Below are 71,047 nucleotides of genomic sequence, written 5' to 3'. Positions count from 1 at the left end.
ACCCTAACTTTTTTATCCTCTGTTTTTTTTTTCCTATGCAGTAAACTCATGAATAAAGGTTGAGTCTTTTGATGATATTGATACAAAACTTAACCTACATTGTTGAGATCTATCAGTAAACAACCAAACCCATTTCATATTTCCACAAATAACAAAAAAACTCCAAAAAAAGAGGAGAAGAGAGTGAGAAAAGTTGAGGTGGTTTACATGAAGAGCAGAGCCATCAGAGAGACCAGAGTCTTTTCTCCAAGTCATTCTCTGGTTAGGAGGAAGTTTCCCAGACCTTTGGCCTTCAAAGAACAGGATTGATTTGGTGAGAGCGTCTTTGTAGTTGTGTTTGGCCAAGTGGTGACGATGGTGATGGGTGGCGTAAAAAGAAGAAGCAGAGTAGGAGGAGAAGCCATTGCAGAGAAAGAAGAAGAAAGAGAGGAAAATGGTGACTCTGAAAGCTTTGGAAGAAGAAGAAAACAGAAGAAGAGCCATTTCGATCTCTAAAGAGAAAGAAAGAGAAAGAGAGAGCTGCTTCTATTAACCAACCAACGAATTAGATTTTAGAAGCTGCTTTGTGGGAAACAGAGGAAGTGGCTCAGCTTTTTATAGAGGGAAATAAAGGTTAACCTCTCTCTCTCTCTCTCTGGCTAAGTTAAAAAGTTTTTGACTACTCTTTTTTTGTGTGTTTCCCATATGGGTTAAAAGAGAGCTGAGATTTTTGGTTTGGTTTGTCAGAGATGTAGCCGAGAGAGCGGGAAAAAAAAGAATATTTGTATAGTTTTTGTCCAAAATCAGAATAAATATATAATTGAGGGGTTTTTTTGGAAAATATTCAAGAAGAACTCAATGTCCGTACTTAATTACTTATGTTTGTTTCTACTCGTTTGGGAGATGGAAACCCATTCGCAATCTAACTTGTAATATGACTAAGATTCATTTTATTTCTGTATCAGATTTCATATTCTGAATACAAATGGATAAGATTCGGCGCTTGTGAACTATATGTAAATGACAAAACATTGTATTTCAAAATATATTTCCTTTCAATTATGTTAAAAAAAAAAAAAAGTGTTTCAGTTTATTCTTCTTTGTTAACTTTGGTTTCAATGAGTTTTTATAAGAACATTACAACAAATGAAGTTTCGACGGTTGGTGAAAGTTGGAGATCAGGTGAGAGACTCGTTTAGAGACAACGTGGCGAGTTGATGAACGCTACCGATTTTTTTGGCGATTTCGCGTTTTCTTTGCGATTTCTCCACCGGAGATCGGCTTCACGCCGGTCGCCGAGAATATTTCCCCTTTCTCCCTCCTAATTTCTTTTCTGCTTCTTTCCCCGGTCAAACACCATGTCAGATCCGCCAGATCCCCCAGTTCCGCCAGCGTCCCAAGCCCTAGATCCGGTTTCTGTTCCTTCTCTCGCCTCTGCTCAAGCCTCTCCCCCTCCCTCGTCGATCCCAAAGCAGGTTCCTTTCGCTGATGCACCCTCTCATGCTGAACGATTTAAGGCCTCCCTGCGGAATCTTCGCAAAATTGAAACACCAGTGCTCTTGGAGGATGGTATCCCCGTCGTTCAAGCCCCTGCCTCAGTCCTTTTACGGTCAGCAGACCAGTGGAAAGGTCACATCGTCGCTCAGTTTCACGGTTTAATTCCTCCGTCGTCAAAGATTTTTTCAGATCTGAACCCAGTTTGGGGAAAGTTTGGAAGTATTACCATTCGGCAAGTCTCAGATACCTCCTGCCTCATCCTTATTCCCTGTGTCAAAACTCGTGAATGGGTTCTTCAAGTCGGTTACTGGCAAGCTGGTAATTGTGCTTTCAATGTGTATCCCTGGTCGTTGGATGCAACTTTGGAAGCTCAAGAACTTAAAACGGTTCCAACCTGGGCCGTATTACATAATGTGCCTCCTCAGTTATACTCGCTATCCGGGATTAGCGTTATTGCTAGTGCGATAGGTGAACCGCTCCACACAGAGAAGTCCAAACTCGACCCTTATTACATGGGTAAAACAAAAGTGAAAGTTGAAATCTCCTTGGAAAAGTCCCCGCCAATCACTATCATTGTTAGGGATGAGCTCATGAATTCGGTGAAGGTGAATGTCTCTTATCCGAGGTTGCCACCTAAATGTTGCAATTGTGAGAAGTTTGGGCATCTAATTAATCGTTGCCCTCTCCCACTTATGAAGAAAAGTGGTCCTCTGAAGAGTGTCGGCTTCTCCGCGGGGGGTGTTGCAACTGCGAAGTCCTCCGTTCCTTTAGCATCAGGATTGGCGTCTGATCAGGTTGTTGTTCCCTCCGTCACCTCGGTCAACCCTGTTCAGGCTGTCCCTCCCCAGGCTGCGCCTGTCTCTAGCTCGAGTGTTAAACCACCATCCGGTGGTCAAGAAGCAATCAAGGGTTCGAAGTCACAGTACTCCTCCAGTGGATACGGCTGTTAAGAATCAGGACAACCCTGTCTATGATGTTTCTCAAGAGTTGGTGACTTCTTGGGTAAAAACGAGTGCTGAAGTGAGGAAGAATAGTGGTGTTCCTTCTCTGGAAATGGAAGAGTCTTCCTCGACTCAAGGACATTCTGAGGAGCAGTGGACCGTGGTAGGGTCGAAGTCGAAGGCAAAGGGTAAGCAGAAACCTAGCCAGTCTTCTCATGGAGGTCAGGATCAGAAATCCTCTCAATCAGTGGGTGGAATTCCAGGAGCTTTGGTTGCTAAGAAGTTAGCAAAACTGGACTCTAAGAAATCAAAGGGTATGTTAAGGAAGGAGGATAAGTTTCAGGATATGAAACCGTGCCCTGAGAAGTATAGGATCGCCTCCTCTGTTTTTAACTCTCAGCCTAACCGAGGTAGTTCCTCGGTTAGTGACTGTTAGTCTCCATAAGAGCTTAAGCTCTACCTTCACTTTTGGGTTATTGATGACGAAGGTTTTTTGTTGGAATATCAGGGGTTTGAACAGTTTCTCTCGACAGAGATTTTTGAGAAGTTGGGTCCTTTCTAATAAGCCTCTTCTAGGCAGTATTTTGGAGACGCATGTCTCGGAGGAGAATGTGGATCAAGTTCTACGGGCCTCCTTTCCAGGGTGGAGAGGAGAACATAACTATTAGCTTGCGGAAAATGGTCGGATATGGGTTGTTTGGGACCCCTCCATATCTGTCATTTGTTTATACAAGTCGGCTCAAATAATGTTATGTGCGGTATATATTCCGAGTACTAGAGAAAACTTTGCTGTTGCTTTTGCTTATGGTTATAATACTCAGACTCAAAGGAGAAATCTATGGGAGGACATTAAGCTCATTGTTCAGAATTCTCCTGCCCGGGAAACACTCCTTCTGATTCTTGGGGATTTCAACCTGATCCTCTACGCAAATGAGCATTTCTCGTCCCTGCCTCATCCACTGCCAATCTCAGGTATGTCAGAATTTCTTCAATGCACTACCGAAAATGAGTTATCTGATCTGGAGAGTAGAGGAGCGTTTTATACTTGGACAAACAATCAACCGGAGGATCCTGTTCTTCGCAAGTTAGATCGGGTGTTGGTTAACGATCAGTGGAGGGAGACTTTCCCGGATTCTTTAGTGGTGTTTGATCCTCCTGGTGACTCGGATCATTCTCCTGCTTTAGTATATACCTCTGCTCTTATAGAAAGAAGCAAGAAGTCCTTCAAGTATTTTTCCTTCCTCTCTTCCCATCCGCGGTTTAAGGATGTCATCGCTGATGCTTGGAGATTAGAGGTTCCTGTTGGTTCAAAGTTGTTTACTCTGGCTCAACGTATGAAAGTGGTCAAAGCAGCTTGTAGACAATTAAACAGAGAAGGCTTTGGGAACATTCAACAGAGAACTAAAGATGCCTTGGCTCAACTTGAATCTATTCAATCGGCTCTTTTAGTGTCTCCTACTACCTCTTTATTCAGGCAAGAATTTGTAGCCAGGAAGAAGTGGCGGTTTTTTGCGGATGCTCAGGAGTCCTTCTATAGACAAAAGTCTAGAGTAAGGTGGTTAGCCGAAGGAGATGCAAACACAGCTTTTTTCTTCAAGTCTGTGCTAGCAAACCAAGGGTTCAATGCTATAAAGTACCTCAGAGATGATAATGATGAGCGGATCTACAATGTAGGTCAGATTAAGGATCTCTTGGTCTCCTACTACCAGAACATGCTTGGCTTAGAGAATCAGTCCGTTGATCCTATGTCGGTAGCTGAGATTGAGGACCTCACTACCTTTAGGTGCCTTCCGGAACTAGCATCTCAACTTCTTCAGATTCCCACAGAAGCAGAAATTCGAAGAGCAATTGTTACTATGCCAAAATCAAAGGCTCCTGGCCCTGATGGTTTCCCGGTGGAGTTTCTCAGAGAGGCATGGGATATTGTGGGTCAAGATACGGTAGACGCAATCAAACATTTCTTCACTTCGGATCATCTACCAAGGTCGTATAACTCAACTGCCATCACCCTCATCCCAAAGATTCCAGGAGCAGATAAGATCACTCAATTTCGTCACATCTCTTGTTGCAATACGGTCTATAAGGTCATAGCGAGATTATTAAAGCAGAAGATTAAACTCTTTATTGCTGATGCTGTCCAAGGGAACCAAGTGGATTTTGTTCAGGGGCGTCATCTGTGTGAAAACGTCCTCTTGGCATCTGAATTAGTCTCTAATTTCCATGTCACGGGTCATACCACCAGAGGATGTCTGCAAGTAGACCTCGCAAAGGCGTATGATAACCTCAATTGGGACTTCCTTCACAATGTTCTTCTCGCTCTAGACCTTCCTCTGCAGTTTATTGCCTGGATCAGAGAGTGTTATACTACACCCTCCTTCAGCATTGCGTTTCATGGTGAGCTCATTGGGTATTTTCCGGGAAAGAAAGGACTCCGTCAGGGTGATCCTATCTCTTCACTTCTGTTTGTTTTGGCGATGGATGTGCTTTCCAAGAAGTTAGACATGGGAGCTTTGGAAGGACATTTTGGGTCTCACCCAATGTGTCTAAATCCGCTTGTGACTCATCTTAGCTTTGCTGACGACATTCTCATTTTCTTTGATGGAGAACAAACCTCTTTGGAAGGTATTTTGGATATTCTAGAGGAGTTCAAATCAGGTTCGGGGTTAGGCATTAATAGAGAAAAATCTGCTTTGTTTCTCGATGGTGACAATCTGCAACTACACCAGAGTCTAGCTGAGTCTGCCGGTTTGACTCAGGGCTCCTTCCCGGTTCGTTATTTGGGAGTCCCTCTGTCGACAAAGAAGATGACGAGGCAAGACTTCCAGCCGCTTTTGGATAGAGTTCTTTCCAGGTTTAACTCTTGGACTGCTAGACATCTATCCTTTGCNTCATCTGTGTGAAAACGTCCTCTTGGCATCTGAATTAGTCTCTAATTTCCATGTCACGGGTCATACCACCAGAGGATGTCTGCAAGTAGACCTCGCAAAGGCGTATGATAACCTCAATTGGGACTTCCTTCAAAATGTTCTTTTCGCTCTAGACCTTCCTCTGCAGTTCATTGCCTGGATCAGAGAGTGTTATACTACACCCTCCTTCAGCATTGCGTTTCATGGTGAGCTCATTGGGTATTTTCCGGGAAAGAAAGGACTCCGTCAGGGTGATCCTATCTCTTCACTTCTGTTTGTTTTGGCGATGGATGTGCTTTCCAAGAAGTTAGACAGGGGAGCTTTGGAAGGACGTTTTGGGTCTCACCGATGTGTCTAAATCCGCTTGTGACTCATCTTAGCTTTGCTGACGACATTCTCATTTTCTTTGATGGAGAACAAACCTCTTTGGAAGGTATTTTGGATATTCTAGAGGAGTTCAAATCAGGTTCGGGGTTAGGCATTAATAGAGAAAAATCTGCTTTGTTTCTCGATGGTGACAATCTGCAACTACACCAGAGTCTAGCTGAGTCTGCCGGTTTGACTCAGGGCTCCTTCCCGGTTCGTTATTTGGGAGTCCCTCTGTCGACAAAGAAGATGACGAGGCAAGACTTCCAGCCGCTTTTGGATAGAGTTCTTTCCAGGTTTAACTCTTGGACTGCTAGACATCTATCCTTTGCGGGGAGACTCCAATTAATACAGTCTGGCATTTACTCTACTATAACCTTTTGGGCTTCTATCTACATTCTCCCTAAGAGTTATTTGGAGGAAATTGAGAGTTTATGCAATGCCTTCCTTTGGAAAGGAGCTCCGAACTCAGCTAGGGGAGCTAAGGTTAGCTGGGAATCAGTTTGCACACCGAAGGAGAGTGGTGGTCTGGGGTTGAAAAGGCTAATTCATTGGAATAAAGTCCTTGGTTTAAAGCTGATATGGTTGCTGTTCTCAGCGAGTGGTTCTTTATGGGTTTTTTGGGTTCGACGACATCTCATTGGTAACCAGTGTTTTTGGACTCTGAATGGCTCTGGTTCAGGCAGTTGGCTATGGAGAAATCTTTGTAAGCTGCGATCGTTGGCACGGCCTTACATAGTCTGCGAGGTGGGGTCTGGTATCAAGTGCAGGTTATGGACCGATAATTGGACTTCCTTAGGTCCCTTATTGGATTTAACAGGCGAGTCAGGGCCCAGAGTTGCAGGTCTTCCGCTTCACTCAGTTGTTGCGGATGCTCTGAGAGAGGATCAATGGTGGATTGCTAGTAGTAGAAGTCAGAATCCAATCATTCAATTGTTGAGAGCCTGCATTCCTCCTTCCTCAGCTGTTAACTTACACTCAGATGCTCCAGAGGATCGTTATCTCTGGAAGATTGGAGATGCAGCCCCTTCCAACAGTTTCTCGATAGCCACTATCTGGGATCATCTTCATCCAGTGGGTGTCAGGGTGGATTGGTTTGAGTCAGTTTGGTTCAAGGGCAGAATCCCGAAGCATGCTTTCATCTCTTGGCTTAACTCTCAACATAGGCTCCTTACCAGGGATCATTTGGTGAGTTGGGGTCTCTTGGTACCTTCTACTTGTCTCCTTTGCAACACTTATGATGAGTCTCGTCAACACCTGTTTTTTGATTGTTCATATTCGAAGGAAGTTTGGTATTATTTCACTCGCAAAGCCCATCTTTGTCCTCCTCTTAACTTTGAGGATGGAGTTAGATGGCTGAAGAATCCTTGCAGAGACAAGAACGTAGCTTGGATTCTTCGGCTAGCTTACCAAGCTTCAGTTTACTCTATATGGAAGGAGCGTAACACGCGGATTCATACTGCCTCTTCTCGACCAGCTTCAACAGTACTCATGGAAACAAAGACTATGCTCAGGTCGCATTTAGGTCCATTAACACTCAAGCAAAGAGTCTCTAATCCGNAGCCTGCATTCCTCCTTCCTCAGCTGTTAACTTACACTCAGATGCTCCAGAGGATCGTTATCTCTGGAAGATTGGAGATGCAGCCCCTTCCAACAGTTTCTCGATAGCCACTATCTGGGATCATCTTCATCCAGTGGGTGTCAGGGTGGATTGGTTTNTTAAAAAAAAAAAAAAAAAAAAAAAAATGAAGTTTCGACACACGCCTCTAACTAGGCTTGGGCCAGGATCATGAATTGATTCTGTAGCCTCAAAGGATCGTTCCTCCACACTTGTTTTGTATAACTATTTCTCGAGGGCTGGTTACGTTTGAGACCACACACCTATACGGTTGGGTTAGTTTTCACATGGACGATCTTGATGGGCAAATCGGTCTTCAAATCATATTGTTTAAACAAAATAAAGTTTGTTCATTATCCAAATCATGTTATACAGAACAAACATTTCATGCTTAATTTGTCGTTTTATATTGCTCGAGATTTTTTTATTTTTTTTTGGTAGGGTGTTCGAGATTAATGTATACTTACTACTTTAATAAATGATATGAAACAGTTCAAAATTATTTACTATATAATTTTAAGGAAACGAGGAATCACTAAAGTGTGGGGTACTCACACTATATAAGTTTTGGACGTTATGATTAAGATTCGATTTTAACCAAATAGCAAATTTGTATTTACTGTTCTATCATGCATGTATCACCTTTAATAAATATATTTTTTAATTGTGGCGATTGATTTTGTTATTTATGCACCATATAAGTCATATAGATGCCAAATAATTATTCATAGCAGTTTTAGACCCTTGAACTGTGTCTAGACAATTTTATGGACATTTGTTTTTGTGTAGATTGTATATTGATGATGAGACTTGGACTTGTGACTTTAAAATTTTAATCATTCCACATACATGTGTGCATGTGATCAGCCTTTTACTACGAATCTATAATGAAGTATAAACTCTGGCCACTATAACAATTATTAGGAACTAGTAGTGGTTTTTTTTTTCTTTTTCTTTTTAGTCTAACCCGTAACATATATATATGAGTGCTAATTGGAATTGTTATGCGTTCTGCTAAGAAAAGGTTACAATTATTTGAATAATAATGTACGGTAAAAGCGTTACAGCAATGATCATCATAACATTATCGGCAAGCCAATCACTTAATTTACGGAAAATTAAAATAAACGTCTGAGGGCCCAAATCATATCACAGGTAAATAGTGCTTCACTTTATCTAGACAATTTCATATATTTTCACAAGTTCCAAAATTAAACTGTTTTGAATTAGTTATATACAAATTGAGTAAAGGAAAACTGAACTTGAACCAGGAGTACGTACGTGGTTTTCATGAATGAATAGCTAATACTGGCAAAGTGATTATGCTAGGAAATGTAAGGAGAGAAGGTTATCGTATACGATTCGGGATGGCATGCGGGAATAATGTGAGCGAAATGTGCAATCGGGTGGTGATTATTACGTCGATGTGCATTTTCCTTTCTTTCCGAACATGGTAAATCGTCAGCTAGAGAGCCCAAAAGTTCGAATTTGTTATTGACAAAATGCAATGCAACATGGTGTCAAACTATGGAACTAGTTTGGCGTTTGGCTTTATGCCCAAAACATCAATGAATACATCCAACCAAATAGTGAAAGTGTTATGGGCATATAAAGTAGATGATGATCTTTTATTTTGTCAAGACTCATCGTCACCGCAAAGGAAATTAACGAGCATGCGGAGCACCCCCAACTTTATTAAATTTGTCAAGAATCTCAAAATCAAACTGTTTTAGATTTTTCAGGGTCTCAAATTAAATATTTGTCTTTTTCTTCATAATAAAACAAATTTGATGGAAGACATAATTGATCAAATTCATCTAATTTTACCATGTAGCTCATTTTGAATAACAACTAAACATGATCGGTAGTAAAGCGTTTTGGTTCTTACTTTCTTATAAATCAGTACTTGTGCACCATGTTGCAAGTTCAATTTTTAGAAAATGCAAATGTTTTTTTTTTGCTTATTTATATAGATCGTGAATTCGAACTTCTCGAATGTTTCATCGCTGTTCAAATTGAGCCATCTATATATTATGAATTCCAAATGTGTGTGCTACGTATGATCAATCTTTTAAAATATAAACAGATAATTAAAAAATATTATTTTCATGTAATTTATAACCGATAGAATCTTAACACAACATTACTCTTTGTATAATATTATTTATTCAATAATCTATTCTATTAAAACTGAAATACTCACTATACTCCAATTGGACCATGATTTTGTTTTGGTACGTTTATCATTAAAAATGATTAGAGAATCACTTAATTTAATTAAATTAACCTATAGTTTCGATTTATCTAAATGACTATTATACCTTTGGGTCGATCACTTAAAACTAACCGGGTCGGGACGCGGATCCTCTCTGACCCGAAAATAGAAGAAAAAAAAATTTGCGCATCTGTTTGTTCTCCAAATCATGGAGTTTTCATGTGCGCTTCTGTGACCCGAAAATATATGGGAATGTCGTACTTATATCATGTGCGCTTCTGTGATGATTCCACATGCATTATGACCCTCCAAAACAAAACACGATAAAAAGAGGGAAAAAAAAATTAAAAATAAAAGTTTGGATTCATGTTCTTATTCTCCTTTTTCCTGCTTCTCTGTAAGAAGTTTTTTCCCATTATTGCACAACCAAGAAAACAGATGGTAAAGGCTTTATATTTCACTGGAAAAACAAAGAATTACATATGTGGACAAATAAATAAGTTTCTTTGACTAAATTATAGTTTAACTTTTTCTTTTAATTAGTTTAAGTTCATGATACGGTTATGAAGTATGAACCATCTTTTTTTTGTCATTCTCTCAAAATATTAAACTGAAATTGAGAACTCAAGCTGTCTGTCACAACATTTTAATCTCACTTAGTATGAGATTTATCTATAATCTATAGACTAACCATAGCTACATTTAACATATACTCATGTCACATTGAAACCATAGCAGCTCTGAAACTGTAATACACAAATACTATACGTGCAATAAAACTTATCAAGAATGTTGATAAATTTATAAGTCTTGATTCCATCTTTATGATCCAATATGGTGGTTACAACATTTTAGCTTGCTTCATGATTATCAGTTCTAACTATTAATTAGAAGCCGAGACTAAAAGGGATACCAGTAGAATTAATCCATGTGTCACCATGGATAAATGGACCGACGGTGAATTGGGTTGCCTCCGTTGAGTTTTCGATGCGTCTAAAACCGGACCATTTGACCCGCTCTGTCATGTTTGCACCAGGCCCTTCATTCATGTACTCTCCATAATATAAGGGTTCAAGTCCAGATTTGTTATCCCACTCCAACCATCCAGAAGGATTTATGAGATCATCAATATATGATTTTATGATAACCGTCCTAGAATAGTTTCTCCATGGCCGACCGAAGTACGCCGTGAAGTTACCTTTCACAGGGATCAGATCAGGTGCGGCCAAGATTCTACTATGAATTATAGATATACCAGTGGGCTGCCTCGACCCATNTTATCAAGAATGTTGATAAATTTATAAGTCTTGATTCCATCTTTATGATCCAATATGGTGGTTACAACATTTTAGCTTGCTTCATGATTATCAAATTCTAACGATTAATTAGAAGCCGAGACTAAAAGGGATACCAGTAGAATTAAGCCATGTGTCACCATTGATAAATTGACCGACGGTGAATTGGGTTGCCTCAGTTGAGTTTTCGATGCGTCTAAAACCGGACCATTTGACCCGCTCTGTCATGTTTGCACCAGGCCCTTCATTCATGTACTCTCCATAGTATAAGGGTTCAAGTGCAGAACTTTTATTCCACTCCAACCATCCAGAAGGATTTATGAGATCATCAATATATGATTTTATGATAGCCGTCCTAGAATAGTTTCTCCATGGTCGACCGAAGTACGCCGTGAAGTTACCTTTCACAGGGATCAGATCAGGTGCGGCCAAGATTCTACTATGGATTATAGATATACCAGTGGGCTGGGCCGACCCATTGCGGCTTTGAGCGGTAAATGCAATCTTCTGGTGAGGAATTGGTCTACGAGCATAAAGACTACAGTTCTGGAACACAACAGCCGCGTTGCCGCATATGAAATCGATTGTACCATATATATCGCATTCTCGGTAAAACTGTTTGGCTGAATGAACATAAAGGGTGTCTTGGTAACCATAGAACGCGCAACGGTAGAAGGCAGAGAGATCAGAGCCGCTTCGCAATGCCACAGCCTGTTTTTTGGCCGGTCCAGCAAAATTCACGAATGTTATGTCCTTAGCTATGAAGCCTTTCCCTTTCACGCCTGCATACACAATTACATTATATAGGTTAGGAAAAAAAACAGAGGAATTGTATGAAGTACTTTTGTTGCGGAGAGATTAGTAGATATCTTTAAATTAGATTTTATTTGGGCTCAAAATATAATTTGGTCTCAGCCCATCAAGATATCTCTAAATTTAAACTGAACTCTTTATCAAAATGCTCTACTACTAACCTACGGTAGCAGTTCGAAAAGTTGGCCATCCATCAACGCAGTTGCGGTTTGCTTTTATGACTGTTTTTCCGATACCGTCTCCGACAAACATTATCATTGTCTTCTTCTTCGGTACTTCGACGTTCTCAAAATATTCTCCACCTTTTATATAAATAATAAATCTACCAAAAAAATGGAAGAATTAATATTAGACTATGACTTGGGAAAAAAAAAACATGACATGTATTAATACGGTTAAAACCAAAAAGATTATCATTTCATTTTCGTAAACCTGAATTGCATGTGTCACGTCTCAAGTGTGTTAGTGTATCCCTCAGTGGCTCACATACACAGATATTTATAAGGAACTATGTAATGTTGTTAGAAAAAAAAAATTATGTAATGTTGTTAGAAAAAAAAAATTATGTAATGTTGTTAGAAAAAAAAAATTATGTAATGTTGTTAGAAAAAAAAAATTATGTAATGTTGTTAGAAAAAAAAATATTATGTAATGTTTTTAGAAAAAAAAAATAGTAACGTTGTTAGAATAAAAAATATTATGTAATGTTGTTAGACTTAGACATTTGCAGAATCGTGAAACTATTTTTACGTGTGTACCAATTAGATTTAAGTGACTTAATATGGTGCATGCAATTCATTTTAATTTTAAATAAATGAATAAAAATTCTGATAAATTGTGATTAGTGAAAACTTGGGAAATCATTTCTTCATTATTGGTGCCATGTTTGTACTTTTTTCTTTTTTTCAAATGTTAACTTGACTACATAACGGGTTAAGATTTTATGTACCTAGTTTCGCTAGAGTTTGGAGCGGCAGAGACGGCGGCACTAATGGTTGTGAAGTTTCCGGTTCCATCCTTCGCCACCGAGAGATTGAAACTGGTCTCTTGTACTGGAGCTTGAAGGAGTCTCTGGTCAAACTCTGAGACCCAACCCGGGTACTTAACGTCAACGTCAGATGATTCCCGGGACGGGTTCTTCCTCGACATCACCTGAAGCATGTCGAGGGAATTACTGAGGTTGTTAGAGATGTTTAAGATGCTCTCCTTCAAGTTCTTAGGCAATGCAACACTCATATCATTGTTATTCTCATTGTCATTGCGACATCTCGAGAAACCATCTAGACACGTGTCTTGGTTTGTGATGGCGTTGCTGAGCAACATTTTGACGTCATGGGACTCAAAGGATGAAGATCGGAGGTTAGAGAGTGCGGCTTGGAGATCTGAGATGGTGTCGTCGAGTAGACCAAGACAGTCTTCTAATGCGCAACGTTCACGGCTGCTTAGGTTTGGACCAAAACGGTTTTGGAGGTCGGAGAAGCTGGAGGAAGCGACACTAACCTTTAAGATGGTTTGGTTTAAGGTGGCGATTACGAGCTCAGGGGTGACTTTGGTTCCGGTCAAATGCTGTGTTTTGTGAGTGGTGTATGATGCTGAATGAGATGAAACGACGGCGGATAAGAAGATTAGGTGATAGGTTAACGGCAGTAAGTTGAAAAATAAGTGTTTTGGTTTATTTCTAATTGGATTGTTCATCTTTTTTTTTTTCTTTAAGATTGTAGTACAATCGAAAGAAAAAATAAAAGACAAAGCTGAAATGTAAAAAAAGGGAATGGTGTGTGGTCTTATATAAACTTCCCAATGTAACAATATATATGCGAAGAATGTTATATACAACAAATTAAATAAAAGAGAAACTGGGAATTTAATATTATGTTGACTAACACAAATCCTTTTAATAGTAATTATTTCAACTTAATATATACTTATTTAGATAAATTGATTTAAAGGGATAATTTTGTTTTGTTTGTCCATCTGCCCTATTTGTAGCTCATTTCTACATTTGAAAAGACGTTGTAAATATTCCTTTCCATGCTTACATAAAAAATAATAATACAGAGATTAGAGAACACATCTTACTAGGCTAGTAGCTACTACCCAAAACCATTAATACAAAGATCAACACATCTTACTAGCTAGTAGCTACTAACCAAAAATAATTAACAGAAAGATCAAAACACATCTTACTAGCTAGTACCTACTTACCAAAACCCATTAACACCCAAAGGTCAGAACACATCTTACTAGCTGGTACCTACTTACCAAAATCAATTAACACAAAGATCAAAACACATCGATCTTACATTATAGCAAGTAATAAATTGTCGAAATAATTTGATCCCCTGCAGCTTACAATTTCTTTTCTTTTTTTGATAATCCAGCTTACAATTATATGTGCATGGTAATGTATTAATGAAATTTTGCTTATATGCTACTATCAAAATTTGTAATGATTAGACTAGAGGTCAAGAGTAAAAGGAATTCCGGTAGAATTGAGCCATTTGTTGCCTTCGATAAATGGACCAATAGAGAACTCAGTTGCTTCCTCCAAGGTTTCGATGCGCTTAAAACCAGGCCACTGGACCCGGTTGGTCAGGTTCGACCCCGGCCCTTCGTTCATGTACTCTCCATAATATAAGGTTCAAGTGCAAAATCATCTTTCCACTTCAACCATCCGGCAGNACTAACCTTTAAGATGGTTTGGTTTAAGGTGGCGATTACGAGCTCAGGGGTGACTTTGGTTCCGGTCAAATGCTGTGTTTTGTGAGTGGTGTATGATGCTGAATGAGATGAAACGACGGCGGATAAGAAGATTAGGTGATAGGTTAACGGCAGTAAGTTGAAAAATAAGTGTTTTGGTTTATTTCTAATTGGATTGTTCATCTTTTTTTTTTTCTTTAAGATTGTAGTACAATCGAAAGAAAAAATAAAAGACAAAGCTGAAATGTAAAAAAAGGGAATGGTGTGTGGTCTTATATAAACTTCCCAATGTAACAATATATATGCGAAGAATGTTATATACAACAAATTAAATAAAAGAGAAACTGGGAATTTAATATTATGTTGACTAACACAAATCCTTTTAATAGTAATTATTTCAACTTAATATATACTTATTTAGATAAATTGATTTAAAGGGATAATTTTGTTTTGTTTGTCCATCTGCCCTATTTGTAGCTCATTTCTACATTTGAAAAGACGTTGTAAATATTCCTTTCCATGCTTACATAAAAAATAATAATACAGAGATTAGAGAACACATCTTACTAGGCTAGTAGCTACTACCCAAAACCATTAATACAAAGATCAACACATCTTACTAGCTAGTAGCTACTAACCAAAAATAATTAACAGAAAGATCAAAACACATCTTACTAGCTAGTACCTACTTACCAAAACCCATTAACACCCAAAGGTCAGAACACATCTTACTAGCTGGTACCTACTTACCAAAATCAATTAACACAAAGATCAAAACACATCGATCTTACATTATAGCAAGTAATAAATTGTCGAAATAATTTGATCCCCTGCAGCTTACAATTTCTTTTCTTTTTTTGATAATCCAGCTTACAATTATATGTGCATGGTAATGTATTAATGAAATTTTGCTTATATGCTACTATCAAAATTTGTAATGATTAGACTAGAGGTCAAGAGTAAAAGGAATTCCGGTAGAATTGAGCCATTTGTTGCCTTCGATAAATGGACCAATAGAGAACTCAGTTGCTTCCTCCAAGGTTTCGATGCGCTTAAAACCAGGCCACTGGACCCGGTTGGTCAGGTTCGACCCCGGCCCTTCGTTCATGTACTCTCCATAATATAAGGTTCAAGTGCAAAATCATCTTTCCACTTCAACCATCCGGCAGGATCCACCAGATCGTCAATAAACGATTTCATGATAACCGTCCTAGAATATAGTTGCCACGGACGGCCTAAATATGCTTTGAAGTTGGCTTGCACAGGGATCAATTCAGGTGCGGCCAAGATCTTGCAATGAATTATAGAAATGCCTGTGGGTAGACGTGAGTCTTCCCGGCCTTGAGCGGTATATATGATTCTCTGGTTAGGATTTGGTCTACGAGCAAAGAGACTACAATTCTGGAACACAACCGATGCGTCGCCAAATATGAAGTCGACCGTGCCATATATATCACATTCTCGATAAAACTGTTTGTGTGAATGGGCATAGATGGTGTCTTGCTAGCTTTCAAAGCTGCATCGGTAGAAGGCAGAGAGGTCAGAACTACTTCGTAATGCCACAGCCTGGTGTTTAGCCGGTCCGGCATCATTAACGAATGATAAGTCCTTAGCTATGAAGCCACTACCTCTCACGCCTGCATATACAATTATGTATTGTATTTAAGAATATGATGGACATATATAGAGTTGTCGTAAATGATTTGCAAACATTGTCGTAAATTGCCTAATATTTAATACAAGCTGCACTGTAAATCTGAAGGACTTACCAACGGTGGCAGAGTAATATGCTGTCCATCCATCTCCATAACTACGGTTAGCTTTTATTACTGTCAGTCCGATTCCATCCCCGACGAACATATCATTGTCTTCTCCCTCGGTATTTCAATGTTTTCGAAATATACCCCACATTTTATATATATCACAAACCTACCATAAAAATAAAATCAATATACACTCATTGAGGCATTGACTTTATAGATATTCAAAAGAAAGGCATAGCTATGTAATTTTAAGCTAAAATAAAATAAAGACATATGTATATACTACTATATAGTAATAAATCAAGTATGAGCTGAGTATTGACGACGACCAAGAGAAAATTATAATATGTACACGTACCCCACTCACTACAATATGATACGGTTCCGATTAAAATGATCATGAAAATATATATGTAAATGTTATGCTCAAAAGTCAAAACATATTTAGATTTTTTTGGATTAATGTTACATACTTTTAGAATTTTATTAGAATGATTTAAAATTAAATGGACAGGACAATGATACCTTTGAAAATTTCATGTAATTTTGTGTTTAATTTGGCTTCTTTAATTTAATGCATGATTTAATTACATGTTGATCATAGTTTATTTCGAGATCTTTTTTCTTCTTCATGTAGATTTTTTCTTGATTCCCTTTGAGTAACATTTAAGGAAATTTTCGTTACATTGTATCACTAGCGTTAACGTTCTTCGTTATTTTTTTTTTACACAAACAAAAGGAACAACAAGAAAGAAACTAATGATCTCAACGCAACCAAAATTTCCGTAGACACTAGTGATTACAAAATTTTATGAAGATTTGAGTACACTTGTGTTTTGGTCATTGATTTTGCGTAGAATAGAAGAAACAAACCTAGTTGAAGATATGTTGTTTGTTGTAACTGTGATGAGGATAGAACAAGTTATTAATTATATTTTTTTATCAAAAATTTTAAAACCAAGTTTAAGATATTAGGTTGAAACAAGCAAATTAACTCGAAAGAAAGAAATTTAATTATATCGGAAACTTAGAAAAACGTTGTTAAAATACAGAATGAAGATTTTCGCAAATACGAATATTCAAAGCAAGTCTAAAAAAGAATTATATGTTCACTAACTTATTTATTTGTAAGTTGTAACACTTTTTGTAAGTTTAAATTTCTTTTATTTTTTTCCTTTCCGATCTATCTAAAATTTTAGTCTCTAAAAATAAAAAAGAATCAAATTCAAAATCTAGGAAATTGATCGAATGAATTAATCATTATTAACCAAAACAAATTTTGGAAAAGAAATTAATTACAAAAAATAAAATAAAAAAACATGCAGAATGCTATTGTCATCTACACGTTACCACCTTTACCAACCAAACCTAATATCCAACGTTTTCGTACCTGGTGTCGCTCGAGTTGGGAGCGGCGGATATGGCCTCGCCTATGGTTGTATAGTTTCCGGTACCATTTTGAGCCACCACCAGATCAACCTTAGTCTCATCCACGGGATCTTGAAGTAGGTTGCGGTCACTCCCTGAGACCCACATCGGAAACCCAACGTCCTCCTCAAGTTTCCCCGGACTATTCCCTGGAATATCCTCAAGCATATCTAACGAGTTCCTGACGTGGCTAGAGATATCGAATAGGCTCTCCTTCAAGCTCTCAGCCACTCCATACGTCTTGTTATTATTATAAATCGAGTCCTCCTCGTCGTCTTCGTCGCTAGAAGCAAAACCATCGAGACACGTTCGTGTATTTGTCATCGTAGCGCTGAGTAACATTTTAACGTTATGGATCTCCGGAGAATGAGATCGGAGCTGGGATATCGCGGCGGTGAGATCAAAGACGGAGTCATCGAGTAGCTGGAGACAATCATCGAATGCGCAGTGGTCGCGGTGGCTTAGGTTAGAGCCTAGACGGTTTAGGAGGTCGGAGAATTTGGAGGAAGAGAGATTAACCTTTGAGATGGTTTGGTTTAATGCGGCGACGAGGAGCTCAGTGATGTCATCGGAGGATGTAAAACGCTGCGTTTTGTGTGGTGAGTGAGATGAGAATACGGTGGATAAGAAGAAGAGTAGGAGAAAGGTCAATCGTAGAATCTGTTTAGACTCTTTCTTCATCTCGGATTATTCAAAATGTAGTGATCGGAGCTGTAATGAAAGAGGAACTTATATAAGAAATTCGCAACGCTAACACTAACACAATAGAACGAAATATTGAAAGAGATATATTATTGCAATCAGATTTCCAATTTTGTGTGATTTTGTATATTGAAAGAGATATATTATTGCAATCAGATTTCCAATTTTGTGAAACGTAACCAAGAGAACAAATCCTTTTTAAGATCGGTTTGGACTCTTTCTTCATCTTGGATTATTCAAAATATATTGAGAATAATCTGTTTTTACTTTTAAGATCTCACAGTTTCGAAAATTTTTAGGGGGCTAATTGCCAAACAAACTGGTCAAAGTGAAAGCCCAGTAAGAGAAGAAAGAAGCCCACTTCAACCGTATGATGTGCCTAGCCAAACCAAGCAAGCACGCACGCACACACGTGCTGGCGTTTCCGTTCGACTTTCATCTCCATTGTATTTGCAATTTAACACTCAAATTTATTTCATTCATTTAAGATCATATGTTAGTTAGTGTATAAAGTTTGTAATATTTTTTATAAATAGTAGTTGTTGTCCAAATTAATAATTTAAGTGTTAAAATTACATTACTTAGAAAAAAATTGAACTAATGCTACCAAACTTACGAACTAAAGATGATGCAATAGAAGGACACCAAACTCGGTTATTCTCCATTGTAGTGCAATTTAACACTCAAATTTTTTTTATTAATTCGACTATTTAATTTATGTAGTTAGTGTGTAAAGTTTATATAGTTGTTGTCTAATTAATATTAAGAAATTTAACTGTTAAAATTACATTACTTGAAAAAAGATTGAACTAGTGATGCCAAAACTTACGAACCAAAGACGATGCAATGGATAGGACATCAAACTCGGTTATTCTCCATTGTATTGCAATTTAACACTCAAATTTCTTTCATTAATTTGACTATTTAAGATCATATGTAGTTAGTGTGTAAAGTTTGTAATATTTTTTATAAATAGTAGTTGTTGTCCAAATTAATAATTTAAGTGTTAAAATTACATTACTTGAAAAAAGATTGAACTAGTGATGCCAAACTTACGAACCAAAGATGATGCAATGGATATGACACCAAGCTCGGTTATTCTCCATTGTATTGCAATTTAACACTCAATTTTTTTTATTAGTTCAACTATTTGATTTATGTAGTTAGTGTGTAAAGTTTATGTAACTGTTATCTAATTAATATTAAGAAATTTAACTTTTAAAATTACATTACTTGAAAAAAGATTGAACTAGTGATGCCAAACTTACGAACCAAAGACGATGCAATGGATAGGACATCAAGATCGGTTATTCTCCATTGTATTGCAATTTAACACTCAAATTTCTTTCATTCATTCGACTATTTAAGATCACATATATGTAGTTTGTGTGTAAAGTTTGTAATCTTTTTTATAAATAGTAGTTGTTGTCCAAATTAATAATGTAAGTGTTAAAATTACATTACTTGAAAAAAGATTGAACTAGTGATGCCAAACTTACGAACCAAAGATGATGCAATGGATAGGACACCAAGCTCGGTTATTCTCCATTGTATTGCAATTTAACACTCAAATTTTTTTTATTAATTCGACTATTTAATTTATGTAGTTAGTGTGTAAAGTTAATGTAATTGTTGTCTAATTAATATTAAGAAATTTAACTGTTAAAATTAAATTACTAGAAAAAAGATTGAACTAGTGATGCCAAACTTACGAACCAATGACGATGCAATGAATAGGACATAGCGCTCGGTTATTCTCCATTGTATTGCAATGTAACACTCAAATTTCTTTCATTCATTCGACTATTTAAGATCATATGTAGTTAGTGTGTAAAGTTTGTACTATTTTTTTATAAATAGTAGTTGTTGTCCAAATTAATAATTTAAGTGTTAAAATTACATTACTTGAAAAAAGATTGAACTAGTGATGCCAAACTTACGAACCAAAGATGATGCAATGGATAGGACACCAATCTCGGTTACTCTCCATTGTATTGCAATTTAACACACAATTTTTTTTTAATTCGACTATTTAATTTATGTAGTTAGTGTGTAAAGTTTATGTAGTTGTTATCTAATTAATATTAAGAAATTTAACTTTTAAAATTACATTACCTGAAAAAAGATTGAACTAGTGATGCCAAACTTACGAACCAAAGACGATGCAATGGATAGGACATCAAGATCGGTTATTCTCCATTGTATTGCAATTTAACATTCAATTTTTTTTTATTAATTCGACTATTTAATTTATGTAGTTAGTGTGTAAAGTTTATGTAGTTGTTGTCTAATAAATATTAAGAAATTTAACTATCAAAATTACATTACCTGAAAAAAGATTGAACTAGTGATGTCAAACTTACGAACCAAAGACGATGCAATGGATAGGACATCAAGCTCGGTTATTCTCCATTGTATTGCAACTTAACACTCAAATTTTTTTTATTAATTCGACTATTTAATTTATGTAGTTAGTGTGTAAAGTTTATGTAGTTGTTGTCTAATTAATATTACGAAATTTAACTGTTAAAATTACATTACTTGAAAAAAGATTGAACTAAAGATGCCAAAATTACGAACCAAAAACGATGCAATGGATAGGACATCAAGCTCGGTTATTCTCCATTGTATTGCAATTTAACACTCAAATTTATTTGATTCATTCGACTATTTAAGATCATATGTAGTTAGTATGTAAAGTTTGTAATATTTTTTTATAAATAGTAGTTGTTGTCCAAATTAATAATTTAAGTGTTAAAATTACATTACTTGAAAAAAATTGAACTAGTGATGCCAAACTTATCCACCAAAGATGATGCAATGGATAGGACACTAAGCTCGGTTATTCTCCATTGTGTTGCAATTTAACACTCAACTTTTTTTTATTAATTCGACTATTTAATTTATGTAGTTAGTGTGTAAAGTTTATGTAGTTGTTGTCTAATTAATATTAAGAAATTAACTGTTAAAATTACATTACTTGAAAAAAGATTGAACTAGTGATGTCAAACTTACGAACCAAAGACGATGTAATGGATAGGACATCAAGCTCGGTTATTCTCCATTGTATTGCAATTTAACACTCAAATTTCTTTCATTCATTCGACTATTTAAGAGCATATGTTAGTTAGTGTGTAAGGTTTGTAATATTTTTTTATAAATAGTAGTTGTTGTCCAAATTAATAATTTAAGTGTTAAAATTACATTACTTAAAAAAATATTGAACTAGTGATGCCAAACTTACGAATCAAAGATGATGCAATGGATAGGACACTAAGCTTGGTTATTCTCCATTGTATTGCAATTTAACACTCAATTGTTTTTATTAATTCGACTATTTAATTTATTTAGTTAGTATGTAAAGTTTATGTAGTTGTTATCTAATTAATACTAAGAAATTTAACTTATAAAATTACATTACTTGAAAAAATTGAACTAGTAATGTCAAATTTACAAACCAAAGACGATAGAATGGATAGGACACCATATAATTAGTGAATTAATTTAGTATTAATTTTTTTATTTAAAATATTATATATATTATAGTTTAATTTTATCATGTTTAATTAATATATCAAATTAATGAATTTAATTAAATCATAATTTAAATAACGTAAAGTTGTGAGAACTAACCTGAATCAAGTAAGTAGGGTTCTGACAGTTTTGATCCAGTTCTTCCGCGCATCTCAATGCTTAACTTTAGACCTGCAAATTTTCCTTTAGACACGTAAATTGATGTTTTGATATATTTTATTGTATGTGTAGTCTTAAAATAATAGAAACAGAGATGAGTAAGATGACATTACATGGCCCAGAAAACAATTTTCATTCTGATACATCCTAATAATGTATACCCAATTACCATTCTTGTTTTGAAGACTCGAATTATAAAATAAAACAAAACAAAAACAGAGTAAAAAAAAAAAAAAAAAGAACATAGTAAATCACGTACTGACTCGGTGAAGACTCGGGAGATGGATGCGGATCAATGAAGAGATCGATTGATCTGATCATCATTGGCTTTTCTTGTTTTGGATTGGATGGAGAAGAAGAATTCCTGTTGTAAAATCCGATCAGTCTGGACCGTTACAAACACGAATCAAAATGAGAGAATTAGACTTCAGAAAAAACTTAAGAAAGAACGAGAGAAGAAACAACACACGATTTAACGAGTTCACGTTTCCAAGGTGGAAACGCTACGTCTCACTGGAGAGAACTTCTCCGGTAATCCACTAGAACAATGATCAATTCCGATTACAAAGCTCTCACTTCTCTGTCTCTTTTGTAAACTGATTACTCTCTCTCTAATCTCTCCTTAACAAGATCTAACAAAGTTCTGATCGAGCTTAAGAGAAGATAAGAAGATAAGATTAGAATAATCAGAAGGACGGATCTACCCTCAGTCGTTTGTAACAACTTCCACCCATGCCACTCACACGTGACTCCCACACGTATGAACCAAAGCTTGTATCGAATCCTCTCAATCACCGAGAGTCTCTCTCACACTTACGCATTCCTCGAAGTCGAATCTGAGTCATAACACTACAATTCTCCACCTTGACTCTGATTCTACTGCTTAGCTTCAACCTTGTCTAGTCTTGGATTACATGAGGGCAACAAGCAAAAACAAGGAAAGGAGTTTAGAAATCTTCTCTCTACAAAGAATTCAGATCCTTCTCTCCCAAAAGCTTTCAATATCTCTCTCTCAAAAACTGCTAAAAATAACTTAAGGGTTTTCTAAAACCCAAAAACACTATATATGTCCTAAAACACGTCAGAGACTTGTGTTGCAATTTAGGAAAACTTTGGGTAAAATTGTAAAACTTCCAATTTCTTCTTTCTCTCGTTAGATAAACATGGGTGTCGACCGATGCTCCTTCGGTGTCGGTAGATGCCATAATTCTGATCCGACTTTAGTTCTTTTCCTTCGATTAAATGCTCCAAAATCATCCAAATTACTCCACTTCGCTCCATCTGTGCCAAATTCCTAGATAACCTGTAAAGTCTCAAAAACAACCTAGAAACAAATGAAAAGACTCAAAAAGCACACTTATATCATGGTTAGAAAGCGTAAAAACCATGATAAATCACATTCCACTTTCACTGAGCATACTCCTAACCTTGTCCATTATAGTTCTGTTCATCCTTTCAGCAACCCCATTCTGTTGAGGAATATAAGCACAAGTTCTGTGTCTTACAATACCCTCATATTTACAAAATTTATCAAAATACTGATTACAGTATTCCAGACCATTATCAGTCCTCAGCTTCTTTACCTTCTTCTCTCACTGAGTCTCCACCAATTTCTTCCACTCTATGAACTTACCAAACGCCTCATCCTTCTTCCTCAGAAAATAGATCCACGTCTTTCTCGAGAAATCATCTATAAAAGAGATGAAATATTGACAATTTCCCAGTGACATTGGATTATGTGGCGATCCCCATAGACTTAGCCTTTGCTTGCCCTCAAGCAAAACAGAAACTTAAACTTGTGGAAGAGGTTTGAAAACACAGGAACTCACTCAACTGCAGATAACTGATCTTCACACTCTTCATCGCCTTGACTCTCAAGAACTTACTTCATATACTTTGTCATTTGAAAAGCATCAACATTCCAATTGTTGTAAAACCCGATCAGTCTTGACCGATACAAACAAGAATCGAACGCGAAATGAGAGAATTAGACTTGAGAAAAAACTTAAGAAAGAACGAGAGAAGAAACAACACACGATTTAACGAGTTCACGTTTCCAAGATGGAAACGCTACATCTCGCCGGAGAGAACTTCTCCGGTAATCCACTAGAACAATGATCAATTCCGATTACAAAGCTCTCACTTCTCTCTCTTCTGTAAACTGATTACTCTCTCTCTAATCTCTCCTTAACAAGATCTAACAAACTTCTGATCGAGCTTAAGAGAAGATAAGAAGATAAGATTAGAATAATCAGAAGGACGGATCTATCCTCAGTCGTTTGTAACAACTTCCACCCGTGTCACTCACACGTGACTCCCACACGTATGAACCAGAGCTTGTATCGAATCCTCTCAGTCACCGAGAGTCTCTCTCACACTTAAGCATTCCTCGAAGTCGAATCTGAGTCATAACACTATAATTCTGATGATCAGCATCATCATCCATCGCCAGGAATTGTGAGATGGATCGATCTTAATGATCGTAGGCTTTGTATTGGATGGAGAGATAGATCGATCTGAATATCTTATCATCATCGGCTTTTCTTCATCATCATCATCAGGCACGTACTCTTACAAAAATATTTACTTTTTGGTTTAGGGTTTTGAGGAACGAAGAAGAACAAGGGAGAAGAGAGAAACAGAAATAGAGAGTTTTGATTTCATTCACAACGGTCAGATTTATAATTAAGATATATAATGCGTTTGTTGTTGTTTCCTTTTCTTTTTTCTTTTATGATTATTATACAGTTAAGTGTATATTAATTCATTCTAATCACAACGGTAACAAACACAATACTATAGTATTACGATGGGACTGGGCTGCATCTACTATTTTCAATATCTAGGATGAAAACACTACAGATGAACGATTATGCCATCTTTCAGCTACCTATATATGAATGGACAATTATTAATACAGCCAAGTCTATATCTATTACTAAATATATACAATGATGAATTGGTGGAGATATTTATAATCTCTGCTTCTCCCTCCCAAAGAGATCTTGTAACTCATCAAAGTCTCTAATTTCCTTGCGTCGATTCCTGTAGCTCATCGTTTTTGGTGGTAGCTGTTTTGTGTGTTTTGAATGAAAATTTTGAAAAGATTAACACTGGGAAGCCATGTTTTAGAGAAGAAAATTGATTATGATACTATAATTTGGGCTATTTCGATTTTTAAATTTCTAAACTGGTTTCTCCAGCTATCCACTTTCTTAATTTACCAGCTATTTTTTCAATCGTTTATAATTTACAATCACTTTTTTTAGATGTGTTCATCATCAGCTTTTTTGCCAAAAATAAAAAAAAAAAAGTTAAAAAAATAATGAATTCATTTAATTTTAAATCAAGATCCGTGTCCAATGTGAATAATCATCGATGATGAAATATGTTTATTTGCTCGTTTTATGTTACAATTGATGTTATAGTATATATATTGTGTACATACTCAAATCGAGCATTGCCAATATAGTACCATGATTGATAGATATGCATAATGTCCAACTAATAAACCTTTTAAATATATGTTCACTTAAATTTTAAGAGGCTCACCAATTATTTCTTTTTATATTTTAGTACCAAAATGACGGATTATACTTTTTGCTAACTTATTTTTTGTTCCACTTTATATATATTGGATTTTTTTTTTGTCAAAATATATATTGAAATTTTTACGAAGTCAAATCTTACGAATATGCCATCTTCTAAGTCATATCTTACGAATATGCCATCTTCTAAGTCATATCTTACGAATATGCCATTTTTACTTAACTCTTATGGATTTACTATTTTTGAACATTTAAAAATGTTTCTATTTATATTTGTCTTTGCTAAAATATATAGTTTATAACAAATATTAAACTTTAAAAACAAATGAAACCGACTAAATCCAAATATAATGGGTCAAAAATGTTTAATCATATTATTGTAGTAAAAATGGCAAATCTATAAGGTTTTAGACAATAGTACAAAATCCAAAAGTGTCATCATGAAAATGGCCGCAAATTGACAATTTCATAGATAGAATATATTTGTCGTTTACAAATTTTGAAAGCGTGAAACTGAAAGTTCGTTTAACCTAATGCTACACCAAAAAGTTAGTTTTCTTTTTATTTTTGCCCACAAATATCATTTTTTCTACACAGAGAAAAAAATATACAATGTGCACTTCATTATATTATATTGATGAAATTGCATTAAGCAATCAGTATTTTAAAGTAAACTGCTTTCCACCAAACAATGCAACTCCTCAAATTCCAAATAATTCGTAAACAAAAAAATCAGTATTTCATTTCAATTTTGAGTTACAAATAATAACACTTACGTTTTTCTCATATGTTATTTTAATTTTAACTAATATGCTACACAAAACAATAGTATTTTCTTTAAAGACATAATAATATCATTTTTATAATTATACATATGTGAATTTAAAATATTTTCTAAATATATTTTTTATTTACAGTAGCATTCGTTGATTAATGTGAAATATGAATCTCGTGAAAAAATTTTACAAATTTTTAATTTTAACTAATATGCTACACAAAACAATAGTATTTTCTTTAAAGACATAATAATATCATTTTTATAATTATACATATATGAATTTAAAATATTTTCTAAATAGATTTTTTATTTACAGTAGCATTCGTTGATTAATGTGAAATATGAATCTCGTGGAAAAATTTTACAAAGTTTTTTTTTTGCCTGTACAATGTTCCTTTTCCCTAATTGTTTCGCAGCTTTATTGTTATTTCTTCTGATACATTAAAATTCAACATTTGAAAAAAATGAACCATAGTGGTCATTTGTAATGGACCAGAGACGGTCCATCGTTTGAACACCGATCCAATTACATGCATGCCCTAACTCTCCCTCCATGATAAATCTATCAGCGGCATGCACCCAATGGCGGTTCTACATAAAAGGTAGAGGAGTTAGATGACACCCATAAGAAAGAATGATAAGAAAGAATCATTATACTTCTATAGTTACAACAGAAACACATAAAATTGCTAAAAAACTTTTTACCCCATTAACCAAAGTTTACATCCTTTGACCCATGATTATTATCTTTGACCCCTGTAAAGATAATTTTTTAGTTCCACTGCTGCATACCTTCTACGACAAAATAATGTGTTACTAAAATTAGGACTAGACTTCCACGGGTGGTACCTGTATTAAATAATTAGACCTGTTCTAATACCATAAATAAATACAATCAGATAATAAAGAAATCAAAATTACGACTCAGGAGGTGGTATGTTAGTGAGAGTTTTGGTGATGCGGGTTCGTGGTAACATCCCAATCGTTGCAACCCCCAATTTTAAAATCCTTCCGGCACGTCTTCCTCCAAGAACAACTTTCCTCACTATTCTGAAGATGTTTCAAGTGGTCATTAACCTCCTCCTCCTCAGCGAGAATCTACAAGTCTGGAAACATAAAAAAAATTCCCCTTCATCAAACAGAGGCATGACTGATAACTTATCAAAAACCCATAAATCTAGAAGAGTGGGTGCAACAAAGTCACATGACGCATATGGTGAATAATGGATCGGTGGCTATACATGCCAAGTACGGGTCTTTCATAATCATTGAGTTGAAGATCAAGAAACCCTTTTTTTTTTTTGAGTAGTGAAAGTTCAAGAAACCCTTGGTGTAGAGAAGAACGTCTTTTGAATGTGAACAATCATTATGCTTACTAATTTACTAATAATAATAAAAAATCGTTGATTAGAATATTTTTAAAAAAAATCGTTGATTAGAATATTTTTTTTTTTGAAACGGTTGTTTGTAAATCGGAAATTCTCTGAAAATCGAAACCACACTCGCGGAGTCACTGGGTGAAGTCCTCCGTTTCATTCGGGTGGTGCTGACCCGCAGGGAGGCACACTTATAAGACTATAACATAAGCAATGCCAAAAAACAACATCATCCGTTTCGTTTCCACATCTAATCGAACAATCAGAAGGAAAGTCAAAAAAATAAAATCTAGACATTGAAAATTGAAAACATTAGCCATGCAAAAAATATGGCACGCGTACTTATTTAACGGATCACAAAAAGGAAACAGGATAGGCTAGAAAATTTGAAGAGCCTAAAAGTTTACAAAACTAAGATTAATGTATGAACTTTAGTAATGTCGACCTTATTCGTACATGAATCAATACACCAACAAATAAATACTCATATCTCCCACTAAAGTACCTGTTCAGTACAAGATTAATACATGAATCAATACACCAACAAATAAATACTCATATCTCCCACTAAAGTACCTGTTCAGTTTTTCGATGAGAAGAGGAAATAAAAAAAAAATACTCATATCTCCCACTAAAGTACCTGTTCAATTTTTGGATGAGAAGAGAAAATAAAAAAAACATGGACCATTATAAACTGTGAATGTATCCCGGATATAAAATGTATGAAAAGAGGCAATTGAACAGGTTTTTTACAAAGAGATGCGCTGGATTCGGTAGGGCAAAACAAAAAGAAGCCACGATTTGAAGATTTGGGGAAGGAAGCAAAGAGAAGTGCCTTTTAATTTAATAAATTTATGACATCATAATAAATCTTAACCGTAGGATCAGAAAACAAAACAATCTTATCCGTTGAATAAAAATAGTGACATGGCAATCCCTAAAAATTGGGTTAGCTATATTATATATGTATATGCTGAGAAGAAGCAAAGAGATCAATACTCAAATTTCTTTCATTAATTAGACTATTTAAGATCATATATAGTTAGTGTGTAAAATTTGTAATATTTTTTATATATAGTAGTTGTCGTCCAAATTAATATTAAGAAACTTAAGAGTTAAAATTACATTACTTGAAAAACAATTGAACTAGTGATGTCAAACTAACAAACCAAAAATAATATACAATGGATATAAAACAAGGGCGGATCCACATAGAAGGGTGTGGGGTCAATTGACTCCTCATTAATTTTTTGAAAAAATTTAGTGATACATATTTAGTGTATTAAATATTAGTGATACATATATTAATTTAGTAAAAATTTAGTAATACATATATTTAGTAAAAAAAAATATGTCACATCTATAAGTTGTTGAAGTTGGTTTTGATTTTGCCTCTTGCTAGTGCAACTGTTGAGAAATGTTTTTTCAGCGATGAAGATTCTGAAAACTTATCGATGCAATCGGATTGAAGATCAATATCTGAATGATTGTTTAGATTGTTTCATCGAAAATATGTATTTTTATCTATTACAAATGAAACTGTAATGAATAGATTTTAGGATATAAAAACTCATAGAGTGGGTTTGTAAGATGTTTTTATATTTATATATAAAAAAATAGTTTAGTTATGTTTTGACCCCGCTAAAAATAATTTCTAGATCCGCCACTGAAATAAAACACCAAGCTCGGTTATTCTCCATTGTATTGCAATTATTTTATTATTATTATTATTGTATTGCAATTTAACACTCAATTTCTTTCATTAATTTGACTATTTAAGATCATATGTAGTTAGTGTGTAAGGATTGTAATATTTTTTATATACAGTAGTTGTTGTCCAAATTATTAAGAAATTTAAGTGTTAAAATTACATTACTTGGAAAAAGATTGAACTAGTGATGCCAAACTTACGAACCAAAGACAATGCAATAAATAAGACACCAAGCTCGGTTATTCTTCATTGTATAGCAATTTAACACTCAAATTTCTTTCATTAATTCGACTATTTAAGATCATATGTTAACTGTGTTTGTGATATTTTTTAAATATAGTAGTTGTTGTCCAAATTAATAATATTAAGAAAAAGTGTTAAAATTACATTAATTCGACTATTTAAGATCATATGTAGTGTGTAAAGTTTGTGATATTTTTTATATATAGTAGTTGTTGTCCAAATTAATAATATTAAGAAATTTAAGTGTTAAAATTACATTACTTGAAAAAAGATTGAACTAGTGATGCCAAACTTACGAACCAAAGACGATGCAATGGACAGGACATCAAACTCGGTTATTCTCCATTGTATTGCAATTTAACACTCAAATTTCTTTCATTAATTTGACTATTTAAGATCATATGTAGTTAGTGTGTAAAGTTTGTGATATTTTTTTTATATAGTAGTTGTTGTCCAAATTAATAATATTAAGAAATTTAAGTGTTAAAATTACATTACTTGAAAAAAGATTGAACTAGTGATGCCAAACTTACGAACCAAAGACGATGCAATGGACAGGACATCAAACTCGGTTATTCTCCATTGTATTGCAATTTAACACTCAAATTTCTTTCATTAATTTGACTATTTAAGATCATATGTAGTTAGTGTGTAAAGTTTGTGATATTTTTTTTATATAGTAGTTGTTGTCCAAATTAATAATATTAAGAAATTTAAGTGTTAAAATTACATTACTTGGAAAAAGATTGAACTAGTGATGCCAAACTTACGAACCAAAGACAATGGATAGGACACCAAGCTCGGTTATTCTCCATTGTATTGCAATTTAACACTCAAATTTCTTTTATTAATTCGACTATTTAATTTAGTGTGTAAAGTTTGTAATATTTTTATATCTAGTAGTTATTGTCCAAATTAATAATATTAAAAAAAATTTAAGTGTTAAAATTACACTACTTGAAAAAAGATTGAACTAGTGATGCCAAAGTTACGAACCAAAGACGATGCAATGGACAAGACACCAAGCTCGGTTATTCTCCATTGTATTGTAATTTAACACTCAAATTTCTTTCATTAATTCGACTATTTTAAGATCATATGTAGTTAGTGTGTAAAGTTTGTGATATTTTTTTTATATAGTAGTTGTTGTCCAAATTAATAGTATTAAGAAATTTAAGTGTTAAAATTACATTAATTCGACTATTTAAGATCATATGTAGTTAGTATGTAAAGTTTGTGCTATTTTTTATATATAGTAGTTATTGTCCAAATTAATAATATTAAGAAATTTAAGTGTTAAAATTACATTACTTGAAAAAATATTGAACTAGTGATGCCAAACTTATGAACCAAAGACAATGGATAGGACACCAAGCTCGGTTATTCCCCATTGTATTGCAATTTAACACTCAAATTTCTTTTATTAATTCGACTATTTAATTTAGTGTGTAAAGTTTGTAATATTTTTATATCTAGTAGTTATTGTCCAAATTAATAATATTAAAAAATTTAAGTGTTAAAATTACACTACTTGAAAATAGATTGAACTAGTGAGGCCAAACTTACGAACCAAAGACCTTGCAATAGATAGGATACCAAGCTCGGTAATTCTCCATTGTATTGCAATTTAACACTCAACTTTCTTTCATTAATTTGATTATTTAAGATCATATGTAGTTAGTGTGTAAAGTTTGTAATCTTTTTTATAAATATTAGTCGTTGTCCAAATTAATAATTCAAGTATTAAAATTACATTACTTGAAAAAAGATTGAACTAGTGATGCCAAACTTACGAACCAAAGACAGATGCAATGGATAGGACACCAAGCTCAGTTATTCTCCATTGTATTACAATTTAACACTCAAATATATTTCATTAATTAGTAAGTTAATTTAGTATTAATTTATTTTATTTAAAATATTATATATATTGTAGTTTAATTTTATCATGTTTAATTAATATATCAAATTAATGAATTTCATTAAATCATATATCAAACAATGTAAAAGTTGTGTTTAAACAGAGAAACTAACCTGAATCAAGTAGGTAGGGTTCTGACAGTTTTGATCCAGTTCTTCCGTGCATATCCAAATAGACGTGCAATTTTTCCTTAGACACGTAAATAGATGTTTTGATATATCGATATTAACATTTTTGAAGTACATTTTGTGTTATGCCCTTTAAGTTTTACTTATTTAAATTTTTTTTTCACAACATTAACCCCTAAACAATTTCCAAAAATAACATTGCACAGAAACTCATTTCCTAAAACATCTTAAATCGAACCAATTTTGTTAAGTTTATTCGTATAAAATCTAGACAACATCTATAAATTTTGATTTTTCCAAAAACTACTTTACCCATTAAAATTTATTCCCATAAAATATCCAAAACTATCTTTAGAGATGGTACAATCTCTCGAATTTAAAGGATATAATCGATTTTCCATAACAAAAAATGTACAATCGCCATAATTATTTTGACATTAATAAAGTTCCGCTTAATCTAAATTTTAATCCGCGGTACACTGCGTGATAATATTTTTACAACAAAAAAAAAACAAAATTTTAAAAAATTGTATTTTTTTGATAATTTTGTTTCTTTTGCAAAAAAATAAATTTTGTTTTTTGTAAATAAAATATTGATCTCTACGTATTTGCAAAAAAAACTATAATCAATTTATGTGAAATTGACAAAATGAGTTAGTTTCCTAAAATCATCCTTATGACTGAGATTAGAAAAATGTTATAAACTCCGCCAAATTGGAGCTTAATCCCCGATTAAGCGCTGAGATGTTGATGAATGATGGGATTAAGGGACCGATGGAATTAAGAACAAAAATAAAAAAAAAATGCAGAAAATTAGAAGAGGAGGTCGGGAAGAAGAAGTAAATGAGGGAGAAAATCTTTGATTATAAGAATGAAAGCTTTTAAAAATCATAAGTGATGTTGGTGTTTCTAACGTGGGTTTGGTGATAATTTATATTTGAAACGTTAGTTTTGTTTTATTAAAGCAGACTATTTTACATTTTCAATTGATTCAATAGTACATGCTAGGTTTAAAATTATTGTCATATGAGTTCTAAATTTATTAACTTGCATATTCTACTCACGTTATATATTTATTAACATTTTTAAAAATTTACTTCCGACATATCTCTATATTGTTCTACATAAAAAAACACAATTATGCGGTGTGCCATAGATCAAAATCTAAATAATATTTTAACATCTATATTAAAAATAAAAAAAACTTAATTATTTTATTTAAAAAACATAAAGTTGTATATCAAAAATTAAAATCGTCTCGGTAAATCAAATAAATATTGATAACTAAAAAAATCTAAAAATTAATAAAACAATAACAAAATAACAAACTAATACAACATAAAATTTAAATTTTATGAATTATAGTCCTGCGGTATACCGCGGGTTAAATCCTATTTACTTATTAGTAGTCCTAAAATAATAGAAACAGACCAAAAGATGAGTAAGATGACACTACATTCCCCAGAAAACAATTCTCGTTCTGATACATCTTAATTGTATACCCACAGTCACATTTAGGGTCTAAAAGAAACACCAAACACGTGAAACACATATTACATTCTATATGCTATTCAAAAAAAACATACACATGTAGATGTAGCACAAAAAATTGAGACAAATACATACATATTGATGAGTCAGGCTTACCTGAATCGATCAAACGAATAATGGAAACAGAGAAACCAACCCATTCTCTTCACCATAGTTTGTTGTATTACATCCATGCCATTGCCACCTACAAAATAACAAAACGTTCATCAACGCATTCTATAATGTAAACAGGTTAGGTCAACAATAGAGGAAAGATAATAATTAAAGAAAAAATCAACAGAGAAAGAAGAGCGAGAGAGAGAGAGAGACAGAACCTGAGCATAGGCCATAGCATTGCAGAGATGGATCCGATCCGATGATCCGATGTTCAGGGGCTTGCATAATGGCTTTAATTTTAGCTTAGTGGGCAGTACACGTTCATCTGGATTCATAGTTGCATAAATCAATACACGAAGAAGCTCTCTAGCATCCAAAAACACACATCAACAGAAGACAAAGGTTGAGTCCTCTAGCTAAAACCACTAAAGAAGAAGACTCGTGGATTTCCCAGATTACAGAGCCTCTGAGACTAGAGAAATCGTCAATTTACCCATTAGTAAAGGAAATAGATTATAGAGGGTTAGACTTACGAGTAAAGGTTTTCTCAGTGTCATCAAGCCTTTTGGTGTTGGTTCCTCCAGCATTGACCTACTCATATATAAACAAAAACTAAAAATCCCCGCCCCAAGGTTTTGTATTCAAATCACCATTCTTGTTTTGAAGACTCGTATTATAAAATAAAAAACAGAGTAAATCACGTACTGACTCGGTGAAGACTCGGGAGATGGATGGAGATCATTACACAGATCGATTGATCTGATCATCATCGATCGGCTTTTATACTTGAATGATGTCTACTTTGGATTGGATGGAGAAGAAGAATCATCGGAATTCAGAGATGGATCCATCTGATGATGCAGAAAGCAATCTGATCATCATCGGCGTTTCTTTTTTATGAAGACGTTAACCGGAGAAGATAACGAAACATCATGTCAAACTCTTACAAAGATATTTATTTTTTGGTTTAGGGTTTTGAAGAATGAAGAAGAAGAAGAAGAGCAATGGGAGAAGAGAGAAACAGAGAGACAAAGTTGTCTATTTTGTTTTATAAAGCAAAAGTTAATTTTTAGAGGTTTAAAAGCAAAAAAAAAAAAAGGAAATCTACAAATTCACAACGGTCAGATTAATATTTAAGATATGCGTTTGTTGTTGTTAACTTTTTTTTTAATATAATTTATTATTATATATACAGTAATTAAGTGTTTATTAATTTATCTTTATTCTTCTAATCACAACGGTAACAAACACATTCCTACAGTACTACGATGGGACTGGGAAGCATCTAATCATCTATTTTCAATTTCTATGATGAACACTACAGATAAAATGAATCATTATGACATCTTTCATATGCCTATATATATATATATACAATAATGAATTGCTGAAGATATTTATAGGGTCCGAATGGTAACCGCGGATTTAGTAACGGGAGACAAAAAATTTGCTTGTGCGGTACGGTTCAATTGCGGTACGTGCGAGACAAATGTATTTGCGGGACAAGTGCGGTTATTCCAAAATAAGCGGTACAAAATAATGTTTGATTGGTTAAAAACAATTGGCATTGCAGATTTTATATCATTTTATTAATAACTAGTATATATATATATATATTATTATTTTTTGTATTAATAAATATATATTTTAATTTTTGGATTTAAAATACCAAAATTTATTTAAAATTAAAAATTAATATACATATTTATTATTGAATCAGTTACTAGTTCAATCATAAAAACAAGTACAACACAATTAAAAAAACCATTATCAAACTCTTTGATTTACAAATCTATTCATAATATCAATCTTTCGTTCCAAATTGGTTTAACTAACAATAATATCATAAATTATATTATATTTTTTTTTAAAACAACATTTGAGTTATATATTTTTTGTTTGTATAAAAGACTTACTGAAAATAAGTCAAAAACATTATCTATAATATAATGAGAAATAATAGTGAGAGAGAGAAATAATAGTGTAAGAGAGAGAGGTTAATTACTTTATTACATTGTGTTAATAAAAAGTATTTGGAAACTTAGAAAAAAATAATAAAGTAAATCATACATGAGGTTTTTTTAATAGTTCAAATTAATGAATATCGTTAACATATAACAAGAATATGTGTTGATTATTTAGTTTTCGTTCACTCAACATAAATTATATATTAAAAAATATATATATTGTTGTTTTATGTGCGTTTTTTTGGGTAATAGATGAGTGATCAAATAATAGTGGTCCATGAGTTAATTATCCAGTCTCAAAAACCGCAAACAGTGTCTGATTCTCTTTCTTGAAAAAAGGCAAATAACCAAAAACTTTATGATTGGTGAATAATACAACTTTTATAAAAACTCTCTTTGAAATCCGCGTTAGTAGTATCTCCAATCAAGGCCATAATCTTTGCTTCTCCCTCCCAAAGAGATTTTGTAACTCATCAAAGTCTAACTTCCTAGCTAATTTCCTAGCGTCAACTCCTGTAACTCATCAAAGTATAATATCTGCTTCTCCCTCCCAATGAAGGGCCTGGTGCAAATATGACGGAGCGGGTCAAATGGTCCGGTTTTATACGCATCGATAACTCAACGGAGGCAACCCAATTCACCGTTGGTCCCTTTTAGTCTCGACTTCTAAATTCTAATCGTTAGAATTGATAATACTGAAGCAAACTAAAAACTGTTGTAACCACCATTTTGGATCGTAAAGATGGGATTAGACTTATAAATTTATCAACATTCTTGATAAGATTTATTGCATATGTATATGTATATAGTATATGTGTGTATTACAAAGATCCTCTATGGTTAGTCTGTTATAGATAAATCTCATGCCAAGTGAGATTAAAATATTGTGACAGCTTGAGTTCTCACGTTTCTTTGTGAAACTCAAACGTTATGGCTCAGTTCTTTGCTTCTTCTCTGGAAAACGAGTTTAGTTACCAATTTGACTTGTAGAACCTTGCATGTACTGATGTGCACGTAAGAAATCGAATTCAGTACAACCACGTGGAGTTAATTTAGTTGCTGTCTAGAAGTATTATTAATGCGTTAGTTGAGACTTTAGACTTGAGAGTATTTTTATATAGTTGTATATCAGAAACCACTAGCGTTTCTTAGAAATGTTTATTTTATAAACCGACTTGGCATTAACTTCTGTGCAAGAAATATGTTTTTTTATAGGATTACTTTGCTAAATATGACAAAATCTTGAATACATTAATTTATATACTGATGATTGATTTTTGCGTGTCTTTTATATGATACATTAATATAATGTAAAATAGCATGTAATCGACTAAAAAGAACATACACGTGAAATGTATGTTATCTATCAAAGACACTCGCATGGATTACAATTCTGTTACCCCTCATCGGAAATATAAAATCAGCAAACTGTAAAAGTATTAGAAAAACAGAAAAACAGATACTAAGAAAATGCAGCTAAACGAATGTTTGATCATAATTAAGTGAAACGTCACAGTCAAGTCTTTGTTCAGAATCCATCATTTTCAAACATTCTGCTTCTTTTTTTCTTTACATATTGCCCAACCAATACGAAAATAATTATTACGAATTAGATTAGATACAAACAATAATAGCTACTAGTATCTTTTTGGTAACCAGTGTAGTAATAAAACGAACTGCAAAATTCTCTACGATATTAAACGATTTACGATATAATTATTTTATTTAGATGCAAAGTCTTAAGGTGGACCGGAACATGACTCATGGGTCTTCTTGACTCTTCTTGTGCTCAATTATTTGTGCGTGTTGACCATATAATTGTTTCTGTTCAAACAATTTTTTTTCTAAATTCTCATCAAATAATGCTTTTAAAATGTTGACAAGAAAAAGGAAATGCATTCTAAACTTGATGATTTTGATATTACAAAGTAAACAAATTTCTTCGCTATATCAGGAAAACACACAAAAAGAAACATTTTATGGTAAAGCATTGGTATTGTACATTAACAAACTACATCTATATATCTATATGTATGTGTGTGTTTACATATAGAGACAATTGAGATTTTAGTACATTTTGAAAACCTAATTGGAGAATTTGATTATTCACTATTTAAAATTGACAAAACATATACTTTCACTATTTTCTACTATTTAGATTATTTCCTAACCCTCAATTTTTTTTTTTAACAATTATGCCACTGAAATTAAATATATATTTTGTTTTTATTACATTAATCATTGAATCTAATAACTAAAATACTAGTCAATATAAATTTATTTTCTAAAACTTTTTAGGTATAAAAACTCTATATATTTATATTTATTATTTGATATGCATTTTATTTGACAATTTGTTTTTAACATGTGAATTAAATTTATAATTTTGTTTATGTACAACTCATTAAGTGTATAAATATATTTCGTACAACTTATTAAATATACAAATGAATAATAATACATAAGTTTAACCCTATAATTTATTTAGTTTACTTATATATATATATATGTACTATCTTACTCATATTAACCCGAATACTATATATATATAATACAATTAATATGAGTAAGATAATACTATTTATATTTATGTTATGATGTACACTAAATATGTTGTACTGATTTCTTTTTTTTATAACTACCATTTTGTTATTTCATACTACTACATTATGTAAAAAAAAAAAAAATACTACTACATTATATCCTACTTTCTCATTTATCTCACATCACTTATTTTTTTTTATCTCACATCACTTGTATTCCACAAATAATAACACTCATTTATTTTTTGAATTATAAATAGTAAATGTACTAAAAATCTAACTAAGTTTTAAAAGTGCACTGTTTTACAAAGAAACTTATATATATAAGCGTATAATAACTGAACATTATCACAAACTCCAAAAACGAAATGCAGTTCTTTTTGTGTAGTTATTTAAATTTGCTCATTATTGTCAAATAGCCAAAAACTTGCTCCCATACCTAATAAGATAGATAATTGAATATAACATTGACTCTATATTACTTAATTTAGGTGGAATGACGGAGATTTGAAGATAATTGACTACTATAACATTGACTCTATATTATACTCCTATATGCATAGATAATCACACAGATAAAAGTTGCCTAACTCATTGCCACCGTCGTTGACAAATTTCTTCCATTTGAGATATATTATAAATTTAAATATATCTAAATCGAGTTTAGGTAATTGAAATAATGATTAGTTTCAGAAATTTACACAACTACGACGGCACCAAAACCAAACATCCCGATGCATAATATAATTAAAATAAAATACTAGAAAACCTTCCTATCCTCATTAGTTTGGGGTTTATGCATACGAAGGAATACTGCCAAGAAATTTTAATATAGAGCCAAGAAATGAAGGAAGGATGTGGATCTTTACCAAAAACAGATGGGCAGCTTTGAAGATGCAGTGTTCGATGATAATAATATCTCTTACTAATAACTAAGCAACGCGTTTTTATCTCACAAGACTCCAATACATTGACTTTGAAACACTAAAAGTCGTATTATTATTGTTTTGTTATAGTACTCTATAGTCCCAAAAACAAAAAAAAAAACTAAAAAAGAAAAGAAAAAAAATTATACGAAAATAAGGGAAAATCTAAATTTACACATCCCATATACTCCATACTTAGGCTTTGCATCAGACATTTGAGAATTTACGGCCCCGACAAATACATATAGATATTATTTGTTGTGATTTTTTTTGTTCCCTTTCTCTAATGAAACACAATTTTCTTTGTTTCCTTTATTTATATAGTTCATATTACATATCGGATCAATTTTGGAAAAGAAAAAGACAATATGCAAATATATTATTTCATAAATTTATTTGGACTGGTAAATCATTGAGTAGAAAGTCAAAACAAAACCTCAGAATATTTAATTCTAGCCATAAGAACTAAACAATTAATGGCTAATAAATTTAAACAATGTTGGAACAACCAAACAAAATTAATCCGAAAAAACAAAGATACTGTATGCATCCATCCAAGTCTAGTGAATATGTCCGTCAGTAAGTATGAAACTGCATGATTCAAACTACATGCAAATTATTTGTCGATGCAACAAAATGTTTTAAACATGGACCATATCAGCGCCTTAGTGTAGATGGAATAAACTTTTTTTTTTCTTTCACGTTTTTAGCTCCTAGCTAGCAACCTCGTGCTTCCATTCTTATGTAACCAGAACAATCCCAAAATGACTATTTTAGTTTAGACGACAATTCTAAAAACTATGAGAGTGACATCGTTCTATTGGTTCTTTCTACCTTTTACAATCGATTAACATCTTCCTCTAACAGAATGCAATCGTATTATTTCAGCCTCCACCTAAACCTTAGATTCATTCACCGCATGGTTCAAACTGTGGGAAGAATTGTAAACCAAACCTTAAGAGTTACATCATACATCGAAAATAACTCTTTTACCTCTGAATGAATGAATATACGAGACAACTGTGAAACAATGCGATGTAGTTTAAAACTTTTAATAATAACAAAACTGTTCCTCACAATCGGAGACTAGTCACCATGAGAACCATTATATATTCATATTTATAGTTTCAAAATAACAAAATTTAATTACGGACCCACATCCCAAACCTCCCCCACTCCCATTTATAACTCTATATAAACTAAACACAAACTTTTCCAAAATCATACCAAAAAGCATTTAATTACATTACAACAACAAAAAAACATGCATTCTCCCAAACTCATTACATTAACACTCTTCTTGTCTCTTCAAACACTCTCCATTGCTTCTCAAATTCTTCCTCTTCCTTCTCCTTCAAACGCTACCTCAACCATCTGCAAAACAACACCGGATCCAAAATTCTGCAAATCAGTGTTCCCACAAATATCTCAAGGCGACGTCCGCGAATACGGCCGCTTCTCCCTCCGCAAATCGCTAACGCAATCGCGAAAGTTCACGCGAACGATCGACAAATACATCAAACGCAACAATGCCCTGCTCTCCAAATCCGCCGTTGGCGCTCTCCAAGATTGCCGCTACCTCGCGAGCGTCACAACTGACTATCTCATAACTTCGTTCGATATCGTCAACATCACCGGATCATCAACCAAAACGCTGTCGTTTTCGAAAGCCGACGAAATCCAAACCCTTCTATCCGCGGCTTTGACTAACGAGCAAACATGTCTCGAGGGAATCAACACCGCCGCGTCCTCTTCTTGGACCATACGAAACGGCGTCGCATTGCCTCTAATCAACGACACAAAGCTCTTTAGCGTCTCACTCGCTTTATTTACCAAAGGTTGGGTTCCAAAGAAGAAGAAACAAGTAGCCGCGGCCGGTTACTCTTGGGCTTACCCGAAGAGCACTCACACCCACACAAACCCACTCCGTCACTTCCGCAACGGAGCTTTACCGTTGAAGATGTCGGAACACACACGCGCCGTGTACGAGTCTTTAAGCAGGAGGAAGCTCGCCGACGGCGACGACAATGACGTGAACACTGTCCTAGTAAGCGACATCGTAACGGTGAACCAAAACGGAACCGGAAATTTCACGACCATAACGGAAGCTCTTACGGCGGCGCCCAACAAAACTGACGGCACCTCCGGTTATTTCGTTATTTACGTGACGTCAGGTGTTTATGAGGAAAACGTTTTGATTGCCAAAAACAAAAGGTATCTTATGATGATCGGTGACGGAATTAACCGTACGGTGGTTACCGGTAACCGGAACGTCGTCGACGGTTGGACCACTTTCAACTCCGCCACTTTTGGTACGTCTTTAAGAGATAATGCTGAATTTTTATTTTATTTTACACTCATTTATAATAAATATTGCTATATTTAGCACATGCACAACTTTTATGTTTAACTATTTATATTGAGCAATTTAAAATATATACTAGTAATAATTTAGAAAACAGTGCGTTTGATGAAAATAAATGATTAATATCTTATTACAAAGTTTTTTAAAATAATTTGAAATAGTCTATTTTTAGCATTTAAAAATAGTATATGTCGTGTAAAAAAAAAGAGGTCACCGGCACTTTAGTTACGTTGCCGACGACACACATGGCTATGATGACTTTGGATGTAATCTTAAAAACTAACCACAAAAATTATTCAAACTTTGATAAACTTTTTTACGTGCGTAGTAGTTCGGGTCATAATTGCACGTTGTTCACTATATGACAAAACTTTATATTACTTCTAGGAGTGTAGTGAATAAGTGACAAGACGCATTATTGACTTATACTGTTACCATTTTAATTTATAGAAATAAAGAATAAATCATTTATGATGTTGACTTTATCTTTTTTCCTCAGCTGTTACATCGCCGAACTTTGTCGCCGTAAACATGACTTTCCGAAACACCGCTGGACCAGAGAAGCACCAGGCCGTGGCTATGAGGAGCAGTGCTGATCTCTCCATCTTCTATAGTTGCAGCTTCGAAGCTTATCAAGACACGTTATACACGCATTCGCTTAGACAGTTCTATAGAGAATGTGACATTTATGGAACAGTCGATTTCATTTTCGGCAATGCAGCTGTCGTGTTTCAGAACTGTAACATATATCCGAGACAACCGATGCAGAACCAGTTTAACGCTATTACAGCCCAAGGTCGTACTGATCCGAATCAGAACACAGGGATCTCGATCCACAATTGTACGATTAAACCGGCTGATGATTTGGCTTCGAGCAACTATACGGTTAAAACGTATTTGGGACGACCGTGGAAGGAGTACTCACGTACGGTTGTTATGCAATCGTACATTGACGAGGTTGTTGAACCCGTTGGTTGGAGAGAATGGAACGGAGACTTCGCATTGAGTACGTTGTACTATGCTGAGTATAATAATACCGGATCCGGTTCGAATACCACGGACCGAGTGGTTTGGCCCGGTTATCACGTGATTAATTCTACCGATGCCAATAATTTCACTGTTTCGAATTTCTTACTAGGAGATGGTTGGATGGTTCAGAGTGGTGTACCTTATCTTAGCGGTTTACTTTCGTAATTTCTTGTATTATTTATTTATTTACTTGGGGAAAATTTAGTCCAATACAGTTTAATAACAATTGTTGTAATTTTGAACATTCATTTATAAAATAACGAGTTTTGATAAAATCAAATAAATTTAAATATTCATACATCAATAAGTAGTAAGATTTGAAATTAAAAATAATAAAAATCAATTCATTGGTTTTTGTTTTCTTTTTTTCTTAGCCAGAAGAATAAATAAATAAAAGTGCAGTGGCACAAAATAAGTCCAATGGTATAAGGCACTACTATCACACTAGAGATCGAGTCTTGCTTCATTTGTTTCGTAAGAATTTGGCTAATGAACCGGCCAGTTGTGATCCAATGATTGACCAAAAAAAGAATAAATAAATAAAAGTTTCAATAGTTACAGCGGTTGGGACGGACTAATCTGTCTACGGATTAGACTATTTTTTATTTACAATTCACGTGAGTAGTTTACAAATAGAATTGGACTAATTGTATATCATTTTTGCTTACAAATAGAGTTGGACCATCATTGTCCACGCCTAGAAGAGAGCCGTCTTATGATTTGTTCGTTCTAGTCGCAATTACCATTCACACGCTGAATATTTTTTCCAAAAAAAGTAAATAAATAAATATCTCAATTTAATGAGATACCTGTGTTCACACTTCTTCACACACACCTGACACCTGAGAGTGGGCCTCTTCATCAATGGAGAAGATAGAGCACACGACGATATCAACCAATGGCATTAACATGCATGTGGCTTCGATCGGTTCAGGTTCAGTGATCCTCTTCCTCCATGGGTTCCCCGATCTCTGGTACTCATGGCGCCACCAGCTCCTCTCCTTTGCCGCCTTAGGTTACCGCGCAATCGCTCCAGATCTCCGAGGTTACGGCGATTCCGACGCGCCGCAGTCTCCTGAATCTTACACCATCCTTCATATCGTTGGAGACCTCGTCGGATTACTTGATTCGCTCGGTGTTGACCGGGTTTTCCTCGTCGGTCACGATTGGGGAGCAATTGTAGCGTGGTGGCTTTGTATGATCAGGCCTGATCGAGTCAAAGCGTTGGTCAACACTAGCGTTGTGTTTAATCCGAGGAATCCTACTGTGAAACCTGTTGATAAGTTCAGGGCTTTGTTCGGCGACGATTACTACATTTGCAGGTTTCAGGTGAGACTTTTAAACTCATGAAAACTTGAATTGAAATTAAAATTAGGGCTTTGATGAAGTTTTTGATGAAGTTTCCATGTGGTTGCAATCAAATACATACTTAGGGTTGATAATTACTGTTCAGGATTGTTTTATTGTCAACCAGAGTTGAGGCAAATTGGTTAAATAGGCAATGCTTGTTTCGTCTGGTGTTTAGTTGTGTGAAATTATCATTGGTAAATTTGGTCTCTTTTACTAATGATTTTTGAGTTTATTTTCTCAGGAGGCTGGAGAGATCGAAGAGGACTTTGCTCAAGTTGATACAAAGAAGTTAATAACCAGATTTTTCGTTTCGCGTAACCCACGTCCACCTTGCATTCCGAAGTCAGTTGGTTTCAGAGGTTTACCTGATCCACCTTCTTTGCCTGCTTGGCTCACAGAACAAGATGTCAGTTTCTACGGAGACAAGTTTGGCCAAAAAGGTTTCACCGGTGGACTAAACTACTATCGCGCCATGAACCTGTAAGTCTTATGAATGCTAGCACGAGTTCTACGCCATACATTATCTTTTCATGGTTAATCTGTGCCCTGAATCGATCTGGTCTTATCCTAACCTGTAGAAGCTGGGAACTAACGGCTCCGTGGGCTGGTCTACAAATCAAGGTCCCTGTGAAATTCATAGTGGGCGATCTAGACATAACATACAATATTCCCGGAACAAAGGAATACATACATGGTGGTGGTCTGAAGAAGCACGTGCCGTTTCTACAAGAAGTGGTGGTAATGGAAGGTGTAGGTCACTTCCTCCAGCAAGAGAAGCCCGACGAGGTCACTGACCATATCTATGGCTTCTTCGAGAAATTCAGAACCCGCAAAACCTCATCCTTGTAGTAGGTCTCCGTCTGCACAATGTCAAGTTCAATGTTGATTACGCTCTCGGTCAAGGTTACTGTCTTACTTGTTTAGTAAATAATAACTTCAATGCTTTATCATTTTGGTTGTACGATCAGTCGTTTTTTTTTTAAAAAAAAATATGTGAATTTTATTAACCATAATGTTTGCTGAATTTACAAAAGCGTTATACAGCGCTCATCACCTTGCTCAAAAAAATAAAAACATGGTATGAGTGATCAGTTAATCGAACATAAGTAGGTAAACCTGGTCATATTTCAGCCAGTCAAGTAAAAGATCCTTGAATTGCCTTCTGTTCTGTTTTGCCAAAATAGCATCCCGAATTTGCCTATCCAGGTGCTTGAATATGGTGTGTGCATCCGTCAGAGATGTTGTTGTGATACCTGTTATTTCGCTCCAACCAAATTGCGTAGAGGGTGGCTTGTGCAGTTAATCTTCGGAAGCATCATGGAGAAGTGGAGTCATTAAGATCCAACCAAGCCGTGAAAGCGTCCCAAGTGTGGAAAGTGAAAGGTCTGTAGCCGAGGCGTCGAGTGACTTTGGTCCAAACTGTTTCACTGAATTCGCATCTCAAGAACAGGTGCTCACGAGTTTCCAGCGCAAGGCCACAAATGCAACAGCTAGAGTCAATTTGTAGCCCCCATCGAACCAGTCGAGACCATGTGGAAAGCCTATCTTGATGCATCAACCAGTCAAGACCTTGTGGATCAGTCGTTTTGTTGAAATAAAAAGAAAATGAGGGCAGTTGAATTTTTGTTTTCGAATTGTCTTTGTCCAAGTAAAATTTCAAAATGTTGAATTCTTTTTTTTTAACATCTATTTTCATTTACTTCGAATAAGAGTTTACAAAGTTACAGAGAAATGATCCACATAAAGATACATTTATGATCAATAAAGAAGAAACGATACAACAAAAGAAGTGAATTTAACGATGCTTCTTGTCTAGAAGAACTTACTCGCTAACAGATAATCAAGTCTGTTATTTTCCTTCTTCGTGCTCGAACACAAGTCGTTACGATTCTTGGCTATCATCCAACTATGAAAATACCAAATTCACTTCGCAATCATTAAAACACCAAGCGACAGAAGAATTTGCAGATGATCATTCGCCGGAATCAAACTCTATTGAAGAGATATAAAATAAAAACAATTATTATATATAAACTCTATATATATATATGTGATATATGTATGATTGTCTTCCTCTGCCTTTAAAAATATCTGGGAGACAATAGCCATGGCGCCACTTGAAGATCTGCTATAAGTTTTGTATAACCATAAACGAGATCCATTTCATCTTTTACACCCATAATCTTCATTCTTCAACCATAATCATAATCACCAAAATGGATGCTTGAGATAATTAGGATAGACCTTGCCTTAAAAATGAATATCTTCTTTCCTGGAACACTCCTTTTTATGAGAGAGGACTTGGAACACAATCTGAATCTTACAAAAAACTAGATTTATGAAGGAATAAGATAAATTAAGAAGATGGAAGACGAACAGAAGGAGTACGTCCGACGCCGGAGCCGACGTCGGCCGAAACCATAGTCTTGGTTAATCGCCTTTAGCGTAGTTTGTTGAGGGAGAGGAAAAACGGTTGTGGAATGACGTCCACATTGTGTATACAGTTACAGCAGTTTGTGTCAAAATGTTGAATTCTTGTGGCCTCTAGAAAACATCATTTAAGCATAGGTGAAATTAGTTATAAAAAAATTGAAATGTACAAATATATGTGGTTCACTCGTTTTGTTGAAAAAAAATGAGGGCAGTTGAATTTTTTGTTTCTGAATTGTCTTTGTCCAGTCCAATATATACACACCTTTTCTTATATCCAAGTTAAATTTCAAAATGTTGAATTCTTAAGCATAGGTAATTCATTATAGAAAATATAAATGTACAATTTTATCAAAAACAATAAATCTGGCAAGGACATTTATACTTTACACCTACCTACTAAATAAAATTCATTTACCATTTTTAGTTATATGATTGGAGGATATAAGTTTGTTTTTGTATCAGTGGGATATTTTTCGCCAACTTAAATCTCAAACGCGTCCGGATCACGCGCCAGTTACGCGTAAGACTCCGACTTTTGTTAGACAAATATTCACAATTAATTGAAGACGCCAGTCAGAAGAGAAAAACCACTCCGCACCTGAATAGACAAAAACACCCTCGTCTTCTTCCGTCGCACCGCTTCTACAGCGATGTCATTTTAGTCAAACCAAAAATTCTCTTTNNNCAAAAATTCTCTTTGAAAAAAAAAAAAAAAAAAAAAACCCACCAAATCGAATTCGTAGTCCCAATCCAAAATCCTCCTCCTTCTTTTTCTTGTTCTTCTTCGCTGTAACGCTTTTTACCTAATCGGAGAGAGAGAGAGAGAGAGATAATGCAATCGTCGAAAGGACGGCGTAAAGTTGGCTCCACAGCCGCCGGAGCCGGTATTGACTCGGCGGAGAAGCTCGACGAACTCTTGATTTCGTCTGCGATTTGTAACGGCGAAGATTTAGGACCGTTTGTTCGGAAAACGTTCGGTACAGGGAAACCAGAGACTCTTCTTCACCATCTCAAGTTTTTCGCACGATCTAAGGAGTCAGAGATCGAAGAGGTATGTAAAGCTCACTACCAAGACTTTATTCACGCCGTAGACGATCTCAAATCGCTTCTCTCAGATGTTGAATCGCTTAAATCTGCGCTTTCCGATTCTAACTCTAAACTCCAATCCGTTGCGGCGCCGCTTCTTTCGTCTCTTGATTCGCTTGTCGAGGCTCAGACTGTGTCTAAGAACGTCGATCTGGCCATTGGAGCCGTCACTCACTGTGTTCGTGTCATGGAGCTTGTTTCTCGAGCTAACCAGCATCTCCAGAGCGGTAATTTTTACATGGCGTTGAAGTGTGTGGACTCGATTGAGAGTGATTTCATGGACAAAACTCCTTCGTCAACGCTGAAGCGGATGCTTGAGAATAGGATTCCGGCGATTAGATCTTATGTGGAGAGGAAAGTGAATAAGGAGTTTGGTGATTGGTTGGTTGAGATCCGTGTGGTGAGTCGAAATTTGGGTCAGTTGGCTATTGGTGAAGCTTCCGCGGCTCGTCAGCGTGAGGAAGAGCTCAGGATCAAGCAGAGGCAAGCTGAGGAGCAGAGCAGGCTTAGTTTACGTGATTGCGTTTATGCGCTTAACGAAGAAGAGGATGATGAATTTGGCTCTGGCCCTGACAGCAGCGACGCTGGTAGTTCCGGAGGTGGATTGCTAGGTTTTGACTTGACTCCACTTTATAGAGCTTATCACATTCATCAGACACTATCTCTTGAAGATAGCTTTAAGAAGTACTATTTTGATAATAGGGATCTTCAGCTTACCTCTGACTTCCAGGTATCTACGATGACTCCGTTTCTTGAGTCTCATCAGACGTTTTTCGCACAGATTGCTGGGTTTTTCATTGTAGAGGATAGAGTATTAAGAACTGGTGGAGGTTTGATTTCGAAACAGCAAGTGGAGAGTTTGTGGGATACTGCTGTGATCAAGATGTGTACTGTGTTGGAGGATCAGTTCTCTAGGATGCAGACGGCTAATCATCTCTTGCTGATTAAGGATTATGTGAGCTTGTTAGGGGTGAGTCTACGCAGGTATGGCTATGCTGTTGATTCCCTTCTCGAAGTATTGAGTAAGCATAGGGACAAGTATCATGAGTTGTTACTATCTGATTGCCGTAAACAGATCACAGAAGCATTGTCAGCAGATAAGTTTGAACAGATGTTGATGAAGAAAGAATATGAATATTCCATGAATGTGCTCTCTTTTCAGTTACAAACATCAGATATAGTACCAGCATTTCCTTACATTGCTCCATTTTCAACCACCGTCCCAGATTGCTGCCGGATTGTGCGGTCTTTTATTGAGGATTCGGTTAGTTTCATGTCTCATGGAGGTCAGCTTGATTTCTATGATGTCGTGAAGAAGTATCTGGATAGGCTTCTAGGCGACGTTCTCGACGAGGCTCTGCTGAAGCTGATTAACTCGTCGGTTCATGGAGTTTCTCAGGCAATGCAAGTTGCAGCAAACATGGCCGTGTTTGAGCGTGCTTGCGATTTCTTCTTCCGTCACGCTGCACAGCTTTCAGGAGTTCCTTTGAGAATGGCAGAGAGAGGTAGGAGGCATTTCCCATTGACCAAATCTCAAAACGCTGCAGAAGATACACTCTCAGGAATGCTTAAGAAGAAGATAGATGGTTTCATGACGCTGATAGAGAATGTCAACTGGACAAGCGACGATATTCCACAAGGTGGGAATGAGTACATGAACGAAGTGTTGATCTACTTGGAAACTTTGGTTTCCACCGCGCAACAGATATTACCCGCTAAAGTTTTGAAAAGGGTTTTGCGCGATGTCCTTGCCCACATTTCTGAGAAAATTGTTGGAACATTATGCGGGGATCTTGTAAAAAGATTGAGCATGGCTGCAATCAAAGGACTTGATATGGATATCCAGTTGCTGGACTCATTTACAGAGAATCTAACTCCATTGCTCACGGATAAAGAAGCCAGAGAGATGAAAAAAGCATTCATTGAGATAAGACAGATGATCAACTTGCTTTTGAGTAGCCACCCTGAGAATTTTGTTAACCCGGTGATTAGAGAAAGAAGCTACAATGCTTTGGATTACCGGAAGGTTGCGACCGTTTCAGAGAAATTCAGAGATCCATCAGATAGTATATTCGGGACTTTTGGAACAAGAGGGTCGAGGCAAAACCCGAAGAATAAATCTTTGGATGCGTTGATAAAGAGATTGAAAGATGTGAGCTGATGATGGATCCAAGCACAAATCAGAAGCGTAAGTACGATCCCGTCCTTTGTTTTTATATATGCTCTATTGTTAATTATATGATTGCTTTATATTTCATTGTTGATGATTCGTTGGTCTCTCAGAAAGAAAGGCAGAAAAAACACAAAACTGATTTCTTCATCCCAGGAGTGTATTTTTTTTTCCCTGCATTTTCGCAAATGAGTTCAATAGTTTGATTTCGAAATTCAAAGTTCATGTCACCACAGCCAGTCCAAGGCTTGACCTCTCCCCTTTCGATCCTGTTTCAGTAGGTGGTTTAAATACGTGTTTTAATATCGAATTAAGCATTTTTTTATATTAAAATATTCTTCAAGAAACTTTTGATCCAAGTTTGGTTTTAGTTTAGATTTTGATTTTTTTTTCTCAGATAAATAGGTAAACAATTTGAATGGAGTTTAGATTGTGTTAACTTGGAAATTTTCGGTTAGATTGATCTCAAACCTATCATGGGTTGAATGGGTTTGGTTTAGGCTCCGATTACCGCAGCGGTAAATGGTGACCAGGTTAAACCTATCATGGGATGCAAGATACACTCTTTGTTTCTTCATTTTCAATCAAGGTTGGTTTGGTTACCACGTGATCGTGTTTGTTCCTTTGAACACGTGCCCTCTCTGTCAACCAAATTGCAACCGTCCATCTAATCGCATGGTCTCTCCATCAGACGCGCTGATTTACACTGTCCACAAGACACAAACACCTAACAAACTATCTTCCGTTTGCTGTACTTATGATGAGAGTGACACAAAGCTTAAGTAAAGCTTCAAAACAGAATACAATCTCAAACACGAGTCATAGGATACAAAAACTGAAAAGAACCCATGTCGCCAAACGCTAAACTCAGTAGTAATATCATTTTCTTCTTTCTCTTCTTAACCGCCTCCTTCGCCGTCTCCGAACAAAAGCTAACCGCTTACAACGCCGTCAGACGCTACAACTTACCACCAGGAATCCTCCCAAAAGGCGTCTTGGACTACGAGCTCAACACCAAAACCGGAGATTTCAAAGTCTACTTCAACGACTCGTGTGAATTTACCATCCAATCGTACCAGCTCAAGTACAAATCAACCATCTCCGGCGTTATATCCCCCGGTCATGTCAAGAATCTGAAAGGGGTTAGTGTTAAGGTGCTTCTCTTCTGGGTCAATATCGCTGAAGTGTTTATTAACGGCGCCGGTCTCGATTTCTCCGTCGGAATCGCGTCGGCGAGTTTCCCGGCGGCTGATTTCGAAGAGAGTCCTCAGTGTGGTTGTGGGTTTGATTGTAATGGGCTTTTGTTTTCTTCTTAAATCGACTGGGCCTTGTATTGTGTATACTGAATAAAAAAAAGGCTTCTGTCATAACTTATGAGTATGAAGATTATTAGTTAAATTAATTAATAATCTAGTTAATGTGTGTAATGTGTATGATTAGGTTTCTTTATGTCAGTCTACACTGTACACATGTGGTGTCTTAACCATTTTTTGGTTTACACTTTTGCGGGTTTAAATGTCATTTACCAAAATTACTCTAAGCCAAATGATAATAACTCTTAAGAGACCATGTAAAGTGGTCTAACTGTAACATAATTTATATATTTCTTTCACCGGAAAAAAAAAAAAGAATCCAATCCTTTATACAATTCAGAAAGAGAAAATCGTGTGCATTTTTTTTTTGTCATTTTGTTAACAAAATGTCTTAAGATAAATTATTTCAAAATCATCCGTTACAGAAACTTTTCCAAAAATAATTAGTCTCATGACTACAACCTGACACCCTGTCGTGTCAAGTTGTCTACCTAAGAACGCCGCCGTATTAATTTTTACTAAAGATATTTTCCAACGAACATTACAAAAAAGTCTCCGACGCAGAAACCAAAATCCCAAAGACGGACGGAGAAATCAAAAACCCAAAAATCAAAACTTTTGATTTTGTGTTCCATCAAAAACCCAAATGTCTCATCTCACGATTATAATCGTTTCTATCATCTTCCTCTCTCCACTCGCATTCGCCGTCACCGCGGAATCGGATACTCCGACGGCGTATTCACTTCTCCAAAGCTACAACTTCCCCGTGGGAATCCTTCCAAAAGGAGTCGTGGCTTATGATCTGGACACAACAACAGGCAAATTCCATGCTTATTTCAACAATTCGTGTAGCTTCTCTCTTGTGGGTTCTTACCAATTGAATTACAAATCGACGATCAGTGGTTACATCTCCGAGAACAAGCTCAAGAAACTGACTGGTGTTAAGGTCAAAGTATTGTTCTTGTGGCTTAACATCGTTGAGGTTATCAGAAACGGAGACGAGATGGAGTTTTCAGTTGGGATCACGTCGGCCAACTTCGCGATTCAGGAGTTTTTGGAGTCGCCTCAGTGCGGGTGTGGTTTTGAGTGCAAGGATTCGAAATTGGGCTCGTTTGCGGGAAGAAACACTCCTTTTGTTTCTTCCTCTTGAAATTGTGAAAAAGGTTCAATTTTTTTCTTTTTGTAATTTGTCTTTCAAAAAAAAAAGTCTTTACCTTTTAGAGAAAGATCGCATCTTTTTGTTATGTATTGTCCCAATAATATGAGCGTTAGTTTCTGGAATTCGTAATTGTGAAGTGAATTTGGCTGATTTGTGATCTGAAAAATCTATATATCTTGTCTTAAGAGTGAATGGTTTTACTTTTGTTTATAAGGTTCGTTTCTGAATCATGGTAGTGGATAAAAAGGTTACTCCTTATTTGTGTTGATTCGGTTTGGATGGAGCTGCAGTTAGTAGATTAGAGGCCATTAAGTTTTTGGGGACTGTTTCGATCGATCTTTGAGATACTCAGAGATCTCGGATGGGATTGAGCTACTGTCAGTAAAGTAGGATAGTATCTATCGATCATTAGATCTTGGTTCTTTCTCTTTGATGAAGAGAGAATTAGCTTGGAGATATAAGAGATATTTAGTGAAGATGTTTGGTAGAGTTCTTGTGCGTTTGGGGTAACTGTAAAATGTTGCTTATGTTTTCATCTGTTTTGGGATGGATTTAGAATATGGTTCTTTGAAGTTCTATACTGATTTCATCAGGCCATTGTGTTGATGATGGATACTGGTCTTTGTGAGTCACTCCAAATTAACAGTCTCATAGGCTTGAGATAGTATCAGGAACTGGGAAATGTCACAATAACTATGGATCTACACTGATGAGATATTTTGATCTCGGATTGGGTTGAGCTGCAGTTAGTAGAATAGTGTCTATCGATCAGTTGATCTCGGATCTTTCTCTTCGGGTGAAAAGAGAAGCTTGCAGATGTTGGAGTTAGTTAGTGAAGATGTTTTTGGTAGAGTCTTGTGATTTTTTTCATTTGTTTTGGGATGGAATTAGAACATGGTTCTCTGAAGTTCTACACTGATTTCTTTATTACATCATGCCATTGTGTTGATGATCGATACTGGTCTTTGTGATTCACTCCAATTCTCATAGGCATAAGATAGTATCAGTAACTTAGAAATGTCACAATAACTAATGGATCTACACGAATGAGTCTGATTCTCCTCTTTTGAGATAGATGTCTAGTGTTGCAGAGAAGAACCAAATTTACCACCCTGAAAGAGTTTGAATGTAGTAACTGAAACGCAGGTTAAAATGATCATAATCTTTTGTATCAGGTAAGATTTGATTACTGACTAGAACATAAAAAAAGGGCTCCGGAGATCTAAGTAATTCTTTCTGGTGGGCTTTTGAGAGGAAAGGTTTTTAAAGCTTAATTCAACTGAACTATGGGTCGAATAAGCAGTTCCAGTTTTCTGGGTCTTTGCTTAAACTCAATCCTTGTAATTCGTTTCTCGTAAGAGTCATCTACGTTACCACAGTCATCTACGTTACCACAGTTTTGGACTTAAGCCTTAAACTCAAGATATGGTTTATGTCGTGATCCATTTGTCAATGGATCTGAAACACACAAATAGGGAAATTTACGAATGTGCACAAAACCTATATTTCCGGTTAAGTCCTTTTAAACCGGTGTCGTTGAGCTCTTGAGAGTTGATGATATTTGATATGGCATTTATAAGAAAAGTTTCGAAATTAACCGCAATTGATTTCATGTTAATTTTGTTCTAGGTTTAGATTACTCTTAGTCTTGGGTCAAGGTCTTCCGGTTTTTACAATTACAATCATTTACAAAGAAGATACTATTCCATATTTTCTCCCGTAGACTAACAAAGTGAGATAGTTTTGTGGGAGACATCACATTGACATTACACAAGTCCTTGTCAAACGAATTATGCAGGCATCCAATGGAAGTCGTGTCAAGCAAGTAGCGAAGGATCGATAATAATTCATAAATAAATAAATAAAAATTATCATATAATACCGTAAATGAAAATAGTCAACTATTGATGACTTCGCACTTTTGTAGAACAAAATAAATAAAAGTCAATGGTACTTGCTCCTTCGATTCCAATGTATATTTCTGGTATGCATACGAATGCATTTACATATGTAACATTAACTGTTTTTGTAGTATGATATGTTGTACTAGCTAGCATTTATCAAGGCTGTAAAAGGTGCTAGAAAATAGTTACTCGTCTATTTCAAAACTTCTGTTTTTTCGTTTGTTTTTTCTAGTTTCAATGCAAGACGTTGTTAGAGCTATACCAAACATACACCTTTTTAGGGTTAGGTATCAAAGAAAAGGCAGATTTAGTTTGGCATAATTTTTTTGGGTGTGTAATAAGTATCATACAAATCGCAGGGATTTAGGATCATCATCTTATATGTGTTTAGTCGCTATAACATGTGCGAATAAAAAGTATCTTCTAGTACAAGTAATAAACCTCTATATTTTTTACTGATCCTAATCCAATAACTACTTATAAATTTCTATGTCTACATCGGAATCACTTGTTAAGATGCAAATTATGGCTATATGACATGATTGGGTAGATACGAAGAATTAGCAAACAACTTAAAAGAGAATAATGGAGCAACTCAATTATTTATAGCCAAGTAAAAGAAAATTCTATGCTGATAGATTCGATGTACCAAGGTGGCCCTCTCACAAAATAAGTGTCTCAAAGCCTTTGAGCATAATTGACTCTTCAAAGGAAGATAGGACACGTCTTACGTCTCTTTTGCCCTTTTGAATTATTTTAACTTCACCTTCAGTACATATGTGGAATAACTACTACACAACAATTTTAGCTGGTATTGATTCCTCAATGGCTCAATAAAGAAAGTAAATCAATAAGCAAACCATTTTGTAATCATTGATCAATGTGTGATTAGATGGACGCGAAGAGATAAACTTAAAATGTCTACTAAAACCTAACATATACACTTGTATAAAATATGATAAAGGAACGGTCGACACTCCAAAGGTACAAAACAATACTATCTTTTAAACTAATTTAAGTATGATTAACTACATTATTAAAGGATTTCTATGTCAAGTAGTTGTTGCTAAATTATGCACTGCCACTAATTAATCTATTCTTACCAACAATTAGATAACCAAGAGACAAATTCTGTCGGCTATATATCCATGCAATGAACAAAAACTATATAACTAAGAAGATTTATAATATATATATATCGTATCATTGATGAGTTTACCACGAATACGTAAACCTTATCTATGTGTACATAGTTTTTTTAGAGTCCACTAATTAATATTTAGATTCCTTTTAATATGTTATCTCATACGTTAACTAGGAACAAATTAAATACACATACAATAATTGAACATTTTCGTACGTATTGTCTTTTAAAATCATCCGACTAAATTTGGAATGATATACAACGAAAAATTGTCATAGCTACCCCATAATGACGAATCCTATAATTCCATAGACTAGTCACTAGATGATACATATTATGAATCCAACCAAACCAGAATAAAAACGATTTGTTCTTGTCTAAATTTTTAAATAACGTAACATATATAGGATGTTTTGAAGAAAATTTAATGAAGAACATTTATCTTTGCATGTTACTATGTTAGAGATATGACAATTGACAAATATATGTTTAAACGTCGTTATATATATTTTGTAGGAATTCAAAAATTTCACCCTTGCTAGTTTTTCTTTACAAACGACAAACTTCTATAATCAATTTCAACGTTAAATTAATAATGTTAAGTTAGGTTTAAATTGTGAAATGGCTAGCGAATTAAATGATTTAGAAAAACTATATTATATGAGATACAACCATCATACATCAATCAATTCTTTTGTTACAAGTAGAGGAAACCAAAATGGGTTCTCTCAAATTAATTTATTACAGAATCGAACTTAGCAGATGAAAAATAAGGTTCACTGCACCAGATCATTACCCACTTCCCCTAATCTCCTCCCCTTGAAAAATTAACATGTAATAATAATTAATCAAAATTAATTAAAAATCACTGCTTGTTGTTCAAGAGAGCTGCTCTAAGCTCAGCCGGGTCAATCTCGTTGGAACCGGTTTCGGGTCTGTAATAACCGGTTTTGGGATCAGGAACCCAAGAAATCTTCTTGGTCGATTCCTCCACTCCCTTCTTCTTCATCACAGCCGAAGCAACAGCTCCGCTTCTTCCACCGCCCCCTTGCACCGCCGCTGCCGCATAACCACGTCTGTTTAAACCAAAAAAGAAACGACACCGTTTAGAAAAACAGAGCATAACTACAAAACAAAACAAAACAGAGCATAACTACCAAAAAACAGAACGTAGAGAAGCTTACCGGAAGATAGCATTGGAGAGTTCGTGAGTGACGAAAGCAGATACGATCTTAACGTTAGATAGAGAACGAGCCATTTCTTGTAGTAAGTAATATGGTTTCTTGAAAGAGAGGAAAAAAAACAGACAATATAAAGATCGAAACTTTTTTTTTTTTTGCTTCTTTTTGTCGCCGCCGCAGAAGAAGAGATTTATTTTATCCGAGGCAGCGAGAATGAAGAAACTTTGGTTTCGTCTGTGTTCTCTCTCTCTCTCTCAAGGTTTGATAGAATGGCTTGAAGAGATGAGAAGAGAGGAAGAGGAGAGGAAGGTTTATATAGCAGTAAGAGAGGGCAGTGACTCCGAAATTGTTGTCTTCTCAGTTTACCATAAACGACTGCGTCAATTCTGGCCTTTGAGTCCTTTGTTGACCCATAATTAGTGTTTTGCTTCTTTTTTTTGTTTTTCCTTAAGTCAAAATTAGACTTTTTTGTTTTAAATATAAGCCTTGAATAGTGATGTTAAAATGGGACTACCCTGCCCATTTAGACCCTGCCCATTTAAGCTATGCCCGTTTTGAATTCGCTTATACCCTGTCTATTTAGATTCTGTACCCGTTTATACCCTACCCATTTATTTGGCCCGTTTAGACCCGTTTATACCCTCACCATGAAAAGATTTTCATTCTTAGGATAGAGAAGAAGATTGTATTGGCATAGTAGCAAAAGTCCTATCACATAGAACAACAACTGTTTAATCAAAATACAATAACATCATCTTCTAAAGGCATATTACACTCTAGAATCAATTGGAATTATAAAGTGGTACTTCCTCATTCCACCTCATAAAGCTACTAATTTGAAAAGAATACTGAGAATCTCGAGTTAGCATCATCTTCAAATACTTACTTACCTAAAACCCAATACTCAGAATCACGATTCAGAAACATCTTAAGCACACACCAAATCTTAAGATCCATACTCATCAAAACCCATCTGATCTTGAACATTTTGATCTTGAACATTCTGTTGTGCCAATGTCATCGTTGGTCTCTATGTTACCTGTTAAAGATGTGAATTAAAGTCACTTATTAAGGAAAATAGTTTTATGTAAAAGTTAAGAGTTTACTCGTTTAGTTACCTTTATAATCTGCAAAACCACGTAACCAATTACGGGTACAGAGCAAAGCTTGAACATTCTTTGGAAGCAAACGGTTTCTGTAAGGAGTTATGACCCGAGATCCAATACTAAAGGCTGATTCAGATGCTACCGTGGTGATGGGAATGCTTAGTATTTCACAAGCCAAAGAGGCTAATTCCCCAAGTCGATGCTGGTTGTCCTTCCAAAAGGACAAAACATCCAATTTTGGAAAAGACTTTCTCTCCAATCTTGGCTCTTCTAAATAGATATCCAGATGTGTCTTTGTCTTGCCTACTCCAACTCCGATGCTTTTTTCAAGCTCAAAAAGATCTTACAGAAAAGAAGCAACACAAGCAACATAAACAACAAAAGCAACATAAGCAACATAAGCAACATAAGCAACACAAGCAACATAAACAACAAAAGCAACATTCTTACATTGTCATAATCATCATCAAGTGGAGATTCATTGACCCAATCATGCGGATTTGGAGTTACAGAAATACTTGAAGAACAAGTCCTAGACTTAGCCTTATAATCTTCATAGAGCATCTCCAAATTGTCTTTAAGCTTTTTGATTTTCGATGCAGAAGTAGTTGGATCAACTCTTTCATAAGCTACTTCAAGCATTTGCAGTTTCATTCTTGGGTCTAAAACAGCTCCCATTGCCAAAATAAGACTATAATCCTCCCAATACTTGGTAAACATAATCTGCATATCCTGAGCCAGTTTTGCCACATCTTCATCATCACAAGATGCAAATTTCCTCAGCAACAATTCAATTCTCCACACTTGTGTAAAACAGACATTAGAAGTAGGATACTTAGAACCTGAAAAGTGTGTGGTGATATCACTAAACGGCTTCAACAACTCACAGATTTTCTCTCCACGATTCCATTCATCATCATAAGGAAAAGTCTTGTAATTGCTGTCAAACCACTTCAAGCTGACAAATGCTTCCTTAAACTTCAAAGTTCTTACAAGCATCTCATATGTGGAGTTCCATCTGGTAGGAACATCAAGTGATAACCCTGCTCCACTCTTAATCTTTACTCGTTCAACACATGCAGCAAAAGCGTCTTTCCTCTTTGGAGATGCTTTAACATATATCACATTCTCTATGATGTTGTGCAGAACATCTTTCGTTAGATCTAAACCTTTCTTCACTATCAGATTCAGAATATGGGCACAACATCTAACATGCATAAATTTCCCATCACATAATAAACTACTACCACTAATCATCTGAAGTTGACCCTTGAGAATGTTCAGCATATTGTTGTTGTTTGTTGCATTATCTAAGGTAACAGAAAATACCTTTTTCTCCAATCCCCATTCTTTCATACATTCCAGAATCTTGTTAGAGGTTTCTTCACCAGTGTGAGGAGATTTAAGTTCACAGAAAGCCAAAATCTTGCTATTCAAGTGCCAGTTTTCATCAATGTAGTGCCCAGTCAAACAAACATAACTTATAACTGTACCTTGAGCTGTCCATAACTCTAAAGTGAAACATACACGCCCAAGTTGGTTTGCAAGTACTTCTTTCAGCTTGACCTTTTCCATCTCATACTTCCTATACACATCGGCTGCAGCAGTTTGTCTACAAATTGGTTGACAATCGGAATTGAGATACTTGTCTCTTGCTCTAACTTTCTCATACTCAGGATAGCGCAATGGCAAATCATGGTAAATTATGATCTCACTTGTCATCTCACGGTTAATCTGATGATCATATGGAGGCCTATCTTCATTCTTTGGTTTCTTTGGACACTTCTCCAAATGACGAATCAAGCTCTTAGTCCCATGTGTTTTAGTATTGATCACCAACTTGGTTCCACAGTGGATGCATTTGCCTCTTTCTTTGCCATCATCTTCAATCCCAACTGACATAATATCTTTCCACACCTTTGAAGTTAACTTTCTCTTCCGTGGAGCATTTTGAGTTGCTTGAGTTGTTGATTGAGTTTCACTTAGATCTGTTCCATGCATTTTTGTCTCTTCCTCCTCATTCCCATCAATTTCTACATCTATATCACAATCTTCCTCATTCATATCCATATATTCACTTTGAGCATTAAGCCTTGCTACCAAATGTTCAGTTTCTAAATCCATTCCGCAAAAGAAACGGTAGAACAGTGAGCATGATAGAGCCGTATCACATTCGACCATTAAACATTTTCAAAGAGATTTTCACAAAACGTAACAAAACGTAATCCAAATCAGCAAGTGAGCAAACAAACACAAATAGAGACATGAGTGAATCTACACCCCAAAATGATCTACCAAACTATTAAACAAACTATATATATGGATATACCCATAAGTCGAAAACAAACTAATCAAAAGCAGACTAAGAATACTAAAAGAGCAATGAAACAGAACCAAATGGTTACCAAAATGACAAAAATCTGATGGGTACAAACCAAACTCCATCGGAGAGAGCAAAAGGAACAAACTTTAATGTGTGGAAGCAGAGCAAATCATAGAACTCACCATGGAACTGTGGAGAAGAATTGGCGGCTAGAGTTATGTTGGAATGGGTTTGGATCCGCCGGAGCTCGGAAGAGAGAGACGAAGTGACACAGAGGAATAAACTTCTAGGTTTCAACTTCGCTAATTTTTGAGAAATAAACGGGCTACCCGTTTAATTTCGGGCATATCCGTTACGCCCGCGGGTCTAAAAGGGTACACCCGTTTAAATGTTTTTTTTGTAGTGTTATTAAACGGGTCATGGGCTTAAATATTTAAAACGGACCGTTTAAACCCGTGGGCATCCTGCCCGTTTAAACATCACTAGCCTTGAATTAATTGTGTGACTACGGTATTAGCCGACCAAAAAAAAATGTGTGACTAAGGAACTTTAACATAGTATTTATGTAAAAATAGTATTTCTTACATATTTTGACTCTAGAAAGAGTAACATAGCTGTTTATTGCTTCGAATCAATGTTTTCTCTTGGTTTTAGCTTGTTTTCTCGGTTTAAGCCTGTTTTGGGATAAAACGGGTTTAAGTGTTGTCTGAACACTCCAAATTCATCCCAAAATCATACAGTTAGTCAAATGCATTGGATTGTCACACATTTTGACCCTAGAAACAGTAACAAAGCTGTTTACTGCTTAGAAATAATATTTTCTCGGTTTTAGCCTGTTTCGAAATACTATTTTTACTTAAACAATATTTCTACGAGAAAATATTGATTCTAGAAAGAGTATTTATGTAAAACTAGTATTTCTTTTTTTAGAAAATGTAAATTTTTAGATTTTTTTTTAGTCAAAGTATTTCATGATTATTATCTTTTTTTTTTTATGTGTGTCAAAGTATGTATTAAAGTTTTTATATGCCGAACAAAGAATCTGATTTCACTTGGAAATTGTAAAACTATATTTAAGAAAAACAGAAAACGATTATATTCGTATGCTTAGGTATTTTTTACTCTTGTAATTATACGAACGGTTTAATGATTGAGGCTAATCGACATGTAGACGTGTAAATTAGGCAAAGTGAGATTCGAATAAAATTATGAATTGTGTTTAGAATGTCAAGATACCATTGGTTAAAGTTGCTACTTTGAAGTATATATTATTAAAATAACGTTGAGTGTATAAGCATAAAAAAATAGTATGTACTATTCTATAGTATTATATTATTACCATACGTAGTAATAAATTGTGAAAAATGTCAAAAAATTCTGAACTTTCAAATTTTGGATGAACAAATCACCAACTTTCAAATATCATTTAAATTCCAAAGTTTTTGTTGACTTTTTTAAAAAATAGCAAAGTTTTGTCGATTTGGCCATTTAAAGCATAACATTAAATTTCCGTTAAGAAAACAGTAACGGGGTTAAGTTTCTGACTTTCTGTCAACAATCTCTGTTTGACAGAAACGACGTCGTTTACAAATTAGCAATAAAAAATGTAAACCCCATAAGTCGAACCGTTTACCTTAAAGAACCATATCGATCACTCAACCGTTGAGCTACGGTAAATATCTTGAAACTTAAACAAACACAAGTCTCTTGGCTACGCTCTTCACCACCGCCTGTTGTTCACTTTTCTTCGCTTCCTCTGTAAACTCAAGCAAAAGCTGATCCTTCTATCTCTCTTAAACCCAATTCTCTCTCTTTCTTTTTTTGTTCATCTCCATATCTCTCTATAAACGTGAATTGCCCCAATCAGATTTCTTTTTATTTTCAGAGAATTTGACTTTTAAGTTTCAATTTCGAAATCAATTGAGGTTTCCGACGAGATTCACAGCTTCTCCGGTAAATCATACCATCATCTTCTCCGCTGGAGCAAGGCTCGATTGTCGGTGGAAGATTCAAAGTTGCAGAACTTTTAATTGCTAACCGGACCAGTAAACGGTTTACTGTAAACCTAAGAAAGTTTAGTGCCTTAATTTAAAGATTTTGGGTTAACAATATAATACAATGCGTTTCTCAATCTTTCAATTAATCAATGTAGCTTGGTTGGCTACGGTTTAATCTTTTCGTCTTCGAAATAATGGGTTCGAATCCCATGTGTCACCTTTTGTCTTAACTACCGTTTTAGTGTTAACGGAAATTTAACATTACGCCTTAAATGGCTTAGTCAACAAAACTTAGCAGAAAACTTTGGGATTTAAATGACACTTTGAAAGTTCCTGATTTTTTCATCCCAAATTTGTAAGTTCATGATTTTTTTTATATTTTTCCCAGTAGTAAATTACGTGTATGGCAGGCGGTGGAGGTTCTCTTGATTGGTTCTCTCGACGACCACTTGCATCGTGAAAGGGTTCTTTGATTCCTGGTTTCGCCCCCAGCTTCTTGGCATCACGACACACGAGCGCATCTTGTTTTTTTTTTCCTTGGTAATGGTTTCGCATCTTGCATGGTTCCTCTTTCTTTCCTGTTGCATTTCTCGAGATGCTAGCTATGACTTTATGATGTTACTATCAATAAATACGTAGAAAATTAGAAACCCAAAGTATATAGTATGAATTACGTATACATATAGATCACAAAATGATCACAGCTAACTAAATTAATCAATCTATGGTAGCATAATTAATGGTTTGAAGATTTATATTGGGGTGAAGAACCAACTGGTTCCAATCATTCTACTGTGGTAATTTAATAATAGTTGATCCTTATAAAAGACGACTACGATAACAATATCCAATCTTTAATTTACATGTTTTGGAGATTAATTTGGATAATTGGTTCGGAATTTCTTAGTTACAAAAACCTAGATGACCGATCATAAGACACAATTTTTTAAAAATATACTGTATAATATTTTGTTTGTGAGATGATTAAATTGTTTCTTATTATTGACAATTTTTTAATATTCTTATTTTCTTAACTAATTTTTCTATATATTAACACTTTTAATGCAAATATACTAATAACACATACTATTTTTTTTGGATAAGTTACAATCATTTGATTTAAATATCTCTTAGCTTTTAGTTTCATTTTGTTTTTCCTGTGCGCTGTTCTATTCAATATCTTCTAGTTTTATACATATTATCATAACCCTAGTGTTGGAATGCCAAAAAGATACTACTATGAGCAAAAAGTAATTTAATGCTTTGGGGGGTAAGGACAGGCTGTAATGTTAGGCGGTTGGTATATGAACTGAGAACATGTCGTTTGGTTTCGGTCCATCTATACACCACCAGGAAAACATTCGTGATGTCTTTTTTGGCTTTTGCATGTTCTTGTTCTCTTATCTCTACCTTTTTGTTTTATTTGGTCAAAATCTCAAACTCTTCTCTTTTACATGGCTTACCCGAAAGTTACTTGTCATGTGAATTTTGAATACGAAACTACTATAATTATATGTATATATAAACATTAAAATAATCGTTATCAACTACCCAATTTATATAAAATAACTGAACTCTAAGAGTATCTCCATCAAAAAATGTAATGAAAGTATTTAAACAAATTTTATTTTTAATTTTGAAAAAAGTGAAATTAAGAACTTTTTAAGAAAGTTTAATATTTCATAGGTCCATTGAAGGTTGTTAAATTTGAGGTTCTTAAAAATATTTTTCTTTGTAATTGTAAATTATTATGGTATTTTGTTTAAATTTATAAGACATTTATACTTTTAAAAACTTAAAAATATTGCATTCAATAAAAGTTTAAACAAACATGGCATAAAAGAATGAGAAAGAATCTGTGAAGCTGAATAATCCATACTCCACATTCTCACGCTATGCCCTTTTGCGAGAAGAGTTTGGGAACTAGCACCAACTGCAAAACTTCCCTCAAATCTGAATCTCGGTGGCAGCAAAACGTCCAATTTGTAAGAAGAACCTGCAGTTTTAAAAACCAAAGCATGAAAGTATTCAAAATAGAAACTGCAGTTTTCAAAACAAAAACCTGCAAGAACACTAAACAGAACCTGCAGTTTTTAAAACAAAAACCTGCAAGAACACTAAACAGAACCTGCAAGAACACTAAACAGAACCTGCAGTTTTTAAAATCAAAACCTACAGTTTAAAAACCAAAACATGAAAGTATTCAAAATAGAAACTGCAGTTTTCAAAACAAAAACCTGCAAGAACAATAAACAGAACCTGCAGTTTTTAAAATCAAATCCTACAGTTTAAAAACCAAAACCTGAAAGTATTCAAAACAGAAACTGCAGTTTTTAAAACCAAAACCTGCAGGAACAAAAAAACAGAAACTGCAGTCTTCAGTCTTAGTGATCGGATCCAAAAACACAAAGCCAATTCATCATCCATTGTTAAACTGCTAGTGATCGGATCCAAAAACACAAAGCCAATTCATCATCCATTGAACCAAAGACACTTATTTCGCCACTTGAATCGTCGCTGGTTGCACAGGCGGTGGAGATGGTGATGACGACGGACAAAGGCGTTGGACCAATCGTAAGAGAGAATGAGGGAAAGAAAAATAAAATATATATATATATATATATATATATATATTTCTCTCTAGCCAATCAGGTGTCGACACAACCTCGATCTTTAGTGATCCTTAAATCTCTAACACAAGGATCAATCACTAACAAAATTTGTTTTTTTCATTAATATGATTTATTTTTTAACCTAAGCAACTCTTAAGATATTGCTAATAACCTTTTGATGGAGATACTCTTAACCAACCAAACTTTCTAGAATTTTGCATTTTGAATCTGGAACCACTAAATCCGAGGCTTTTTCTTAATGGGCCTGTTATCTTCATCGATATCTATTCGTGACTCGTGATTATGTTTATGCAAATTATGGGATAATTAAACATCATGTTTGTTTTAGTTTTGTGCTGTCTTGTCAGTAAATGCTATCATAAAAACACGAATACAGTTACGATCTCCATATATAGAGTTGGTAATGAGACTCTCAAACATTAGCCTAATCCTACCAACAGCTTCAAAACAACTGATCCCAAACTATACACAAATTTAACATTGCATTAATCCAGAACTGTATGGTTTAAATCTTATAATAGAGTAATCAATCTAGTCCTAGCTACTTAATTAACAAGAAGAATCGACTACAATGCCCGTATCTCTATTAGATAAGAAGATGAAGAATTAGTTTAAATATCTAATAACAAATCACCTTATCTATATATAGCAGTCTAGCAGAATCGGTAGAATTACTAAAAGGTCTAACACTATTAGACGATCTTGCGTATCTCTTCTACATTATCTTTGGTGCTAAGACCTTGGTTTGATAAACATGTTGCATAATCATGTGTGTTATTTTCATATATGTTAAAAACCTGATTTATCTCTCTAATAAAAAGAATATTATCATTTGTTCATCAGTCAACTCTAGTCCACATATAAATTTATAATACATTTCCAATATATAGTTTGTATGCACGTTGTTCTTGGAAAATGATTAGAGGCGAACCATTAGTGTCAATCTATATTAATATTTTTGAAGTACATTTTAAGTTATAGCCTTTAAGTTTTACTTATTTTTATTTTTTTATAACATTAACCCCTAAAACAATTCCATAAATAACATTGCAAAGAAACTCAAATACTAAATTTTCTTAAATTGACCAACATTTGTTACATTTATTACCATAAAATCTCAACAACGTCTATACATTCCGATTTTTCCAAAAACAACTCTACCCTTTAAAGTTTTAACACATTAAATCTCCAAAACTATTTTTATGGATGCTAGAATCTCTCAAATTTAAATGATATACAACAGATTTTCCATAACAAAAGTTTACAATATCCATAATTATATTAACATTAATAAATTTCCTAAACCGAAAATCCAATTATAAAATGTCACATTAAATATGTTGAAAACCCGCTATATAATTTGGTTTATTTTTTATTTTTTGAGGAATTACCAAAAAAATTAAAATTCTATTAATTATCATAAACTATATATATTGACATGGAAAAAATTATAAACTATAAAATATGCTAATTTGGTAAAACAATACATGACTAAACTTGATAAAAAAACTTATTTTGATTATTTTTTTATGCAAAAACTTATTTTGATTTTGGTGAGACGGGTTGGCATTAGTCCCATATAGGGAGTTAAGTGGAATTGTTTTTTTTAAACACTTTTAGATGTGTATCAGGAGATAAATGTATTACTAGACTATAATATACCACACGGGTTAAAACCTTGAAAACACTACAAAAATCCTATACTTTGAATACTTATATCAAATACCTATAAAATTTTATATTTTTAAAATTAATAAAACAATAATAAAATAACAAATAAATACAATATAAATTTAAAATTTTTAAAACTAAAAATATTGTCCCGGGGTGTACCGCATGTTAAATCCTAGTAATTATTGTATAATGTGTGTCTGTTTAATTACGGTTTAACAAAGAGCAAATGTCAAATAATTTCAAAATGTCCCCTACATTTAATTTAGAACTACGTAAAAAACGAGAAAGCATTTTAAAATCCCCCGTAGTTTCCATTTCCATCATCATACCACATCGTAGAGATCTAACCAACATTTAAAGCTTTTTTTTTTACCGCCAAGTTTATTGATGAATTAAAGTTGTGCTTGTGCCCCAGTTTTTTTTGTGCAAACCGTACTTTAATTGATTTAAACCGGGGTCGGTACAAGGTTTACCATTGTCAATCTTGTACAGTTGGATGCAATTTAATGGCTTAAAAGTATCCCGAACCATTCTGATTTACACGAAACTTCATCATCAACAAGACCGACAGACTTTTAAATTAACTTTGATGTCTCAGTGGCTTGAATAAGCACATATTCATTAAAATTGTAAAACCAAAATTTTGTTGGCGAAAAAGTCAGCTAGAGACACATACCAAGTAAATAAATTCCCCATTGAAGATATCAAACTCGATCGGAGGAGAAGGTAATGTTATATGAAACTCAGAAAAGATATATATACCTCTTGTCAATGGCAGATCCAGAATTTTTCTTTGCCCGGGTCAAAACATGAGTAAAATTTATCATTTTTAATATAAATATAAAATATCATAAAAGATCCAAAAATCGTCTTTCTCCAAAATTCTACACATGATCACGCAATAAAACGATTACAAGTTCATAATTACAAATCGTTCATCTCTTAAAAATCATAAATTGTATTGCAATTCTAAGTATAATTAAAACTTTCATAAAACTTTATTATTATAATTATTATAACAAAATTTAGTTTTTCATCTAAAACATAAACTTTCTTGTCTTTGAAGAGTCACAATTACTATGCATGAAAAAGAAAAACTGAAAAAAACACTATAAGCAGCCTTAGAAGTTGGTGGTGCTATCACCGATCTTCGTCGTTTAGAAGCAGTTTTTGAAACAGGTAATGTTTTGGAGCATCATAACCCCTTAACGCAGAAAAAGAGCATCATAATCATAAGCCTCCAAATCATAGCAAAAGGTACCATGCTAAGACCGATATCATAAGGTACAATGACTATGCTGATGTTAAATATGGTGATAATGGCATTGAAAAATTTCTTATGAGAAGTATCAGAAAGTCTCCTACTGCTGCTAGAATTCTCGTTGTTCATAAGTATTGTGACAACCTTAGATATAGAAAAGTTTATTGTCCAAAAGATTCAGCTGAGGAAGATTATGGTCATTATTTATTGTTCACCGGCTATGGTGTCGAATGCCATGGTGTTCCATTTTGGGAGACAAGGGTTATATGCCCGACGTAATAATATTGTTACCGACTTTCTGGTTATGCAACCAATATCAGATGAGGTAATTGTTGTTGTATTCTCTTCTTTCAACTTGTTCTTTCAAAATAAATGTGATTTGTGTTGGATATTTCATTGATCTGAGTTGAAATTGCCATTAATTACTTTGATAGAGTATGAGGATTTGCCATGGTTACCACTAGTGTTGGAAGTTTTTAAATACCTATTTTATTTTTCTCTCTGAATCACAATTTATTGGTTAAGAATAAATACTAAGGTTAAAAAATTAGGCCAATTTTTTCTAATATTTTTTTTTTAAAACTTCTTCTTGTGGGCTAATGGATTTTTGATGTTACAAAATTAAAGGAGTTTAAATTACTAAAATATTATGTTATTAAACTAAATTGGACTGGATACAAATATACAAAACTTATAATCTTAAAGAAATTTATAAAATTTAGAGAGGTGGATACACATATGTCCGCCGTTACCCCTTGTTGATACTATCATCATGTCTTCCCACCTTATACTCAAACTCAATCGATCTTTCACCATCTTTAAAAAAATATTCAATTATAAAAAATTTGTTAACAAAATATTTTAAAATTTTAAATATGTTAAACTAAAATCGGAATTAGCATCCCATACTTAAGTCCATAAGTGTTGGTTTTATGTTTATACTTATCAAAATATAGCGGAATTGGTGCAAACATGTTTCTCTTTGACATGAAAGCTCTAACACAATTGGATGATCTTGCTATATACATTATCTTTGGTGCTAAGATTTTGGTTTGATAAACTAAGTTGCATGATAATGTTTGTAAATCTGATTTATCTCTCTAATAAAAAAAATTGTGATCATTATTCATCAGTCAACCCTACTCCAATAATAGGTTGAGGATATGTAATTTGTAGGCACGTTGTCCTTGGAAAATGATTAGTGGCAAACCATTAAATTAGTGCCAAAAACTATAGCATTAATTTGTGTCCGGTTTAAGTGACAATGACCATATTTCAGATTATTTTCAAAATATTTCTTAAACTATACATTAGACCTACGTAAAATAATTCAACAATTATATTCTTCGTTAACTAAGTTCGTTTTTAACGGTTATCTTTAGGAAAATATTATAGTTAATTAAGTTCATTTTTAATGGTTATCTTTAGGAAAATAGTATTAGACTACATCATTACCCGTGCAATAGCACGAGTTGAATTTTATTTTATACAAAATTGTGTATTTTTTTTTATGTTAAGATAATTTTTGATATTTTTATTAGTTTTTAAACAATCTCATCATATACTCTTAACGTTTTACATTTAACATGTCGTATATTATAAAAATCATAACTCATTTTATCATATAACACATTACATAAAAACCATCTCTGCTATAATAAATATGTTAATAATAAATATTTTAAATATATTTATTAAAAAAATTAGAGTATTTTTAGAAGTTTTCTTTTGATATGTTAAATATTTATCATATTCTGTAAAAATATCAAGTTAAGCTTGAACATTAGAATTTACCAATAAACTGTTTTTCACTAATCGAACTTGAAAGTCAAATTCTCCATCATTTCTAAACACAAATCCACAAATTTTTGCTTATTTGTAAGGAGATGGTGTAGAATAAGTGTAATTTAATTAATAAAGGTCATAAACCCAAATTTTGTTAGAATATGATAATTATGGTTTGTTTATGAAAAATAATTTTAATAACGATATGTTAAATGATTTTTTGGGTTCAACCCATAACCCAATGTATCATAAATGGATTAAGAATAATTATTTTTCTTATTTGGTCATTTGAATAATTACTACAATTGGTTGTAAATTTTATTAGACATTAATACCTTTAATGAAAATAAATGTAGGATAATTTGTAATGATATAGACTATACTTAATCTTGTCTACTTCGCAATTAACATATGGTATGGTATATTTGGTTGTGTACTTCCCAATTACTAGTGATAAAAAAAAGTGGTAGAAAATAAATTCTGGATTAAATTAATTTATTTAAAAACTTTAGGAGCGGATTTCAGAGTTCAATACTTCAATTCAATCCTAAAGTTGGGGGTCTTTTCAATATTCAAAAGTAATATGGGCAAAATCTGCAAAAATCAACGAGAACTATATCCAATTTTTTAAAAAATAATTTTGAAAAGCCCTAAAGCTTTCAAGGGAAGCCATTGATGCCTGGGGAAGAACTAAGAAGAAGAAGAAGACTCTTCAAAATGCTCGCGCGAACTCTCTTCTGAAGTAGAATCATATTTTATTCTTCAGTCTCATTCCCTTTTCGTCGAACTAATTACTCGAAGACGAAGATGGCGAGCAAGCTCAAAGTCGACGAACTCCGTTCAAAACTCGCCGAGCGTGGACTCAGTACTACCGGAGTCAAAGCCGTTCTGGTATGTATCCCTCTATATCTCTGTCTCTCTGAATCGATTTTGCATTTAACTCTTCTTCTCTGGTTTGTTAATTATTCGAATTTGCTTTTGGGTGTTCGTAGGTAGAGAGGCTTGAAGAGGCTATCGCAGAAGACACTAAGAAGGAAGAATCGAAGAGCAAGAGGAAAAGAAACAGAGATTCTTCTTCGGATGAGACTGATGAATCGAACAAATTGACTGCAATTGGCCAATTTCGTGGGATGATTGTGAAGGAGTTACGTGAGGAAGCTATGAAGAGAGGCTTAGATACAACGGGAACCAAAAAGGAACTCCTTGAGAGACTCTGCAATGACGCTAATAACGACTCCAATGCACCAGTCAAATCTGGTGATGAGTTTGTTTAATTATGCTCTGGACTATTGAGAACTTTGGTGAAAATTGAGTCTTTTTTATGTTAATGTGAGTTCGTTTATTGGGATTGTATTGTTTATATGCTAATGTTCTTATTGTCATTGTGTTTGTATCGTGTTTTTAGGGGCAGATGAAGATGAAGCTGAAGATGACAAAAATGGGTTTGAAGAAGAAAAGAAAGAAGAGAAAATCGTAACTGCGACGAAGAAGGGTGCAGCTGTGTTGGATCAATGGATTCCTGATCAGATAAAGAACCAGTACCATGTTCTACAAAGGGTAAGGATTGTGAATTTAATCTTGAGTTTTGTTTCTTATTTTGTTCATGAATGTGGGTTAGAAACTGGGGTGTTTGTTGAATGTTGTAGGGTGATGATGTTTATGATGCTATCTTAAATCAGACAAATGTCAGGGATAACAATAACAAGTTCTTTGTCCTACAAGTCTTAGGTCAGTCTTCCAAAGACCTTAAAAAATTAACTTTCCTTTTTGCTTCTGTTTTTGCTAATTTCCAAGATTAATAAGACAATAGTTGTCTTGTATGAGTATCAGAATATCTATTGAAGCAGTTACAGCATTTGATGACTCTTTGTCATTCTTCATGGTTCTCTCTTCTTCATTGTCCATTTGTGCAGAGTCGGATACAAAAAAGACATACATGGTTTACTTCAGATGGGGAAGAGTTGGTGTGAAAGGACAAAGTAAGTTAGATGGGCCTTATGACTCATGGGATCGTGCTATTGAAATATTTACCAATAAGTTCTGTGACAAGACAAAGAATTATTGGTCTGATAGAAAGGAATTTATTCCTCATCCCAAGTCCTATACATGGCTCGAAATGGATTATGGACAAGAGGAAAATGATTCACCGGTGAGTGTTTTGGAATCCTTTCTTAAAATTTGTTGTGTGGTTGTGGTATGATCCAAAGGATCAGCTGCAATGAGGTTTTGAGTGCATATCGACTTTTTTGTTTTTCAAATCGAACTAACTGTTTTTTCCTTGTTTAATTGCAATTGTAATTTTTCTCATTGTTCAAATGTGCGCTTACTCTTACTTCACAATTCTTTTAACTCAGGTCAATGATATTCCCAGTTCATCTTCCGAAGTTAAACCTGAAAATTCAAAACTAGATACTCGGGTTGCCAAGTTCA

The 71,047-nt window shown here is 34.5% G+C and overlaps 9 protein-coding genes, 3 long non-coding RNA genes and 1 pseudogene across 16 annotated transcripts in view; 6 read left to right on the top strand and 7 right to left on the bottom strand.

Moving 5' to 3' along the window:
- Positions 1-586, bottom strand: part of LOC104737552 (endoglucanase 17) — a 3,117-nt gene extending 2,531 nt beyond the window's left edge. For both annotated transcript variants that reach the window (XM_010457750.2, XM_010457749.2), the window contains exon 1: positions 208-586. In XM_010457750.2, the coding sequence (XP_010456052.1) occupies positions 208-483 (276 nt within the window). In that variant the 5' untranslated portion in view covers positions 484-586. The remainder of the gene's footprint in view (positions 1-207) is intronic.
- LOC104737551 (probable pectinesterase/pectinesterase inhibitor 39) lies at positions 10,809-14,552 on the bottom strand. 2 transcript variants are annotated; one of them, XM_019234874.1, is made up of 4 exons: positions 14,319-14,552; positions 12,580-13,130; positions 11,792-11,952; positions 10,809-11,599 (listed from the first exon to the last, which is right to left on the bottom strand). In XM_019234874.1, the coding sequence occupies exons 1-4, from the start codon at positions 14,511-14,513 to the stop codon at positions 10,908-10,910; spliced, it is 1,599 nt and encodes a 532-aa protein (XP_019090419.1). In that variant the 5' UTR covers positions 14,514-14,552; the 3' UTR covers positions 10,809-10,907. The 2 variants fall into 2 exon arrangements, with proteins under 2 accessions (XP_019090419.1, XP_019090418.1); XM_019234873.1 differs by lacking the exon at positions 14,319-14,552 and having other exon boundaries at positions 12,580-13,364.
- LOC104737550 lies at positions 15,163-18,260 on the bottom strand (annotated as a pseudogene).
- On the bottom strand, positions 26,628-28,601 carry LOC104737549. The gene is made up of 3 exons (XR_759753.2): positions 28,195-28,601; positions 26,948-27,348; positions 26,628-26,833 (listed from the first exon to the last, which is right to left on the bottom strand). It is a non-coding gene; the product is annotated as an uncharacterized LOC104737549 (long non-coding RNA).
- LOC104737548 lies at positions 33,059-34,273 on the bottom strand. Its single transcript, XR_759751.1, has 4 exons — positions 33,974-34,273; positions 33,802-33,880; positions 33,487-33,634; positions 33,059-33,356 (listed from the first exon to the last, which is right to left on the bottom strand). It is a non-coding gene; the product is annotated as an uncharacterized LOC104737548 (long non-coding RNA).
- On the top strand, positions 39,946-42,342 carry LOC104737546 (probable pectinesterase/pectinesterase inhibitor 41). Its single transcript, XM_010457746.2, has 2 exons — positions 39,946-41,016; positions 41,569-42,342. Exons 1-2 carry the CDS (start codon positions 39,969-39,971, stop codon positions 42,261-42,263), a joined length of 1,743 nt encoding a protein of 580 aa, XP_010456048.1. The 5' UTR covers positions 39,946-39,968; the 3' UTR covers positions 42,264-42,342.
- Positions 42,895-45,036, top strand: LOC104737545 (bifunctional epoxide hydrolase 2). 2 transcript variants are annotated; one of them, XR_759750.2, is made up of 4 exons: positions 42,895-43,427; positions 43,690-43,928; positions 44,027-44,351; positions 44,655-45,036. XR_759750.2 is itself a non-coding variant. In XM_010457745.2 (3 exons), exons 1-3 carry the CDS (start codon positions 42,963-42,965, stop codon positions 44,295-44,297), a joined length of 975 nt encoding a protein of 324 aa, XP_010456047.1. In that variant the 5' UTR covers positions 42,895-42,962; the 3' UTR covers positions 44,298-44,415. The 2 variants fall into 2 exon arrangements, 1 of the variants encoding a protein (XP_010456047.1); XM_010457745.2 differs by lacking the exon at positions 44,655-45,036 and having other exon boundaries at positions 44,027-44,415.
- On the top strand, positions 46,612-49,362 carry LOC104737544 (exocyst complex component SEC15B-like). Its single transcript, XM_010457744.2, has one exon. The coding sequence runs from the start codon at positions 46,714-46,716 to the stop codon at positions 49,126-49,128; it is 2,415 nt and encodes an 804-aa protein (XP_010456046.1). The 5' UTR covers positions 46,612-46,713; the 3' UTR covers positions 49,129-49,362.
- Positions 49,728-50,635, top strand: LOC104737543. Its single transcript, XM_010457743.2, has one exon. It carries the CDS (start codon positions 49,986-49,988, stop codon positions 50,451-50,453), a length of 468 nt encoding a protein of 155 aa, XP_010456045.1. The 5' UTR covers positions 49,728-49,985; the 3' UTR covers positions 50,454-50,635.
- Positions 50,898-51,801, top strand: LOC104737542. The gene has a single exon (XM_010457742.2). It carries the CDS (start codon positions 51,097-51,099, stop codon positions 51,598-51,600), a length of 504 nt encoding a protein of 167 aa, XP_010456044.1. The 5' UTR covers positions 50,898-51,096; the 3' UTR covers positions 51,601-51,801.
- On the bottom strand, positions 55,291-56,132 carry LOC104737541 (protein SENESCENCE-ASSOCIATED GENE 21, mitochondrial-like). The gene is made up of 2 exons (XM_010457741.2): positions 55,842-56,132; positions 55,291-55,733 (listed from the first exon to the last, which is right to left on the bottom strand). The coding sequence occupies exons 1-2, from the start codon at positions 55,913-55,915 to the stop codon at positions 55,523-55,525; spliced, it is 285 nt and encodes a 94-aa protein (XP_010456043.1). The 5' UTR covers positions 55,916-56,132; the 3' UTR covers positions 55,291-55,522.
- LOC104737540 lies at positions 63,050-64,005 on the bottom strand. The gene is made up of 2 exons (XR_002034838.1): positions 63,524-64,005; positions 63,050-63,348 (listed from the first exon to the last, which is right to left on the bottom strand). It is a non-coding gene; the product is annotated as an uncharacterized LOC104737540 (long non-coding RNA).
- LOC104737539 (poly [ADP-ribose] polymerase 2) overlaps positions 69,254-71,047 on the top strand; it is a 4,320-nt gene continuing 2,526 nt past the window's right edge. The window contains exons 1-6 of one of the 2 annotated variants that reach the window (XM_010457740.2): positions 69,254-69,508; positions 69,610-69,874; positions 70,029-70,174; positions 70,264-70,345; positions 70,531-70,766; positions 70,972-71,047. The exon at positions 70,972-71,047 is cut by the window's right edge and continues 51 nt beyond it. In XM_010457740.2, coding sequence (XP_010456042.1) covers positions 69,425-69,508; positions 69,610-69,874; positions 70,029-70,174; positions 70,264-70,345; positions 70,531-70,766; positions 70,972-71,047 — 889 coding nt within the window. In that variant the 5' untranslated portion in view covers positions 69,254-69,424. Of the gene's footprint in view, positions 69,509-69,609; positions 69,875-70,022; positions 70,175-70,263; positions 70,346-70,530; positions 70,767-70,971 lie in introns of both variants that reach the window. The other variant, XM_010457739.2, reaches the window with a different exon arrangement.

Source organism: Camelina sativa, chromosome 13, assembly GCF_000633955.1.
Source record: "Camelina sativa cultivar DH55 chromosome 13, Cs, whole genome shotgun sequence".
NCBI lineage: Eukaryota > Viridiplantae > Streptophyta > Magnoliopsida > Brassicales > Brassicaceae > Camelina > Camelina sativa.
The sequence above is the reverse complement of the archived record's forward strand: the minus strand, read 5'-3'. Positions and strand labels throughout refer to the sequence as shown.

Bases quoted from the DNA above. Each gene is read 5' to 3' on its own strand.
- LOC104737551 (XM_019234874.1), bottom strand. From the start codon at position 14,513: ATGAACAATCCAATTAGAAATAAACCAAAACACTTATTTTTCAACTTA. The intron at 11,953-12,579 runs GTACATAAAATC...TTTTTTTGGTAG, and splicing joins CCAAACTCTAGCGAAACTAG to ATTTATTATTTATATAAAAG. The intron at 11,600-11,791 runs GTTAGTAGTAGA...TTGTGTATGCAG, and splicing joins TTTTCGAACTGCTACCGTAG to GCGTGAAAGGGAAAGGCTTC.
- LOC104737544 (XM_010457744.2), top strand. From the start codon at position 46,714: ATGCAATCGTCGAAAGGACGGCGTAAAGTTGGCTCCACAGCCGCCGGA.
- LOC104737543 (XM_010457743.2), top strand. From the start codon at position 49,986: ATGTCGCCAAACGCTAAACTCAGTAGTAATATCATTTTCTTCTTTCTC.
- LOC104737545 (XM_010457745.2), top strand. From the start codon at position 42,963: ATGGAGAAGATAGAGCACACGACGATATCAACCAATGGCATTAACATG. The intron at 43,428-43,689 runs GTGAGACTTTTA...TTATTTTCTCAG, and splicing joins ACTACATTTGCAGGTTTCAG to GAGGCTGGAGAGATCGAAGA. The intron at 43,929-44,026 runs GTAAGTCTTATG...CCTAACCTGTAG, and splicing joins TACTATCGCGCCATGAACCT to AAGCTGGGAACTAACGGCTC.
- LOC104737542 (XM_010457742.2), top strand. From the start codon at position 51,097: ATGTCTCATCTCACGATTATAATCGTTTCTATCATCTTCCTCTCTCCA.
- LOC104737541 (XM_010457741.2), bottom strand. From the start codon at position 55,915: ATGGCTCGTTCTCTATCTAACGTTAAGATCGTATCTGCTTTCGTCACT. The intron at 55,734-55,841 runs GTAAGCTTCTCT...TGGTTTAAACAG, and splicing joins CTCTCCAATGCTATCTTCCG to ACGTGGTTATGCGGCAGCGG.
- LOC104737546 (XM_010457746.2), top strand. From the start codon at position 39,969: ATGCATTCTCCCAAACTCATTACATTAACACTCTTCTTGTCTCTTCAA. The intron at 41,017-41,568 runs GTACGTCTTTAA...TTTTTTCCTCAG, and splicing joins TTTCAACTCCGCCACTTTTG to CTGTTACATCGCCGAACTTT.